Source organism: Rhipicephalus sanguineus, unplaced genomic scaffold (genome assembly GCF_013339695.2).
Source record: "Rhipicephalus sanguineus isolate Rsan-2018 unplaced genomic scaffold, BIME_Rsan_1.4 Seq216, whole genome shotgun sequence".
Classification (NCBI taxonomy): domain Eukaryota; kingdom Metazoa; phylum Arthropoda; class Arachnida; order Ixodida; family Ixodidae; genus Rhipicephalus; species Rhipicephalus sanguineus.
The window spans coordinates 613,513-685,601 of record NW_023614789.1 but is presented as its reverse complement, the minus strand read 5'-3'; the positions used below and the strand labels follow the sequence as shown (position 1 = coordinate 685,601).

Genomic DNA, 72,089 nt, shown 5'->3' with positions numbered 1-72,089 from the left:
CTTGTGGGTCTTGCTTTTCTTTTACGATATTTCTTCGTATTTGTCACGCCGTATCTGGTTCCGGTGAGTAAACTTATAATACCTCGAACAGCTTAAGTGCAGTTATATACATACCGTCCGGAAGAGTGAACTCGGCGCCAAATAAGTACGAGTGAAATAATTAATATGAAGTAGCAGAGTGTGACGTTGGGGTGAATTGGTGCATAGCTTAATAAACTGGTTCGGCCTTACATGCACAAGATTGTCCACAATTTGAAAAAAGTTGCAAACAGGCATGACGTTCCAGTGGCCTTCTCGGTACCCAACAAGCTGTCGAAGCTTTGTGCCCGCATTTCTTCGCAAAAAGCCAAGCTTTCATGCAAAAAGAAGCAGGCCCAGCCAGTTCTTCGTTGCATGGTGGGCGCGGTTTCTGAAATTCCGTTGAGCTGTGGCAAGTCGTACATTGGCCAAACAGGCCGCTGTGTTAATGATCGCCTCTTAGGGAGAATTTATTATCAATTAAGAATGGTGTGGGTTCACACCTGCCGTTTCCATTGTGCTTAGTGCGGCTGCGCACCCACTGTTCGGAGAACTCGTGTGATAAGACGCAAGCAGGGAAACGTTTAGCACGAGAAGTACTTGAGGCATATCACATACAGGAGAAGGGGGGATGAATGCGTCAGTGTCCCTTCGATCACTTGTAGAAGAATTAATGCCTATTTTATATGGCGCTGTGCGATAGGTCTTTTTTTTTTCTGATTGTGCAATGTGATAGTCGCTTTCTGCTGCGCCCCCTCTTTGTGCGCATATCTGGAAGAGTATATATTTGGGTGATGTCAAGAAAATAAACTAGTTGAAAGTCTGGCCGCCCTATCCTGTCTCTTCTTGTTTCCTTGTTTGTCTCAGTTGCGCCACAAATATTTTATTATAAAAATTAATATGAAGTTTGATGTGCTGCCAGTCTGCATTATTTGTACATCAACTTCTCCATTTTCGTGTGCCTTTTTTGTACAGAAATCACTGCCTCACAACCAGACCGGCAGCTTCGCCAGTCATCAGGTGTAAGTGGATACCTGAAAGGACCGACTTACTATTTCTTTAACTTAAAAGACGTCACTTAAGAACACCGCGGAAAATGTCATGGGGAATTGTTAAATACGATTATCTACTACGAAAACGCAAGCAATAGCAACAAACCAATGAGACCTGAGAGTCACTATGCAGCAACCCGGCAAAATATGGTCCCACCTTGTGCTTGCAGAAAGGAGACAGGCATCATGGTGGAGGTTGCTCGGGGAGGAGGCAGCGACGAGCAGATACCAATGGTTTTGCGAGTTCCACATTTGAGCAACGAAGACATCAGCGCATGCTTCGGGGGAGTACTCCGTGCTGGGATTTGGAGACATCCTTATCCCGGTTAGACAGATTTATTTGCCGATTTGGTTTTGATGTATCCACTAAAGCGTAGTGCGTAATTCCGTAGGGTCGTCGAAATAATTAATGAAACCCGTACTGTTCTTTCAACTACACTGGCTCGTGGGACAGCAGTGGCTTCCAGAGTGTGCAGCCAAACTTTATACTATATCTTGAACATGAACTTAGCAAATTGCGTCGTGAAACATGGGCTCGCATTCCTCTCAGACAGAGCCACCATAACTGTCTATCTTCACAGGTTTCTCGTGGCTTACGTGCACAGTTTCGACTTGATCGCGACCCAGGGCTGCCTCTACTACGTCCACCGCGTAACCGGTGCGCGTTTATGTTTTGCTATAGAAGGTAGATGTTTGAGCCAGTTGGTGATGCATACTAGGTAATTGAAGCGAAATAGGCGGCACGAGCGCTGCTAAGAACTGTAAACATTTATTTGAAAACATCGCCGCAGCTAGACACTAGGCGCATGAGCAGAAGACCCTCGGTGATCAGGAAAAAAAAAAAAAACAGGCAGGCGGTGAGAAGACACTCGTGGGTTTTTAACCAAGGAAATGCGATTCATGGGTAGGCATCCTTTTAGCTGGTTCTTACACTTCTGTTTTTGTTTGTTTTTTCGTTCTTTATATTCATTTTGGTTTAACTTCCTTGCCGTTTTTGCGTAGTCAACTGTGTAAGTACACTTCACATTTCGTTCACCTTTTTTGAGCATACACGTGTTGTACACGTACACGCGTTAACAGGTGTTGTTGCCACGTTACGTTATCACGAGGGTATTTTCGCGCCTGCCTGTGTGTAATTTTTCTGGGTCGCCGGGGGTCCTGTGCTCATGCGCATGTTGTTGCGGCGAGGCTTTCCAATAAATGTTCACAGTTGTTAGCAGCGCTCGTCCGTCTACTACTGAGCTTCACTTTAACAGTTATGTTTTGCTATAACGTTTTGACGTGATCAAAATATGCGCATAGGCATCATATCGGCAACAATCGCGTGCGCAGCCTACGGCTTCGGTCGCCTGGGTTACCTTCATTGGCCTCTACATAATGAAGATGCCCCAGCCCGCCCTGCTGTTGAACCTTGTTCCCGCGACCACTCATTCCGGTCATTCTCATCGCCTGTATCGCGGGGAGCTTCGGGAGATTTGGTACGGACTTCAGGTGAGGCGCCTGTACCACATCTAGACGCTAGAAAAACGGAGATGCGCGCCGTGTGGGCAACTGCTTCAGCAATTATGCCCAATAGTAAGCAGGATGGAATGCTGCGAGTTAGTATAGATTCGTCTGGGCTAACCACGGCTAACAGCGATGTCCCCTTCTCTTCTTCGTCTGTGTTAGCCGCGCTGTTAGCTAAGATGAACCTACGCTGTACCTCATCGCGAACTACGATATATATATATATATATATATATATATATATATATTATATGTAGTGTGTGTGTGTGTGTGTGTGTGTGTGTGTGTGGTGTGTGTGTGTGTGGGTGTGTGTTGTGATTCAAGATGTTATCGCGGTAACATCGGCTTGATAAAAAAACAAAATGTCTCTCAGCTATAAGCACACTTTGCTTTCTACCGACACCGCGGCAGGATGGCGATCGGGCATATAGAAAAAAAGATGGCTGATCCCTTTGTCATAGGAATCAGTATAACACGAAAGTGAAACGTGTCTTCACAGACGCAGTTGAGTGTTGGTTTTGCATTGTTTCAGCAGAAGGGCGAAGGAATGAATGATATAGCAACAAAGGGTAATGTCACACGAAGAACGGAAAGCAGCTCGAAACATGCAACGCGCTGCTCGAGCAGAAAGGACGCACGGAAATAACATACACAGGAAGCGCGAACTAACCACGCCCTGTGGAGGCGCGCGCGCATCGCCACGTCCGGGGCGACGACCTTTAAAGCGCACCCTTCGAGCCCTTCGCGCTATCTCGGTAGTGATAACGAAAACACGCTGAAGTGCCATCGGTCTCTGATTACCGCCAACGGTAAAGGGTGTCTGTAAATAGCTCACAGTTAGTATGCTGACCAACTTGCCGTTTGTGGCCGAGTCGGTTTGCGCGCGCGCTGCGGAGCGAGGGGTCGTAGGTTTGACTCCCGGCGACGGAACTTTTTCTTCTAGTTTTTTCTTTGCATCTGTTAGTGTATATTTTACAACGTCATATCCGTGACGGAAATACGTCAGTTATAGAGCCGTGGTGGACCCGGCATAAAACACTTTCGTGTTAAAAATTCCTATAAAATATTCTACGATGTTGTCGGTGTTATCCCGACAAAGACACGGTCACCATAAAAATTGTTTGTCTGTTTTTCGAACTCGTAACCACGTTCTCAGCAGTGCAATATCACAGTTACAGCAACGATTACCTCAATTCAACTGTGAGTGAAAATTTTTGGGACTGCATTCGATGCTTTGGCGTCTGAAATGACCCGGCCGGCACAGTATCTGAAATCTTGTCCCTGCCACATCTGAGAAATTGGTTTCTGCCGCAGCCTGAGACGCCGTTACCCTCCGAGGAGGAACCAGAGACTTCCACAGTACCGGGCAAGAGGAAAAACTCCAGGGACGAAGAAGAGCGGCACGCCTCGTCGCGTCCCTCGACATCGACCATTGAGACGCCTACACAGACCTCGGTGGCGCCTTCGCCGTCCGCTATGTTCCCCGTGCACCGCTTCCCGCCCAGACCTCTAAGCCTGCCAGTGCCGTACACGCCAGCACCGCCGCTGTTCCAAATGCCTCCGCGATACTTTGAACAATATGAGCTCACTAAACTGTTCGGAGCTTCACTGCGTATACCGGTATTGTAGTTGCGCGCATCCGTATATATTCGTATTTGGGCATTTGTAAAGCGTCGCGTAGTAAACAATAAAACCACGGCCAATGAAACAAAAAAAAATTGTGAAGCTTGCACTAAGCCGCGCAAGTCTTGAAACAGCGAAACTGGACGATTCTCATGACTAATCTGGTTGCTTCTAGGTTGTTTCTAGGCCTTAGCTAGGTGATGCAGGTTGTTTCTAGGTTTCTTCTAGGTCGTTGGCTTCAGCTAGGTGATGCTAGGTTATTTCTACGTTGAATCTCAGCGCAGGGAGGTTCGAGTTAAACCACACACAGTCACAGACCCGACACGGGTGTCCAAACTCCAGAGACAAAACCTCGCACTGAAACAAAGCGTTCGCACATCTCATAGATCTACGGGCTCGTCGTCGTTGGCGTGGGCCTTCCATCGCTTCGGGGTCTTCTCTCAGTTTCCCGTTACCTTTCCCGATACCTAGTATTCTCTCGTTGTACGTACTCGGGGTCTTCGGCCCACCGCCGTCGCTTCGCAGCCATTGTTGTTGGGCTAACTGCAGCCTTCATTTTTAGTGGACCAGTGGTGAGTAGTAGGATTTACCCATTTCTGTGGCACATACCCGTTTATGATTATGATGGATTTTGCCTTCATATTTTGTCCAGTGGTGAGTAGTGGGATTTACCCAACATGGTTGATCCATCCGTTTTAGGAATCTGTATAACACGAAAGTGAAAGCATCTTTGCAAAAGTAGTCCAATGTTCATTGTACATTGGTAAATGAGAGCTTGCACAATGTCTGCTGGTGTCTGGCGGCTACAGCACCGTTTGATGTGGATGCATCTGCGTTTACGCCTGGTGGAACATCTCCATTGCGACGACTAACGTCAATGATCAAGATTAAACTTTTGTGGTAGCTGAATAAGCTAACCCGTACGGTGAATCCCGCCCAAAGATGGCATCAACAAGCACATAATAAACACTAGTACTCGATACGCGCTCATGGAAAGCGTCGTCATTTGAGGAAAGAAGCGGCAAGGTGTGCGCTCTCCAGTGATTGGGTAACCTACACTTCTGCTCATGCACACACTACCACACAGCGGTTCAGGAACGCGAGAGGCCGAACTCGTAGCTTGAGGCGTGAACGCGCGAATGTCTCGCTGTCCGCTGGCCTGTCTCACTACAACAAAGCACTCACTCGAACTGTACTGGAACAAAATGGAGTGGAAATCGGGGAGCCAGCCTCCGCCGCCGAGCGGGGCGCCTCATAACCAGCGTTGAACGTAGCGTGAGACTACCGAAGCGCGTCATGTCGTTTGTTGTCACGATGCATAGTACTTCACCTCTCCAAGACGGTGACACCGCCCCACCCAGCAAATCACTTTTGTGAAAGGGAGAAGATGTGAGAGAATAGGTGCGTTTGTGGAGGCTCATGCATGAGCGTCGGTGGCGCAGTGGCTAAAGCGCGCGACTCCGTCGTCGCGGAACGAGTCATTCCAAAGTGACAAACATAGGCTCTGTTTTTCTTTGTAATCTGCATTTTATTGACGTATCTCCGTGAGCGAAATACGTCAGTGAAGTCTTGGGGTGGGCCCCGGCATAAAACACTTTCGTGTTAAAAAAAAATCATAGGGGCAACCTTCGTCATGTACAGTCTTTCTTGTGCTATTGTATCACATAGTGAGCTTGTGTACACACGCAAGAGCCTTGTGCAAAAATACGATTTCTTGTCGTGTGTACAATAAGCTGAAAAAGAAAAAAAAGTATAGATGCAGTTCCTTAATGATTGTTACATCCAACGACTTCACCGAGACTTCTCCATGTTGTCTAATCTTGCACAAGAGGCGTTCTGTGTTTTCTTCACTGCAATACTTCCCGTGTGCGCTTCGGGCGCCGTGGATAACGACCCAAAGCGCACCGCAGGCAGCAAAACTACATCGCCAGCACCTCCTTGACTGAAGTGGGACCCGGGTAGGCAGATGCGGTAGAGTCATTTCGTGCCCTGTATGACATGGCAAAAAAAATTCGGGGGAGGGGGGGGGGGGGCACGGGCCCGGCGTGCCACCCCTGGCTACGCCGCTGCATCGACTGAGAAGAAAAATAACATGGCTTTCGCCTTTGAGTCGTCTTAGGTAGCTACTTACCTTACATTGCCTCCTGCCCCAATTCTTGACTTAACCTCTTATGTGGGCACGTTCATGACTCATGATTATCATCATCAGCAACTGCAGCAGCAGCCGTACAGCTCGTGCGTTTTTAACGCTGCCTGACACGCCTAGGTGACCTTTAAGGCTGCTTCCAACATCGCCTGTGTTCGACTGGATTGGAACGAAAATGACAGTGTCCTGGTCGCGTCTGCCTCAAGCCCTTAGTCATGACGCCCGTTCCGCAAATGTTGTCGTAGTACTGCTGTCGCTGTTGGCGATGTCACAGGTAAGAGCACTATTTCTTGCAATGTCATGTCGCGTTCAGATACCGGTGGTATTGAGACCACGTAGGGGCAACACGATGATAGATTCTGTTCAATGTCGGGCAATGCATGGAGATCGAATGCGCCTTTAGTGCCATTTGATCGTGCTTGTTTTCAGAAATGTGATTTCTTATCGACGTAGTCGGACGGACGGCGCCGTGGTTGATGATCCTGGATATATTCTGATGTTAATTTTTTGACACTTAAGGTCTCAATATGCAAGCTTTTCAATAACTTGAATCGATATGAATGCGGACGACGTGTGGACCAGAATTTAATCCGAGACCACACACTCGGCAACAAGGCTTCATTATTGCCAAGTCAACGCGGCGTGTGTAGCAGTCGCTGACCGCATTTGAAAAGACCGCGTCGGAGAATAGCTCGTGATGATTAGGCTCCTACTGCGAAACATACATGCGCCACCAGTTATTGATTATTCGGCCGCGCTTGATGACGGCATTTCTAATGCGATTATCTGTATCTCGTTATTGGGAATCTGTATGCGAATACCTTCGTAAATGCAATCCCGGTAGTCGAATTTGTTTTTGTTTTTATTTTGCAATGATTCGGCCCGTCGCCTTGGTATTTAGTATATACATAATAAAGAATCCCATCACAAGTGACCGGCGATTTTTCTCACAAATCCTTTTTTTTTTGCAAGAAAAAATTGTGAATCCGTGATCAGGGCCCTTAGCACAATAATGCGCGCGCTAAAGAATGGGGCTGCAGGCATCTTCCCAGTGTTGACTACTTGTTCAGGTGGTGAACCTTCATGGCAAAGTGAAGCAGTGAAAAAACACCGAATATAAGTAAAGAAAACGAGCGTTACAGGACTATAGTGCTGTCATCCTGTAATGCTTTTCGTCGTGAAATATCTGTAGTAGCATTGGAAGTCGGTTTTGTAGTGCTTACTTACAACTAAACATTTGTGTTGTCAGACTGCACCCGCCACGATGGTCTAGTGGTTATGCTGCTCGACTGCTGACCCGAGGGTCGCGGGATCGAATCCCGGTCGCGGCGGCCGCATTTCGATGGAGGCTAAATGCTAGAGGCCCGTGTACTTAGGTTCATGTGAATGTTAACAAACCCCAGGCGGTCGAAATTCCGAAACCGTCCACTACGGCATTCCTTACAATCATATCGTTGTCTTGGGACGTAAAACCCAACAATTATTAGTATCTGAGACTGTCCTCTATAAGTACTTAGAGCCTCACTGTCTGCGTTGTGCTTCTTTATTATAGGCGATCACATTTAACGCTTACAAACACAAATTAGCTCAATAATATCATCTTCACGTATGTTAAATAGGCATTGAATGAAAAGTGTTATCCTTCCTTCCTTCTAACCCATCCCCCCCCCCCTTTTTTTTCATTATGCAGAGCGAAAACAGCAAACTTGGAGTAGTGAATGTCATTTCAAGGGGAAGGTTTCTTCATTCTGCTCAGATACTATCCTCAATTCAAGGAACTGCCCCAAGACAAGTCGGAAGCGGTAAGTTTCCCGACGTTTGACGCTAAGAGGGCAAATACATTATTGTTTGGTGGGCGCGTTTTGTGCATTTTTGACTGCTACTTAACTACCATGCACACTGTAACTCGAAGTCTTTGTCATTTACCTAAAGAGCACTGTCATGTTGATAGTATAATTCCAGATAACTCGAAAACCGTAGTCCAAAGAGCGTCAAGTATATATGTTGCTAACGCTACACAACACAAGGCGATAATTTGCGAAGGTAACTGCAATTTGCATTTTGCCAAGCCGAAGTTAACGTAAACATACACAAAAGAAAGAAAATAAAGCGCAAGGTAGCCACTACATTCTGTAACATGTCAATCGTGGCAACACCGCGCACTGCCTGAGGCGCATGCTCTAGTGCTCCAGCGCAGCTACCATAGTGAATCGCACCATTTCCAAACGCACTAGTAAAGGTACCGATGGAAATTCGCGTTGTATTTTTATTTTTTTTGTTCTTATCCCGGTAGTATACTCATGCAGTGTGAGCACATAGCATCGTTTACACACTCTGATTGTACAGTCTTCTCAAAGCAGCTGAGATATAGTGGGTGTTTATAGCGGGCAAGTGCGAACCACTGGCAGTAACGGGTGCCGAATACATAGCACCATACTAATGAAATATCAGTGCTTTGTCGTAGATTGGCACAGTAGTGGCGGTGACGTAATTTCCTTTGGGCAAAGCGTTTGATTACGTGAGAAAGGGAAAATCTTGTGGAACCTTCAATGAATTCATATCAAAAAAGTATCTGCCCAGAAAGGTGTAGAGAAGTGTTAATGGGTGCATCACGCCAATTCTATTAGGCAGGAACGCTATCACGCAATGCGCTTTAATTTCAGACGGTGATGCAGGTGACCTTTATCGTCACGCTCTATACTAAAAGGGCTCCGCCAACGCACTTTGATATGATAAACGTCGTGATTTGTTTAGCTCTATATATGCGACGTTCCCTTTCAAAATGACGAATAGGGACGTCAAGAGATCCGAGGGTCCCCCCTGCTTAGGCGCTACGCGAGTACAGGGAGGGCATGAGAGGAAGGATGTGCGGCGTGGGCCCCTTACAAGTTCCTCATTATCTGCCTGGTATTTACATGTCGAACTGCAGAAAAGCGACCGACCCGTGGCGAACATGGCGGCGCAGGACGGATGCCAGCCGCTGCACGGAATCAACCTGACCGGGGCAGTGGTGTTTATTAACGACAGCAGCCGCTGTCCTCTCGAGACAGTAGCTCGAAACTACGGCAACACCAGCGCCTATGCGCTAGTCGTGGCCTCTCGGACAACAGGCTCGTGAGTTCAGCGACTGATCGCTCCCTGTCTTGGTTTCCTCGGGGATACCGCCGTAAAGACGCCACGTTGTCAGTAGACATGTAGTGTGCCTGTCGGCGCTGTGTCTGCAGGTGCTAGACCGGGAGAATATTTAAAGCTCTGGAAGACGCTTTGGTTCTGTCGTGAATGTGATGCCATTGGTGAATGATGTTAGTGTTGAATGCAGCGGCAGCAAAAAATCTACATTGAGGTGAGGGTAATAAGCAATTTTTACGTCAAAGTATGGCTTCACAATCGTGTGAGTTCTTTGGGGGAAAAAAAAAAGTGGACGAGAGGGGGGGGGGGGGGGGAGAGTTTCCGGCATAGCGACCCCGCAATGTCGTGAAGTTATCTTTCTTGGTGGGTTATTCGCGGTAAAATACGTATATATGAGAATATAAATAAAGCGGCGTTCACGTGACTCAGCAAACGTAGAATGCCGCTTTGTTTACACAGCAGTAGAATGGAAGGTTGGGCTAGATGGAATACTTGCATGATTGAAGCAGCGCGAAAATCATGAACATGTAAAGAACAAAGTGCACAGGACAGCCGGCCCGCTCCGTAGAAAACACCTGAAGAGATTGGAAACAAAGAAATACCCAACACAAGTTAAATTACGCAAGTGGTACCCCATACTATAGTATACGAAGTGCCAGCACTGCGGAGAGGTAGCTAACTTATACCACGTGACATAGGCGTCTTAACTCCAAGGTTCACCTCCTTTCAAATCCCTCGGAGGAGCAGTGGGAGGCCATCCTGCTCAACGATAAACATGACCGCCAGTACTATAGATTAGAGCACTGCACGGGCCTGATTTTTCGGTCCGGGCCCGGCCCGGGCCCGCTTTATGAAGCCCGAGCCCAGCCCGGGTCCGTGGTCCCAAGCGCGGGCCCGGCCCGGACTCGGGCGTTCGTTACTAAACTTATCCAGGGTGCGCTTGTTCATGACCAGCCCCGGCTCGGGTCCGCTAGAGGATGTTACTTGTTGATGATGATTATTAATGATGCCTTGCGCTTGCTAGCGGGCGATCGGACGGAAAATTCGGAGTGTACATGCATCGAAATGTTGCTTTGGCGGCGGCGGTAGCTCAGCGGTTAAGTCCGAGGACGCGGGTGCGATTCCCGCGGCCACGGCGGCCGCATTTTGATGGGGGCGAAATGCAAGAACACCCGTGTACTTATCTTTCAGTGCACGTTAAAGAACTCCAGGTGGTCCAAATTAATCCGGTCCCCACTACAGCGTGCCTCGTAATCATATCGTGGTTTGGGCACGTAATACCAAATGACATGTTGCCTATATGGCACATGGCAAGTCATTGCAATAACAGTATAGTGAAAATAAACATAGCAACAAAATTTATTTAAAAGAACTGTACAACTAGCACACTGCGGGCCGGCCCGAGTCCGGCCCGGCCCAGGCCTGCACTTTCAAGCCCGAGCCCGGCCTGGCCCGCGGGCCGGGCCGGGCCCGTGCAGTGCTCTACTATAGATGGTGGAGAGGACCGGCGCGGCAGCCAGAACCAGGGGACCACAGGATTAGGCAGCCCGCTCACATGCTATGATAAGAATCTGTGTAAATAAAGATGTTTTAGGGGCGAAGCTCCTCTTAGTCTAACCTTGTCACGCGTCCGGCGTCCGGCGTAAGGCGTAACCGGCCCATCATCGCTCCTTTGCAAACTGCCCACTACTTCGTCTTTGCAAACATCCCACTACGACCAACACCGATCCATTACTTCACCGACCATAAAGCCGTTAATGAAGGGGGAACGGAAGCCACGTCTAGCTACCACTTGCGATTAATAAAATTTCTTGTTAAATACATACAGTGTTTGTCACGTCTTTGATGATGTACTGGGCTATCGCTTTGATTACTGCTGGGCGAAACCACTGAAGATTTCACGGTGTAACCATGATTGCTTCAGGAGCTTCGCCCAAGCTCTTCATCATTCACCCGTGGATATGCTGTGAATTTTTTAATCGTCCTCATCCGCTCCGCGGAAGCTTTTCACATCTGCTGCACCAACGGATTGTCTTCTTTTATCTTCTTTAGCCCCTCGGTTTCATGCTTTCGCAAAGGCGAAGTGAGCACGCAGCTCGCGCGGTACGTGATATTGCGTCGTCTCCGCGGTTTTCGTTCAAGGCCACGTTCTCATAACACACATACGCAGTTCGCTTTCGTAAACGCTGATAAGGTAGGAGTACAGGCTGTGCCGGTCCTTTAACCGAGTAGCGCTGTGCTGGCGACATCCGCAGAGACGGTTGCCTTGCGATAACTGCTCACTGTCAAGCCTTTGAAGAATATTGACGATAACAATGCACTTTGAGCGGTCTCTTTGCTACAGCTAGCGCTTTTCATCCAAAGCACATACACGACCTTAGTAAAATTAGTGGGAATACCAACAAGGGCTGTTACCTTCCTATTTCCACAGGACGACGCCGTTTACGAAAGGACATCATCGGAACAGCTAGATATAGCTGTGGGATTCGTCAGCAGGCGGAGTTTCATAACTGTGTTGGTGAGTGAATTGCATCTCGCGCATTCCTGCCTAATTTGGCGCGAGCCATACTTGATCACGGTGAAATTTTGTGCTGGTGTTTCTTCTAACGCGAGACGCTTGTCATTAAACTTTGAATATAATCGCACTAATACTTTTAGTGTTCGAAGTACCATGCTTTTTCAACGTCCACATCTTGTTTCCCCATTTTTTGGAAACTGCGTTATTATCGGGGAGCATGGAACGCTATTTATTAAATGCGGAATAAAATGATTTTCAGATCATGAGTCAGGGCGCAAGAAGTTTACTGGAATTGTGTAAAACAACGTTTTTGTCCTGTCTTTTTTTCCCGGAAGCTAACTGAAATAACATACTCGTTTTAGAAAGGTATAAAACAAGTCAAAATTCAATTTCGCGTTCTTCTCACACTTAAAATAGTATCATCGCATTCAGCATTTTATTGTTTAACGCCGACGCAGATATCAACACTTCAGCGCAAGGCTGTCTCATGTTGACAGTGCTCACGAAACGCTTAACTGGCCATGCTCATTTAAAGTACTGTACTCGTTTACAAGCCCCGTAAATACGCGGTCAACGTTTACATTGCTAAATTTTCAGCAGTCCTCAGAAGAACACTCGATTCGAAAAGTTGTGTGATAATTAGGTACAACGTTCTGGAATATAAAGTATCAATAAAACGCAGAAGGTCCTTACAGCATATCAGAAAACACATTTGTCGCTGTAATTTATATTCTAATTGGTGATAATGTCGGATTTAACCGACACCTGCCGTTAGTCTTTTTTTTTGTAATTGATACGCGACCGTGTTGCGTTCAAAAATTCGTGTACAAACTGTTTTTGGCACGTACGATCTGATTTGTCTCTCCTTTATCATCAGGATACTTTCATGCGGTTGTTTACAGACAGGCAATTTCGCCAATATTTCTTTCCTTTTTTTTTATTGCACCAGAAATTGATGACGCCGAACCAACAACTGACGGGATTAATGTTCACGAAGGAATACGAAATGGACGCAAGCCTGATACTGGTGTGGTTCATCGCTACTTTCAGCGTGGCAGCTGGCGCTTTTTGGGCAGGAACCGTTAGCGACCAGATGTAAGTCATGAGCACCACGTTTTTTTGCTTAATTGTTTTTGCAAAAAAATGACAGAGATGTTAAAATAGCTCCAGAAAACATGACGCTGAAAGAATAAAATGGACACACGAGACTACTTTTTAACCCCAGCAGCAATCACACTGAGCGCTATTAGCTTCCACATCCATTTGGAAGTTCCCTCAGGGGCATACTAAGTGGCTATAAACTATGTCGTACAACAGCAGATAATGATAACGGAGTGCGAGTTTAAAATAAAAGTTGAAGCTATTGGCAAAGGAACCGCATACATTCCGTGCGCCTATTTTCAAGGTTTTTCAGCCTCTCTTTTACCTCGCATTATGCTTTGCGTGTCGTGTTTTGTCAGCATGTGTACCTTCGTAACGCTGTAAGTGACCGTGGCGGGCTCTGCGCATGCGTAACCACCCACCGCGGTGAAGGAACGGAGGAATTCACCGCAGCCACTCGTGTGCTCCGTTTCATTATTTCTGTGCTGCGTATTTCATGCCATTTTCACTTTTGAGCTATCATACTAACTCGTCCAGACGTCCATATTTCTGAGATGAGCGAATTATGGCGTAGTGGGCACTTCGCAACTGTACTTACAGTAGGCATTCTAGGAGAGTTTAAAGCGGCCGATGTTACGCGCACAGACATAGGTGTGCGCACGAGTGCGGCAGGGGAGCGCCTCACCCCCCCCCCCGCCCCCTAATCAACGAAGGGGGTGCCAAGTCTCGGGCCTATTGTTCAAAGTGCAGGGCCATGAAGGTTGTTAACCATAATGGCGATCGAAGACCTCTGATTGCTTTCCAAGAACTTTTCATTTCCCACCTTTATCTTTGGAAAGCCGGGGACCGAAGGCAGGTCGCAGCGAGAAGCGCGTCATCGCTTGATTTTCGCTGTTGTATCCACTGCGAAGCTTGTTTCTTCGGTCTGGACCAATAAGAGGGGGGGAGGGAATGCGGTGAGACTTTGCCACAGCCTCACCCCCCCCCCTTCTTAATGGAGAACCTTGCGCAGGCCGATGCGCACAGACATTCCTTTTCTCGCGACAAGGTTGAGGTGTCTACCGATAAGCGAAGCCTAGCAAGCGAACGAAAATGCGTTGAGAGCGGGGCCCGATTACGCTATCACGTTCTGCTCTTGAAGGCAAGCTCAAGCGCTCTCCAAGTTCTTGTTCAGTTTAAGTGCATCCAGGTTTCTAAAGGTGATTACATACTCCGTTATTGTGCACGTTATAGCTATGCCTCTTACTGCACCCTGTCTTCAATCAGCTGCATAAATGTGCGATCAACTCCCGTTCGGGTTGAAAATGAACTCGAATTTAATAGTTGGGAGAGGCCTGCGTCCTGAAGTGGACATACATATGATGGTGATGATGTATAGTGCATGACCAAGTCGTTTGTTTTGGCACCCTTATTTGAAGCTTTCTCACTGCGTACGATTTCTAACTTGTGACCTGCTGTCTTAGCTCCTATAGTGAACTGTTTTGTAATTACTGGAAGCTCCTTCTCTATCTTCTTCATCGTGATACTGTATTTGGTATGTAGTATGTACTCACGTGTTTTGTCCTTAACTCAATAAAACACCAGGTACCTTGCTATTTGAAATTTAAATGAGATAATTGTTCCTTTGTATGCACGTTACCGCACTTTGGTTACCGTTTTACTTCCTGGCTCTTCATTCACACAGTGGTGTGACATCACTGAAAGTTTTTTTTTATTATTTCCGTGTACTTCGACTATTTTCATATTTTGTTTTGAATGTGAGAGCCACTGACCTTGCTCAGAGAGGCAGTTTCTCACTGAGTGAACAGTAGCGCTACGCTGTTACTATCTGTACTTTTGTTTCTGGAAAGTAAAATTTGATTCAAACCGATTGCAGCTACCGCTACCACGTGTACAGAGCGAGAAAGCTGGCGGCCATGCCTTCTCGACGAGCCGTAGTCGAAGCGCGCAAGCCAAGCCAGCCCGCTGCTGAAGCTGGTGCTGTCGGTGCCGGAGCTGGTGGTGGTGCCGCTGGTGCTGGTGCTGCTGCTAGGGAGGGCGGCGCTGCTGGTGCAGGTGCCGTCGCTGCTGGCGGCGATGTCTCCAAACGAGACGTCGTCGACACGAAGCGTCTGACTGATACCAGCGTCGACGACATCGACATCGAGCTTACGCCCGTCGGCATTCTCGTTTTCGTGATTTTCATGTCCTCCTCGCTCGTCGTAATCTACCTGCTCATCCAGTACCTTGGTCAGTGCGCACAGATCGCTTTCCGCAGACGCGCGGACACCCGCTCCGCACGTTGTGACCACACGTTGGTTCAGATTTACCTCGTCTGTTTTCACGCTGGACACGCACTCATACCGAAATACATCTCTATGGTACAATACCTAACACAACAACCACCTGCCTGGGCACCACTTTACGATGAAGGCGGTGCGCTCTTCGAAAAAAAAAAAAAAGAAAAATTCCTGGCTACACCACTGTCCCTTGCGCCGACCTATTTTCCCTTATGGGCTCCCCAAAGTAGCACTACTTTTCTTTGACTGACAATAACCGCCCTCTCCTCGGTCACTATGCCACACAATAGGGTTTTGTATTCCTCTTTGATTCGGAATTTTGAAGAAAAAAAACAACATAACGTATGCTTTACCGGACACGTCACATCTCTATATTTTGTACTTGATGCCAAGCTGTTCATTCATAAGGCTTCTAGCCAGCAAATGATAATATAAATTAATGGAGAGTGTACTACGCATCAGCGCATGCAGTTTGGGATGTGACGTGGGCAGCAAGGAAAGAAATTGAGTCTTTTTAGCTAACACTAAGCTGAGAGCACAGCCGGAAGCCTATGCTCTTACGGGACGCGATTATTAATTCTGACAACAGGGTGGCTACAAGGGCTGGTTGGCATTGCATTCTAAAAGGAAAACACTTTTTGTGCGCAGAACGTTTGAGAAAAGTCAGATAGGACAGAGCGCAGGGGGACAGGAGTGCGCTCTGTCCTATCTGACTTCTTTTCTCAAACGTTCTGCGCACAAATAAAGTATTTTCTTTTTAGATATTACTGACGTTTGGAGCCATTCGTGCTCACGCCACCTGGCGCCCGATTTTTTCACTCATGAGCCAGATGAGAGTTTGCCTTAATATCCCGGGAGTGCTACAGCGGCACTTGTGAAACTAGGCGACGTCAGCGATGGCTTCACTGCGGCATTCATTAATGCGACGTTTGCAACGTTAAATAAGCGAAAAGTGGCGTGAAAGGAAAAAAAAAAAAGAAAAAAGACGATGCATGTATCGTCACGACAGTTTGATGCTTTTTCTGCCTAAGCCATTTACTCATATATTTTTATTTTCTTTGATGTTGATAAAGACAACGGTGCCGGTTTCTTTTTTTCAGTGTATGTCATTATCGGAATGTTCGTGCTGGCATCGTCAGTCGCCCTCATTGGCGTGCTCGAACCCCTGGTCCACAGGCTGCCTGTCGGCACCACGAAGTACGCACTCTCTCGCACTGTAGCGTCGTTTGAAAGGGGCAACATTGCGCACAACTGCAACGGCTGCGACGTAGCCGATGGCGTGCAAGTTAGCACGCGTCTCTCCTCTCCGTCCGGCTGCATGGTTGCGAATAGCTGTCAGCGTGGCTGGGCGCATATTGGAGCTAAGCGCTATGACATAGTGATATTCCGCGCTGGTTGCAGAGTGTGAGCTGAAATTTTTGGTGCCTTTATGCGCGCAGCGTTCCCGCTCGCTTTGATCACGTAATCTGAAGTTTCCGAGACGCACTGAAACGACAGGCTGCGCGAAGCAGCAGCTCCTCACCACCGGCGTTCTTCATCGCGCTTGCATGGTGGAGGCCAATTTCATGATCACCGAGTAATTTTCGTTCATATTTGCTTGTGCGGCTGACACTGTGCTCGTTAATTTAATTACGAAATGTTTTCGACTTTATATATGACTGATTAACCTAACAACATTCTATCGAGTAGATTTTCTATCGCTCCGAATGTTTCGTCTTTCACGCGAAACTGCCACACACATTTATATTTCTTTTTCAAATAAAAATTTCAGTCGCAATCTTAAGGGACCTGAGCAATCCAGTTATTGGTTGCAGGTTACCCAAGGAAGGAAAAAGTATTCCTTCACTATTGCTGACGTAACACGGCGCGTCGAACATTCCGTCAAACAGAGTAATAAAGTATTGCTGTGGGCAAAGTATTGCTGTGTGCAGCAATACTTAGCCAATACGCGTCTTGTGTCTACCCGACTGCCCCGTATAAGGTGCGCGCCTGCCAAAACTGAAAATACTGTACTGTCTTAAAGGGGTACTGACACAAAAATTTTGGCCACACGTTTTTTTGCTGCGATGTGTTGGTGGGGGCCTATTAGTCATAACACGGCACATCGTTTGCTGCAGCACGCGACAGCTATGTAATTACAGGCTCCTCATTACCGACCAGTGTCAGTTTCGGATTAAAAAGGACAAGCCGCCGAGTGCAACTATCGCCACCTAGTGGGTGCTGCGCTTGATCACGTCAGCACACAGAACTGTGACGCCAGGCCAGTTGCAAGGGGGGGGGGGTTGCCCTAGAGGGCCTCCCCTCCCCAAATTTTGGTGAAGTAGGTGTTTTGACCAAAAATAAATAATAAAAAGATGTGTTTTTCTCAAATAGTCAAGGTCTCCAGCAAGTGGCCTCCCCCCCCGAAATTCCTGGCTGCGGGCCTGTGTGACGCACTTCCGCGTGGTTCGCGAGCAGCCGCCGAGAAGTAGGCTGCTATAGGCTGCTGAAGCGAACCCGGCAAAAAAAATGGCGGCTATGACGTCATCACAACTTGTTGCAGCATGGTCACGTGAGGAAAGTAGAGGGGTCACCGAGGGTCACCTTGAGAGTGTCAATAGCGCGAGGGTGTCGATCGCTCACACAAACTTCAAAATTCATTTAAATTACTTCCAAGCTATATTCACTGTTGATATTTTGCAGATGATATACGCATGTTCACGGGAATCGATCCCGCAGTCTATCTCGGCTGCGAAATTTTGTCAGTACCCCTTTGAGTGTACAGTACTCTAGTGGGCCTGTGAAGGGTTCGGTTGAGGGATCTTGGCTGGTAAAAATTAATACCGAGCCCTTATACCACGGCGTCCCTCACAGCGTGCCTCGGTCAACAAAACCCTGCTTTTCAGTCTATTTTTCAGTTTAACACTGCTGCGCGCACTATAGCTGAAGAGTACATGACTTTGTATCTATCTAACGCGATGTGTTCGGCAGGGTGCCCAGCTCCGTGCTCCCTTGCTTCTACGTCCAGCTGGAGGTGCGGCAGGTGTGCGTGATAGTGCTATCCGTCGGCGTGGCCTTTTCGTTCGTCGTCATCCGGCACAACCCGAAGTCCTGGTTGCTGCAGGACGCGCTGGGCATCATATTCTGCGTCTACATGATCAAGACCCTGCGCATGCCCAACCTTATGGTGATCTGGCCCTATGCATAACTTTTCTGTTTGTGTCTTTTTGCCATTCACTTAACCTCGGGAAATACTATTTATAGGAAAATACGAGGTGTTCTTCCTTTGGGGCTAGACATCGTAAGAACAAGCTGAAAGGTGAAGTACAGTAGCTAGCTTGGCGAGTTGGTGCATCTGCATCTTTACACACGGCGCGAAGGAGATACCAAGACACTACAAGATGATTCGACGAAACACAAGCGCTGTGTTTCGTGGTATCTTCTTCTAGTGTCTTGTTATATCCTTCGCGCTGTGTGTGAAAGTGAAAAGGGCGAGGTGACGTATTTATTTAATAATGTGTGAGCCGAGCGCACTTGTGGGATCAAACATATATGCTGTATTCAGACAGAGTGATAAAGCAGCAGTTTGAGTTTTGAATCGAAATGTGCTATGTCTTTCTTATTTTGTTTTATTTTGCGTTTCATTTTCACTTTTCACATATTCCGTGCGCGTGTGCATGTTGTCAGCTCTGTGTCAGCGATGTCATTCAACGGCAGGTATTTTATCTTAACACCTATTGCGCACAGAAAGGACAGGAACACAGTTGTACGACGCGGACACTGCGCTAAATTCCAAGAAATGATTTATTTACGAAGCAGTACAAATAAAAATATAGGAAACGGAAAGCAACGCACCCGGGCGCGTAAGCGCAAGGTTAAATTTTCAAAACATTGATGATACATGTGAAAGATATGCACCCAAAGATAACATGATAGTACAAGAGAAATATTTACAAGATTACCAGGCCATGCTGAAGAAACCATTTTCTTCAAGTCACCCTTCCTATCGCATTTAAGAAGTCTAATTATTTTCTTGTCAGCTCAATTGAAGGCGCGCTCACGCACGTTCCTCCGAGCTCACAATCTTGGCCGCCTCGATAATTTCCCGTGATGTCTACGCTGAGCTTCGTCCTATTACAGTGAGAGTACATAGTGACGCACCCTTTCTGTGCGCAACAGGTGTTAGGATGGAATAAAACATGCCCAAGCTCACGTTATTTCAGTTCAAATATTTCTCTGGAGCGAGGAGCCTCGTGAAAATGGCCTTTGTGCCTCCTATCGGAAACCATTTGTTCGGAGCAACAGCTTTAGTGCATGCGCGATTACAGTTTACGGTCAATAGCAAACAGTTCTTAACGCCAAAAAGTAAAGCGAGTTCGATATTGAGACAAACTGTGGCATGACTAGCATGTTTTGACGCTCGGGCAGCGACAGAGGCGAAGGGAACAGTTTTTATCGCAGCATCCTGTGGCACAATTAACGGTCATTTTTTTCACTGCAGGTTATCTCCGTCTTGTTGATCTTGCTCTTCTTTTACGACATATTCTTCGTCTTTCTCACACCATTCATTCTGCCAGTAAGTGAGCGTTACACATTTAGTATTGCTACACTTACTATTGCGAGGCTATCTCAGAGCATTAAGTTCGCGAGCAAGGGAATTACAGTGGCTAGAACATTGTTTTGCATGTTGTTGCTCTAAACTGTACAGCTAGCTGCAGGAAATTGTAAGCCATCAATGTTCTGTTCCGTTATTTGACTAAGGTGCGCTGTCTGTGGCGTAGTCGATATATTTTTCATTTTTGTAGCCATCAACTGAAGAAACAAAACTATTGGTTCAATTTGTAAAATAAGCGCCCACTCACTATGTCCTTATTTTGGCCATTGACTTAGTCACCAACGCCATGACGACAGGTTTTCCTTAATCTTTTGTTGCTGTGCCCTATTAGTTACGGCACCACTGTCTTCCATACATTTTTTTTTCTCGTTTTAAAGCTACAGTTTAGAATGTGAAGCGAATATGAATGTGGAAATGTTTATCAAGTCAAAACAATCCTATGCAATGTTTTTTGCTTCAATAATGATTTCTTTCCCACGTTCAATTCACCATTGAAGTCCAGTACACAATCATACTTTGTTCAGACAATATTTATTTGCATTTTTTTCATTCTAACCGTTTTTTTATAGTAAGTCTTCTTTGTGTGTACCATGCGGTGTTTTCTTTTTATCAATATTTCTTGTTGTATTCTGTTTTATGGTTTCTGCATTGCAGTTTCCTTTGTATCACGTTTTGTGACGTACTGTTCCCTTGTTACGCACTCCTCTCTATAATGCATTTGCATTTGAGGGTATTTGGAATAAATAAATAAGCGACTGCATTTTTTCCTTAATTTTTTTATTCGATCTGTTCTGCACACATTGTACTGGCTGGTGAACGTCTGACTTTTGGATGTTCTTACATGTTTTATTCGAGTCGACTGCTTGTGCACGAACCCCTTGATGAGTTCCATTGTCCTCACAATTACGTTTGCATGGAACGCTGCGATTTGTAGTCATGGGTCTGTGGCACACTGCCTCGATAGATGTAAAGCGAGGGATTATATGAAACACGGTAATTCAAACCGTAATCGCCTGCCGAAATTGTGCGCCACCTAATTAGTTATGCGAAATTCAGCTAATTCATTCACTCTTGTTTTCATGCTATTTGTCTTTCACGCCCAACTGTTTTATTGAGTTTTTTCCGACCACGACAGTAGGTCGTGTCCCCGACTCCGTTCTCTAGTGTGTCTCCCTTTATATGGTTATATATATGTATTTTCCTTCGCAGAAATCAAACCCTCACAACGATACCAACAGCTTCGCGAAGTCATCGGGGGTAAGTCATAATCTACAAAACGTGCTTTTTTTTAGTTCCAGACATTTCGTAGATTCCTGGTCAGAGCTCTGAAACCGAACCCTTCACTCAACCACAATCGTGACTTCACACACGCGCGTTTTACGCGACAGCGCTACTCCTAAAGCGACGCGTATACTCTTCCCTTTATGATACTTGAACAGCGGTTGCCAAGACACTAGTCCGAAAATCCAAACGTGCAAGGAACATAGGGGGAGAAAGCTGCAGCGTTCAACATTGAGCTCAATGGTGGACACGCACTCTCACACTCGCAAGCACCTCTCTTGAGTGTTTTCTGTGTGAGTGCGTTCGTGCGTGTTAGTGTTGTTTTGAGCTCTGCGGCGACTCACTGTATACTGGGTAAACTGAAAGCGCGCACGTTGCTTGCAACCGACTAGAGAAAAAGACTGGAGCTGAATATTGCAACCAAATGAATCGAACAGACAATCAGGCCAGGAAAGCACAGCGGACGTTAATTGTTGCCTTCTTTAACTGTAGTGTACTAATCGTGACGTAAATTTCAATGCACTGCAGTGGACGAAAAATCACCCTTTCCATCGGCGGGATCTGAACCCAAAACCTTCGAATTAAGGTTATGGGTTCAGATCCAACCGACGGAAAGGGTGATTTTTGGTCCACTTTAATTCCTTTCAATTTACGTCACATTTAGTACACTACGGTTGAATACAACAATTAACGTACTCTAGGCTTTCCCTGGCCTAATTGTCTGTTCGGTTGAATTGGTTCTTTCTAGTATATATAAACGATCCCCTAGAAACAAAATATCCCCTTCTTTGGTCCATATTTCAAACAAGGTATCTTGCACTGCGCGCAGAGAGGCGACAGTATCATGGTGGAAGTAGCCCGAGGCGGTGGCAGCGATGAGCTCATACCGATGGTGATGCGAGTTCCTCGGCTCGGCGACCACGACCTTGCCGCTTGCTTCGGGGAGTGGTCGCTGCTCGGACTCGGCGATATCCTTATTCCCGGTGGGTGTGAAACACATATATGCGCATGACGTCACTAAACGTCACTACAGGCTTATGGAACATTCCAGATGCCCGCCTGCACCACGGCTGGACTATAGAGCATACACGCGCTTCTTTCGAAAAATGGCTCCATGTTCGCCCATTGTAGCAAAATTAGTGCCGTTGAAGATGTTATGTTCGCCAGCCTGCAGTCGCAAACATAGGCGTGCGCAGGGGGGCGGCCGCTCCCCTAGTAACTTAAGAGGGGGGCGGCGCAGTCTGCCCCATACATTGACCTAATAGGGAGGGGGCGTTGCGATGAACCTTCACCCCCCTGAAGGGGAACCCTGCGCTCGCCTATGGTCGCAAACTTTAGGCTGAAAATTGTATGTGGCGGAACAGCGTCAATTTGCAGTGCATTTCAGCCAGCTCGAGTAACCGCACCTGTCGCTTCTTCGGGTCAATCTTGAACGCCAGCTTTGATGCTTGAGCTCTAGCGCATTCTGAAGTCGCAGCTTGGAAGTTCTGCAGTTTTCTTTAGCGGTAGTTATAGCGGTGTTCATAACCGCCACGGGGTACATCATCTCATTTTTAAATGATATGTCGTACCTCGCCTATGCTTTCCATTTACTGGGTGACAATAATAAGTTAACCCTCGGTTACCTCTGAGTCTTCTACAACTAACCGGTTCCCTGTATCCCCATTCTGATGGGGACATCTTGCAACTCCTTCTTGATGCTCGCAGGGTTCTTGGTTGCATATGTGCACAGTTTCGACCTGATCGCGTCTCAGCGCCGCCTCTATTACACTACCACAGTGATCGGTAAGTGCGTTCGTGTTCGCCCTTCGACCAACTGTTTAAGCATCTTTCGCCCCATTAGGCTTCTTAGCACAGCGTTTACATTTTACAACAGCTTTCTATGAATACCAATGCATATCCAAGCGACTTTTGACTTCATACTGTGATAGTCAATCTTATGTCATCCCCTTATTTTCGTACCGAAATAGGATAAAAATTGTTTCACTCTGTTAAAACGGAGTAGCCAACGTATTTGTTTGAATCTGCATTAAGTTTCTTGAGTCGTGCCACTAAGTCCTCTAGACATATGATGTGTGAAATTTCAATGTACTCTACAACCACCGCAGTACAGCTCAGTGCCTCATATGACCACAGAGCTCGAATTTCGAGGTCACAACATCTTGACCACGGGGCACTATCTCTCCAGAGCACTATCTCTCAGGCATTATCTCCAGGCACCATCTCTCATGGGGCACTATCAGCTCCAGATTGCTTGCAAGGCGTGCAAGACTCCAGAATTCAGTTCTTTAAATTCACATTTTATTTTCAACTGAAAGACTACGTGAACTATATATATACGTGAGAGTACCATGAACCTTGCTCCCTTATCGCAGAAATTTTGCGTCGTGTGGCTTCATGATAGGCCGCCTCGTGTTGTGTGGCGTGTTTTGCAGCATAGGCAATGCGTGCCTGTTGAGCCGAATGCGGTTGTTTTCGGCTCTAAGAATGCACTCCGGTGCAATGACACGGGTCTAAATGCCACGCACTCCCACTGTGCGTTTTTTTTTTCCTTTTTTTTAACGTCTCGCCTGTTGTTTACGCAGCATATGGCGTGGGCCTGGTGGTGACGTTCGTCGCTCTGTTCCTCATGAAAACCGCGCAGCCCGCGCTGCTGTACCTCGTGCCTGCAACCCTGATACCCGTCGTGGTCATTGCCCGACATCGGGGAGAGTTGCACGACATCTGGTACGGATTCAAGGCAAGTCATGCACGCTGGCTTTGTGTGCTCTTTACGCTTTGTACGCTTTGTGCGCTGGCTTACAAGCCTATACTGGTTTTGTAAGCCGGCATAGGCTTTCTATGCAAGGGATGCCCGGTATACGAGTATAATCTGCAGGGATGATTCCAAAGGATCCTTGGAGAGGGACTGTCACCTACCCCCCTTCACCATTAAGCGTCAAGTAACATGGAGTGCCCTTTTGCACTCACAAAAAAAAATGATGTACTGCCCCTCAACAGAAGAATCGTTTATAATTCCTCGCTAATTGTTTTCAAATCATGTGCTAAAAAAATGTGGCGAAGAAGGGACACGTATCGTTCTTGTATTGTTATTTGTTCATTGTGCACTCGTTTTATTCGTTATATTCAGTACACGCTCAACATTTACCTGGTACGTTATTACTGCACTGTCTGCAGCAATAGGGGCCGAGGTAGATTGTCCTTTGCGTATTCTCTTGGCGTTCTGCCAGCGTTAAAAAGGTTTTCGATGCACTAAGCCTCTGGTCCTCTACGTGGACTGCGGTAAACATCTGTGGGGGCAATAAGAAAGTACTTTATAGATGTGTTCCAGAAACGTTAGTAATTCTTTCATCTGAAGTTGTATACCTTCTGTTCTAGTGACTCTTATCACTGATGTCCTGGCTGCGAGTTTGCTTCGGAGAATCGGAGGATTCATGCAGACTGCGCCGTTTGACAACCGTGTATGCCGTCAGTACACCGCAGCAGACGAGTGTGAAATATCCTGCGATGCGGAGCAGTCTGTTACGTTAGATGGAACCATCACAACTGATCTCCGCCATGGAGCCCATAAAACGAGACGTGAGAAACAAAGATTGCGGATCACCGCGCTAAAACACTGCGTACGGAAATTATTGTTTATCTGCGTGAGGTACAATCATATATATCTTCTAATTAGCCATGATTGCGTTCAAAAACGAAAAATAAAATCCGTTCTGAGATGCGCGTTTCAAAGAGTGATGACTGCTCTTTGATAAGCATTTTATACCGAGCACGCCGCCGCACGCAGTTGCTGCAAAGAAACGGTTCTCGGAGGCCTCCTATAAAACTCGCAGGGTCCCTTACGCATTCGCCTAAGACTACTCGAAGGCGAAATCCATCTTGTTCTTTTTCTTTTCAACCGACGTGTTGATCCTCCCCCTCCGTTCTGCGTTCAACGTTCTTTTGCACTGCCTCCAGGATCGAAGGCATTGAAAGGTGTGCCTCCGTGGTCGGCACACCTTTGATCAAGCGACAATGTCATGCGATGACGTCACAATGACGTCATATGGTGACGTAATCACGTGAGGGTGATTTTGTTGCATCACTCGTGTTGACGCCACCGACGGTCAATTTTCGCGTTTGGTGACGCACCTATGCTTTCGCCTTACGCAGCATGCAACATTCACTTGCGTGCTTCTTTGTATAGCCGCTCGCTTATTCGACATCATACGCTGCTCTTGGTTGCAGCCTGCGACGCCTCCGCCGTCGGAGGAAGACGCCGAGCCACCTGCGGTCGACCAAGGGAAGGAACAGCCGAAGGATTCGCGGCGCAAGTCCCTCGATAGCTCGGAGGGGCCGCTTCGACTGAAGAAGCCGGCTCCCCTGTCGTAAAGACTCCTGCCGCCGGTTCGGCTGCGCAGCCACAGCGTGTCGTGAGCCCTGCGATCCGTTCGCCCGCCGGCGCTGCGTCTTCAGTTCAGCCGCCCGCTTTGCTGGGTACCATGTTTACCGTGGGAATGCGCTAGGCACAAAAAAAAAGGCGTTTTCGAAAAGCCCCATGCTTTCGACGACTCCGACTCTTGATTCTCTTATATGGCCATACATATGGCTATATATATATATATATATATATATATAATATATATATATATATACACTGATCGTACATGCCTGCCTAAATTGTTTCGTATTCATGATTCCGTACTGCATTCTTGGTAAATAGCATCACAGAGCTACATCTAGTGCAACGCAATGCGATCGATTTCGAAAATGTAGCAATTTTTTTTCTTTAGGAAGACAACAAGTTGTAAATCATTTTTGTCAGTTTCGTGTCAGTATTTGTAACGATAAACAAAGTTGCAACCCCATCTTGCGAGATGTTTTGCGACGTTTTGTTGGCATTTGACCTACTCTTTAAAAAAAAGAAAAAGCAAGCATCGCACTTTCAAATGTTTATTTGAATGTGAATGAAAGCAAGCGAGCAAATAAATTGTTTTCTTTACGCTCTACTGTCACTTTGCACCTTGCTTCTACAAATGTGCCAATATAATTTTGTGCATCGTAATTCGGATAGATCCATGCGTGAGATTACCTCAGCAAAAGTTATAGCAAAATATATGCAGGAATGTGTGTGTGTTCCATCTATATTATGCAAGAGATTGGTGTTTCTTGGTTGGTTGGTTGGTTGGTTGGTTCCTAGAGGAATGGCTCAACCCACCACGAGGGATCAGCCATGAATCGTGCGGCAGTAGGATTTGTGAACGAAAAAAAAGGATAATTCTAAAAGGATTATTTGTAGGTAAGCGAAAACATTGTGATTACGCTTTCTGTATTGAATGCTAGAGAGTCTAGGGGCACGAATCGCAAGAATTGTACTTCTTTCTTCTTGCTGTTCACCGAGCATACAAGCTGTTCACAAGTGCCACATAATAAACTGTAGTTTATCGCCCTCGTGTCCCCCATTTCTTGTACCTTTTTGCTCATTCTGGGCAGCACTAATGTAATTAAAAACTTGGAAGACGCTTGAGCTTCGCCTTTAAGAGCGGTACGCGATAGCTTAAGCCCCGTTCGCATTACCTTTTCATTGCTAGGCAGGCTCTGCTTCTCGGTGGACCCCTCAAGCGTGCCGCGAAAAGAGAAATGTCTGTAAACTCTTCTAGAACACTACAAGCACATTTGCGAAGTGACAACTACATCATAATTCATCATTTTACTAATTAGTGCAGTAACCACTAGTACGCAGCTGCACACTTGTTGACGCGGTGGCTGATGATGATGAATTATAGCTCAGCCCTTTGTCATAGGTTGGCAGCTTTAAAGCGCTTGGTCAATTCGTATACAGGCCGGCATAGATCATGTTCCGGCAGGCGGTACTGCTGGCACTTCGACCGCTGTGAAGCTCAATGGCGAGTACGGAAACAGTTCCTCCTTCAATGATGCTACTTGTAACTCGTGTATAATGTTATTTACAAGATATGTTTACACTTAGCGCAAACGTGACCAAGATTCTCAATAATACTATCAATAAGCGCGATTTCATTCTTGTCGTTGTCACTGCAGCCACGCTGAAATGTGGTTCAGCTCCGTACGGCTGTTACGTGTCAGTATGATAGCAAAGTGTTTCGAGGTAGACGTTGCACATCGCCAGCGTTGCCAGTCATACTGTTCTTCCAAAACGCTACCCGATTGCTCGGAGACCTCCGCAATGGTTGGTTGGTTGGGTCCTAGAGGAGTGGCCCAACCCACCACGGGGGATCGGCCGTGAATCGTGCGGCCATTTGAGGGACCATTATCATCACCGTCTTTCTCATTAGCGTAAACAGCGTGAGGTGCAGTCAACATGAAATAAAGCATACACGGGATGGCGCCATGTTTTAACCACATTTATTGCAATCGCCGCATAGTGATCTTTTTACACGCCTACCACAAAGAGCCAAATTTGTGCATTAAGGACCCACAGTCAATATCAACATAGTTGTAAGAGCGTGCGGAGGGCGCTGCCGTAGCGTGGTCACACACGCCATCTACAGCCCAGCTGCGTGAAAGGTCTGTCCACGCATGTAGGCACCAGTGAAACCAGGCGCCGGTTGGAAGTGCCACGGACGGTGTTCGGTTTCGGATCGCCACGGGCCATGGCACAAGCACGCAGTCGAACACATGGGTCGCCGAAGCTGATACAACACGGCGTGGCCAGGAACCGCCGCCTTCTTCCAGACCGAGGGCGTACCGGTCTAGTGTGCCATGCTTGCCGGCAAGCCTCCAAAGAACAGCGGTCCGCATCGTCTTCTGTGGAGGCAGGCACAGCTTCACTCAACTGCCGCCAGTGCTACCTGGGGCCGTGAGCGCAGCGACAGGACACACAGTTTTGCTTGTCCAAAATGGCGTTAATAACACCTCCAGAAAAGCCGGCGTCGGGCTGCGAGCTTAGTAGCAGCCATCGTCTTAGCTTTCGTTTCTATGACGGTAAGTGCAAGAGCAGGACCTGACTTGCTGCTTTTTCGCCTGCATTTCTTGCCTGTACTGTATTGTTCATTCTTCAAAACTATCTTGGTGTTATGACGCTTCTGCATGACTGCTGACTGGCTCGTTGGCAGAAAAACATTCATTACACAAGATTGTCGGAACACCGGCCTGCAGGAAACGTCAACTTACTGACGCTGCATTTTCGACAGCCTCTTAAGCGGCGACACCGGCAAAACTGCATGCAGTCAATCATTGCATGGGTAATAACGTGCGCTATGAATGCAGCTACGTCTATAACTGTTTTCTCGTTTCGCGTTTTAACTCGGCCTACATCAGAGCCGAAAAAGCGTGATCAAATCGTTAGCCATTTCAACACGCGGACGTAATATGCAAAGGTAACGAACTGAGCTAACGATTAAGGTTGATGAGATACTTTTTTTTTAGCAAACGATTATGGGCAGATAGAAGGAATTCGTTGTTTCCTATAAAAAAGAAAGCAAAATAAGTAGATAAAAGTGCCAATAAAAGTGGTGTCGACACCTTACACATGCGCGCCTGTAAAAACATACTGCAGATTTCGTGACCGTAGCTTTTTTTACTATTGAAAGCTTGTCCTTAGGCATAACACAGCTCACAACAGCGCACAAAAAGGCTCGTCACGCGTAGACAAACAAGCCTTATTCACAATATTTGTTCAGTCAAAATATTTTGTGAAACTTCTCTGCGCAACACGGGCAATAGCCATCACAAAAAATAATAATAAACCGAGATGGTCCCCGGTGCACCTAGGACACGTGACACGTAATGACTAACATTTTCAATCTTTGTAGAGAAAGCTGCTTCGGTTTGAATTTCACGTGCGAAGCGTAGGAAATAACGAATCCCAGCTTTTAGACCTGAGTTCAGGTTAGGTGACACATGTGTACTCTACCTAGTCTCCATGACAAGTGAAACCACTCTTGCATCTAATTCCAGCCACTCTGAGAGTGTTAAGAACGGCTTCATTGCGTCTTTTTTCCGATCGGCCCTTTGAATGTCCTACGTCCACTTTACATAAAAAAAAAATTTTCTATCTTTGCATTCAGGACTTTCAAACACGAACTTCACTTTGCTGCGTCTAAACAAAGGGTAGATGAAACAGTCAATTCGTAACGGTATATCTTTATAGCTTGCAAGGCTACAAGGGTGTTTGTTGAGGAAGCAGGAGCGATCAATACCAGTAAAAAGGGCTTAACTGGCGGTCTGTGGCAAAAACGCTGGTTTTACAGGATGCCCAAGAGATCGCTGTGGCGTCCCCTGATTACGCCGAGCGACCATCCTATCCAGTTATGCATGTCGTACTACCCAGAATTCAAACCACTGCCGGAAGGTCCAGACGCTGCAGTGAGTATTTCACACCCTCTTTGTCATTGCTTTAGAATATCGCCATTAATCGTTGTGCCTTGGGAATGAAGTGTACAGGCGATAGCATAGCAATAACGCAACGTACGTACCTTGATAGCACATAACAGTGCATCCACGCAACCTTGATCTGTGCTGACGCAACTTTGCATTTCGTTGACTGTGTTGTCTCGTAATCGCTGCTACGCACGAACGCGTGGGTTTAATTTACGGCCACGACGTTCGCATTTTGATGGGACGAAATCCAAGAGCACGCCATGTATGGTGTTGGATGGTTAGGTGTCACACCTGAAAGTGAGCCATCCAGAATGCGCCGAGCTATTCGCACCTGCGTAGCTAGCGTCTGACGTCATCTCTCGAGCCTGGTAACCTTGCCGCAAGCAGACGCGGCAGGAGGCGCTGCTTCGCATTTCTGTCTGAAGTCCCTAAAGATCCCTATATTTTTCAGGGACTGTATTGCTGTCGCGAGAAGGCTTCAGGAGCCTCGCTATTTCGATGTTTGCGTCTCGGGTCAACGTAAACCCGAGGCTGCCTTGGGTTAAGCACGTGTTCACTTGTGGCACACCCAAGGCAGTCCCCAACTCAAACGATAATTGACACCGGTCAACTTCTGCTGTTCCGGTTTCTTTCTTTCATCTTCCCTGGTTTTACGCAACAGGTGCCCAATGTTCTGTTTCCTTTAGGAAAGTTTTACTTGCCTATTTACATTTCGTACGCGCTTCGTTATGCCTCAGAAGTTTACGGAACATGTTCCCCTGTTTTCCCAGGATTCTCCACGTGATAAGTTTTACGAGCCAGAGCAGCTGTGAAAAGCCATATGGAATCGACCTCAAGAATAAAGTGGTTCTCATTCAAGACACCGGCAACTGCACTCTGCAAAAAGCCATGCAAATATACAAGGACGCCGGAGCTTACGGCCTCATAATTGGGCTTGCCTCCAACAAGATCGTAAGTGACGAGGCACACCCAATATTTTAAACGTTACGTTATTGACGTTACAAGCAACATTCATTTTTGCTATGCATGCACGATTTTCTTGGTGCTTTAACGAGTTAAAGTTGAATAGACGTAATAATAAATCTGTTTAAACTGAACGATGTCAGTGGCCATTTCTCCTGTAATAACACTTGCAGGGTTTTACGAATAAGAAACTAAGGGGCCTTGCTAGTTCTATCTTGCGGGAGCGATAGCGCCTAAATGATCTTGTGTAAGTGAGTACGGCGACGTTCGCGTTTATATTTGCGAGTGATGGAAGGCGCTTGTTGTCAGTTGCATATGCGGATTGCATTGTTCTCTCCTTGAAGCACTTGCGTCAGTGCGAGGTTCTGTGCCGATGTGCTGCACTAGCCTTCGCGTTCGTGCAAGCAACCGCTAAACCCGCTGGAAACTATTTATTTATTTATTTTATTTATTTATTTATTTATTATTTATTTATTATTTATTTATATTTATTTATTTATTTATTTTATTTATTTATTTATTTATTTATTTATTTATTTATTTATTTATTCCGCAGTGTTGAGACACGAGACTATATACAAACAGCGTCGACTCTACTTGCTTAATTCATTCGGCATTATGAAACCACGGCCGCTCTGCAGGCGCGTGCCTCCAGACCGGCCGTGATAAAACTAGCAATCTAATCTCGCCACGAGGAATATCCATTGCACGAACACAAGTTTTTTTTTTCTCTGCCTATGCAGGATGATATAAGTGTCGAGAAGACGGCTTCATCTGTGACGGACCTGGTACTCATATTTGCAACAAACAAAACGGCTGCATTTCTTGGGGTATGCATTGAGCCTGTTGCGAATCTTGTTTTTTTTTTTTTTTTCACGGTTCCTATTGTTGAGCTAAGCCGCCGCGGTGGCACAGTGGTTACGGTGCTCGGCTGCCGACTCGGAAGACGCGGGTTCGATCCCGCGGCCGCGGCGGTCGCATTTCGATGGGTGAGATCTTAGAGGCTTTGCGATGAAAGTGCACGTTCAAGAACGGTCCAAATTATACGGAGCCCTCCACTACGGCGTGGTGGTTTTGGCACGTAAAACCCCAGCAGTTCTTATTTTGTGGACCTATAAAGCTTGAGCTACCATTAATCGCGTCGAGCACACAGAAGTGGTTCAGTGACGAGAGCCTTGTAGTCATTATGAGTAATAAAAGTAAATCTTGCGTGGTGACAGGATTGAAACAATGCTTGAGAAGTCGAAGAGAAACGATATGACGAAGGCCTGACTCTTGAACGAAGATCACTATGAAACAGCAAAAATAAAATCTTTCGTTTATGTCATCTGATAGCGAAAAGAGACAAGAACTAGTAAACCAACTGTTAGTTTTCTTATGTAGCACGCTGTCTTGGAACACAAAGCATAGCAGATTTGTAGCGCAACAACGATGACGCAGCAACGTAGCCTTTATATAGTATTTTTTTTTAATTTTTTTGCCGGAACAAGGGTTCGCGAAAGCAAAAAGATATGGAATTGATTTTCATTTCCAGAAAATAATGATACCGAAGCAACCATTGCCGGCAAAATTCTTCACGAAGAACATGGAAGTGGACCCTGGCCTGGCCGTGATTGGTTCCTCGCAGTCTTATCTGTGGGGATTGGTTCGTACTGGTCGGGAAACAGGCATCAGGTGTGAGTGTGCCCTCTTGTTTCCTATAAGTACATGGCGCGCTCGAAGAGGAGCTGTCTTGACACATATAGCCGCCTTCCTTTTCGGTAGATGTCGCAAAGTTCACCCTGAAATCTGGTTCACAAACGCAAGTGGTGGTGCAGCAGTGTTCTTTTACTCGTTATCTACGAACTGTAAAAAAACATGATTGATCCCTCCGTCATAAGAATCGCTATAACACGAAAGTGAGCCGTGTCTTCACAGGAGTAGTTCACTGCTTATTGTGCATTCATGTAAAAGAACTTGTACAATGTATATTCGGGTTTGGCAGCTATAGCCACGTTGTACGTGGATGGACCCACGTTGACGCCTAGTAGCACATCTCAATCCCGACCACTAACGTCCATGATCTTGACTTAACCCCTGTGGTAGCTGAAGTATAGTTAGGATACACCCGGCACAGAATAGGGTGAATCCCGCGCAAAGGTGGCGTCAAAAAGCACGTAATGAACACTGGTACTCGGTATGCACCGATTCAAAGCGTCGTCATCTGACGAGACAAACGCCAAGGCGTGCTTCCCCCAACCTACGCCTGTGCTATGCATGTACCACACAGCGCTTCAGGAACGCGAGAGGCTGAGCTCGTAGCCTGAGTCGCGAACGCTGGAAGGAATTCCTCTAACCGCTGGCGTCTCTCTCGCTGCATCAAATCACTCACTGCACGACACTCATCCGCCGCGTCACTGCCTTTCTACGACGCTTATTGCAGCAGTTTTATTAACCGGTACTATCGCACACGAAGCAGCACGCGGCGGACAAATGCCGTGGAGCATGTGGAAGCTGCACTACATCGTCGACGACTCGTTACGCTAGCACGACGCGAAAGGCAGTGCGCGTACGGCGTCTTCACCAAACCGAATCATCGCGTCCGGCGCATTGCACCGCCCGTAGAGGTTTCCTACAACAATGCATTGAAAGCCTCCGCCGTTGCGCTCACACTACAGAAGCGCTCGCTGTCGGCACTCGTTAGTGTCATGATACAGTATTTCACTTCACCGCTTCTAGACGGCGACACCATCCCGCAAACGAAGATCACTGCTAGAGGGAGGTGTGAGAGATAAAAGGCGTGCTTGTAAAGCCCTGTGCATGTGCCTCGGTAACGCAGTGGGTAGAGCACCGGGCCCCTTACGTAGTGGACCGAGAGGTCGTGTGTTGGATTCTTAGGCCATCCAAATGAAAGAAACTTTTTCTTCTGGTTTTCTTGTAATCTGTTCGTTTACATTTACGGATGTCACTTCCGTGACGGAAATGATGTCAGTGAAGTCTTCGTGGACCCGGCATAAAAAAATTTCGTGCTAAAATAAACGGCTGCGTTATAGCGTATTGTCACCGCAGAGAAAACGAGCGTCTCGTGGCTTCCACAGGTGCATCCAATTGGCTTAGCTCTAAAACACTCCGCGCGAACTCTTAACAGGAAAGTGTTTTATGCCGGGGTCCACCAAGACTTCACTCACGTATTTCCATCAAGGATATGACGTTGTAAAATGCACACTAACAGATGACAAAGAAAAAAGAAGAAAAGAAGTTCCGTCGTCGGGAATCTAACCCACGACCCCTCGCTCCGCAGCGCGCGGCGCGAAACAACTCGGCCACAGAGCCTACGTTCTTCAGCAAGCTAATGGCGAGCTATTTATATACACCATTTACCGCTGGAGTACGCGGAGCTTGAAGGCACTTGTTTTTGTTATCACCAGCGAGATGGCGCGAAGGGTGCGCTTTAAAGGTCGTCGGCCCGCTCATTGCGATGCGCGCGCGCCCCCACCTGTACTTCGCCCTACAGGGCGTGGTCGCACGTGCGCGCGCGCTTATCTCGTGATGGGGCGGTTTGTACGTCTTCTGCGTTCACCGCACGTTCACATTGAAGTTACAGAGTGCACGAAGGTCACCTCGCTCGCGGCGGCGGCAACCGCGTTTGCTAAAGGAGCGCGCTCAAACACAAAGAAGTAACAACTCTGTGACAGTTGTTAGTTTGCGCTCGTCCTGTGTGTGTTTTTTCGTGCGTCCTTTGTGCTTGAGCAGCACACTGCAAGTTTCGAACTGCTTGCCGTTCTTCACTTGACATTCCAACTTGTTGCTATAGTATTAATTGCTTCACCCTTGTCGCGATACAATTCACAATAAACGCTCGACTACCCCTGCGAAGACACGTTTCCCTTTCGTGTTATACCGATTTCTATGACGGAGGGATCAGCCATGTTTTTTAACTGCATCGAACCCGACGCCAACGTGCCGAAAAGGCATTGATTCCGGGTTTGATCTCCGGACCAGGATGAATTTTTCGGCTATAAGAAACTTTCTTTCTTAAAAATTTGTATATATTTCCTCGTGGCTTCGTGCTACAGACGGGTGGTTGTGAATTTCCGTTTCATTTCATAATTGGTTGTTCGACATTTAGTTTCTCTATATTTTGCTTTGTTGCGTCGCGAGTCAGTGACTGTGACAGTTAGCCTATTAGTGCATTAAGCACTGCAGGTTGATCAGCTTGTTATTTAACTGGTTGGTTTGCGAAAGAAGCCCATCTGGCTAGAGTTCATCCGGGGCACTGCACTGCGATGTTCGTCATAACTCATTGTATGGTTTGGGATGGTAAACCCTTGAATTAAAGTTGGTTGGTTGGTCGGTCGGACGGTCGGTCGGTCGGTTGCAAATGCATGCAGTTTTGATAACGCTGCGCGTGTAAATATGCTTGTGTAGAGAGACCGTCTGCTGTGGTGCACTGGATGTACGCAGATACGTGTGCGAGGTGCACAGTCGTCAAATGCGCCGTCGGCGGCTCTCAGGCAGCAGCGGCAGCGCGGCCAGCCAGGCTCCCAGCCGGCCGCAAGGCATGAACGTCATCGAGGAAGAGAGCTCGCTCGACGTCTCCCCTGTCTGGGTGCTGTCGTTCGTCGTCTTCATGACCACCATGCTCGTCGTCCTCTACCTCTTCATCAGATACCTTGGTCTGTTCCACTCAGAATACTCGTGCGAATACCTTTATAATTTCATAGCACTGAGGACACAGTATACAATCAGATACAGTGAACGCATAAATACCGAATACGCGCAGCTTTCGACACGACTCAAAAAAGTCACAGTTTTCGCCGCAGGGCGAACATGAATGCGATAGCAGAAATTGGAATGTCACACGTGAACGACAAGCAGTTCGATGATTGCAGCGCGCCGGTGGAGCACAAAGAAGACGCCCGAGAAGAACGCACAGGTATACACAGGAGGAGCGTGAACTAACAACTGTCACAGTTTTACATCTTTGTGCTTGAGCAACGCGCTGCAAGTGTTGACAATGGAGAATCAGACGCTCTTAGATATTTCTTTTCTTTCAAACTGCGGGGCGTGGAGTGACCCCTCTGCGTCTCCTGCCACAAGGGGGCGTCTGACGCAAGGTGTGCTGGACCTTAGGTGTGCCCGTGTTCTTTTTTTTTTTGTCTTCGTTCAACATCACGAGTGGGTACAGAAAGGGGCCACTTTGTGCGCGTCTCAAGGGCAGTTTTCAAATTGAAAGAAATGTAGGAGCGGTGCTTGATAGAAAATACCTCAAGCTCCTTCGAGATCTGCGTACCACCAGGGTAAATGGTGTATGTAATAACTCGCCGTTATTTCGCCGGTGCATGCAGGCGCGGGTTGAGTTGTCTAACAGCTTGCTGGGGAGTGAGGGATCGCTGGTTCGAATCTCTGGTCGGGTGATTCGGAATTTTTTTCTTCTGCTTCATTTTTCTTTGTGCCTTCATATATATATATATATATATATATATATATATATAGATATATAATATATATATCTCCGGGATATGACGGCACGGCAAACACGTCGAGAGTGTCCATATATATTGCTATCGCAATAAAAGGAACACTGACGCGCATGACAGGCACTACTCGCAACTAAGCTTATTGTCAGTTATGTCCCTGCATTAGCACAGCCACGCATGTATCGAAGGTGCACCATCCATTTCAGCCACACCGCATGTCATCATGCTCGGCATATATCAAGCAAACGAATTATAACAATCTTTCAAAAACTGCTTTTTCCCCCTTGTGTTGGGTTAAAGCGTCGCTATTGAGTATTTAGAAGTATGAACCAACTAGCTCAGCAACGAATTTTGTTGAGTGAACGCAGGCCACCTTAGTATATGGTATAGCACTTTGAGTTGCAGGCTCGTGTTCTTTCTCTGTACAATAGAAATAAACCCTAATTGGCAATCATAAAAATAACGAATGCCATATTATGTCGGTATTGTTCTTGATTACAATCTTCAGCTGATGGCTGCTCCATTCAAAGATGGCACATATTCTCCATCTTTCTTGGTTACCATAGTAGCACCTGATCGTTAGTGGCATGTAGTGCAATATTTCCATTCTTTCTCGCAGTTTACTTCATTCACGGCATGTTCGCGCTGTCCGCGTCCGTCGCCGTTCTCGGTGTTCTGGAGCCGTTGGCTTACAAGATGCCCTGTGGCACTGGCAGGTATACAGCCTATTAGACATACGCACACACGCAAAAAAGCCAAGATTGGCGGCAGCACATACCTCGTTGCTTAAGAATCGTGCCGCTTAAAACGATCTTGCTCTCTTCAGCAAACTATGCTTGGACATTTTAAATGTATTGTTAATAGCTCAACCATCTAGTATATACAGCCTCAACTGACTGAATCTTTGACGTACTGCTGTTCAATAACTAATTAGCTAGTCAGTTTTAACGTCGTTATAAACGCTGAAGGGCCAGACCGAGAGAGAAAGAGAGCAAAAAAGGTCCGGGGGAGCTCGTGATTACTTCGACCATCAGTCCATTTAACGTGCGCCTTTGTTCACTCGTCCCATCAGGAATGCTCCAGTCGCGAGTCAATCAGTCACTAAGTTACTCTGTAGCCTGTCTTTCGCGCAACGCACGCGATGCCGTCTATCGGCGCGTGCAGGCTTCCGGATGGCGCCATACCCTGCTTCCACGGTTCGCTCGAGGTGCGGCAGGCGCTCGTGCTTTTCGCTGCAGTGATTGTGCCCGCTATCTGGGTCTACATCAGGCACCATCCGCTCTCCTGGATTATGCAGGACTTGCTGGGCGTCTGCTTCAGCGTGTACATCCTGCGCGTGCTTCGGATGCCTAACCTTAAGGTAGGTATGACGTGCCAAAGGGGAGGCCGATCAGTGCGTTCAGTTATGCATTTTATTGCGATAGCAATTATATACGGACACTCTCGGCTGGTTTTTGCCGTCGCCGTCGCGATCATGTCCCGGATATGTATATGTATGTATATTAAATAAAGCCAGAAACAAAATAAATCAGAAGGAGAAATTTCATAAGCGCGCCACCGGGATTCGAACCTGCGACCCCTCGCTCCGCAGCGCAGCGCGTTAGACAACTAGGCCACGCGCCATCCGCTCTTTGACGTATAACGGTGAGCTATTTATATAAACCATTCTCGCACTGGTGGTATGCAGCGAGATTGCCCAAAGGGCGATTTAAAGCAACCCTCCTAGATTTTTCTTCAGTGTGAAAACTGCCCTTGAGACTCGCACTAAAAAGTGGCCCATTTCTGTACCCACTCGCGATGTGGAATGCCGGGTACGGCAGGAGGCGCGGAGGGGTCACTTCACGCGCCGCACTTTTCAAGAAAAAGGAAATATCTAAGAGCGCTGGGTTGTAGCGCGCTGCACAAACACGAAGTAACAACTGTAACAGTTGTTTGTTCGCATTTGTCCTGTGTATACCTGTGCGTTCTTTCGAGCCTCCTTCCTTGTGTTTGAGCATAGCGCTGCAAGTGAATTGAGCCGTGGTTAGTTCGCACTCGTCCTGTGTGCGTTGTTTTCTTGCATCCTTCGCGCTTGAGCGGCGCGCTGCGAGTGTCGAGCTGCTTTCCGTTCTTCGTGTGACATTCTAATTTCTTTCTATCGCATTCATTACTTCGCCCTTGCGGCGGAACTATGACTTCTTTCTTTTTCGCGTTCTACCTAACAATTTGCGGTAGGCAGATTCCTGCTTCGCCTCGTCTGGCCTTTCTTCAACGATTGAAAAAAATTGCGTTTCCGATGGCAGGATTCGAGCCATGAATTCATAACGTAACAGACCGACGATATAACCACTGTGCCCCATATGTTTTCGTACTTCTTCCCCGCCATCTGGTCTGTTGACACGATAGAACTGTGTATCAGTTTGCTTGTGAAAATAAGAGCACGCGGGTGCGTGCCACTTTCGATTAAGCAATTGAGTAACAACGCCAAAGTAACTTAACGAGACTCTCGTGAGAGCAACGCTTTCACCAGCGCTCTCCTTACCGTTAGCTGACGATAAAGGGAGCAAAGATAAAATTGACACTCCGGGGCTGTCAATTTGATTATTGTAAGCGTGTGCATCACAGTGCACTGGTCATAATTCAGATGCTAACATCAGAGAAATCTGTACACTCTAATCTGTAGCCAAGTTCTTGATCGCTAGATTGACGAGACCCGCTGAAAGTTTTAGAAACCAAATTGTTCTGTTGACTCTGTGCCGCAGATAACCTTATTGAGTACTTTCTTTTCGTTTCAGATATGCACTCTGCTTCTGTCGATTCTGTTCTTCTACGATATATTCTTTGTATTTCTTACACCGCATTTGATTCCGGTGAGTCCACGTTGGAGGCTTTTCTTTCTTTTTTTTTTTGCTTTCTTATTTTATGAACATTACTAAAATACTACAATATTGACGCCTGTATATGTGGCGTCATTCGCTGTAAGACGAGCAGAAACGCTTTTTCAGGTGTTATCAAGCCGAGTATAAAAGACCGTGACGAAGTGTTCTTATTTTACTCGTCCTTTGACATTTACAGGCGAAAATGACTCACAACGCATCGACGAGCTTCGTAAATGCCTCGGGGGTAAGAGTTTTGCTGTTTTTATATCTTCGTAAGTTCTTTGTATGTTGCTCCCGTTCGTTCCAGCAACGTTACCTGACTTGCTTGTACTTGATGTATTACCCCGAGGAGCCTGCGCGGTGTTACATTTCTTATTTTATTAGCGTCACGGGACGACATTGGTCAGTTTACCCGCCGTGGTGGCTTAGTGGCTATAGCGCTACGCTGATAACGCGATGGTACGGTTATTGTTTTGATGGACGCGAAACGCAAAGACGACCTGTACCTAAATTCAGGCACACGCTGAGGACACCGAGTGGCAGTGGTCAGGATTAATTCGGATTACTGCAGACGCATTTCGCTACGGCGTGCATCATAACTGCATCTAATTTTGGCTCTTGACCGCAGCCGAATTTAATTTCTTGAACCTCATTCACCTTCTCATTGATTGTACAACCTGAGAATGCGTTACCTGCACCCGTCGTGGTAGCTTAGCATTGTTGCGCTGCTAAACTCAAGGACGCCGGTTCGATTCCCGGCCACAACTGCAGCATTTAGATGGGCGAAATGCAAAGCTTAGGTGCACGTTAAAGAACCCCAGGGGGTTAATTTAATCCGGAGTCCCCCACTGCGGCGTGCCTCACTATCGCATCGTGGTTTTGGCACGTGTATAGCACGTCAACAATTATTATTATTTGTTTTATCTCTATGTTTGGGCTAAAATGTTATTGAGCTATAAACCCGTCGCGTGAGCATAATGGATATGACCTCCTGTAGATAAGCACTTGGTCGCTGGTTTGATTCCCGGCTGATGCGGCAGCGTTCTAGTGGTGTGCAAAACTCCCTGTGCCCATATCTAAAACTCCGAGTAAGATGGAAGTTAAGGGAACCATGCAGGCTTGAATGGATGAGAAGTCGTTCACTGACTTCTTATCCCCTCTAGGAGTACATTACGTGAATATTGTGATTAAACGACACCGCTCCTCCAACGGGCATGTGCTCGGCGAAGTGCCTTTGTATGTCGTGACTATACGTTCAAGTTCTCCCGCATTTCTTCAATTTGAAATGCAACCAATCAGCTCATTCGATGGCGATAAAGTCGTTAGGTTCACGGGTGAGCGGTAGCATACAGTTGAGGGCGGGATGAAGAATGAAGAGTTCTAAATGGAGATAAAAATTAAAGGTGCAAGATGATATACAGAAACAAAACTTAGAGTATCGCGACTATGTAAACGCTCACCATATTTTCACCATATGCGTGAGAGAACAAACCTATTCAATGCTTTTTTTTTTTTTTCATAAAACGTTTTTTATTACGGTAGCACATATGCACATATAGCGCGACATAAACAGCGAGGCATCGCTTCAAGCCGAATTCTAGTGGCGTAGTTTTTATTCTTACTGTTTTTTTTATTTCACGAACGACTTAATTCTAGAGCCGCAACTATTAGAGCGACTGGAATGTGAAATAAAATTTTAATGATACTCCACGTATAATATAATTATGCGCACTCACGTGTAATGTGCTCGTCTTGTATGTTGTAATACATACTGCTCGAATTCATCGTCCTTCCTTGCTTACTACTTCTATATATCACCCAACCCCCTACCCCTTTATTTTTAGCGAGTTAGAATTAGAATTTCGTACTCTTCATTTCGTTGGCCTCCCTTAAACTTTTGCATTAATGTTCAACGTATTGATATCAACTAAACAGTAACTAGCTTAACTTTTTTTTAGCACAACATATTTCATAAAATCAATAAAGCGGCTGTCTATATTATTAGGACGTCCATGCTGTTCAAATCTGTTTTAGTTTTCTTTGTTGTGGTTGGCTAAAAAGATTGTTAAACCTAGTAATACCTGTACTGGGCCTCACAAAGTGTTTCTTGGTTTAGCTGGCTCATTCCCTTCGTCTACGCTTATTCTTTCATTTGAAAGAAGTCTCAACCTGTCATGGTGTAGCTTTCCGTCGCTTTTAGACATGTTTTTATATCGCGATAAATCCTGCATATTGTCCAGAAAGGCGACAGTATTATGGTTGAAGTGGCCCGCGGCGGTGGCTCCAAGGAGCAGATACCGATGGTGATGCGATGCCGCGGTTTGGGAACCAACATCTCCGCGTGTCTGAACACTTACTCGCTTCTCGGTTTCGGCGACATCCTCGTACCAGTGAGCTGTCGACCAACGACTCCGAGTCATGACCATATCAGCTGTCACTCTGTTGGCAGTCCAGTACAGCTCCAAAAGTATTCGTTTGAGCGGCATGACCCAGTCAGATCTCTTGAGGGACAAGAAGCGAGCAGAGTGGGTCAGGGAACAACGGCTGTTAAGGATCTTAGTCGAAATCAAGAAGAAATGGCATGGACAGGGCATGTAGCACAAGTAGGCAAGATAACTGCTGCTGGTCATTAAGAGTAACCGACTGGATTCCAAGAAAGGCAAGCACGCCAGGTGGAGACATAAAGCTATGTGTTCAGATGAGATGAAAAAGTTTGCGGGGATAACGTGGCCGCAGCAAGCACAGAACCGGTTGATTGGCGGAACATGGGAGCGGCCTTTGCCTAGCTGTGGGCGCAGTCAGGTTGATGATGCTGATGATGGCCAGCACGGGACCGAGAAAGCATTAGCAAGCTACAGCGTTCGAGCAGCTTAACAATAACTGGAATATAATTCTATTATTGCATTGGCGAGCGCATGAACATGGCGCGTATAGAACGATGTGCGTGTAACCAGCACCTGTCTGTTGTTCGAACAAAAGCAGTGCATTGACGAAGAATAACTTTAAGTGAATATTAAGCATCAATTGAGCTTGTTGGTGTGTTTCATCGTGGCACTAGCGGTGCTGCGCATGCGTAGTTGCACAATAAAAAGTCGTGCATGCAAATAAATACATAAGTAAATACAATTAAGAAATGTTTCAATGTAATTTACTCAAAATAGCGCAATTATGCGAGCCAGTGAGATAACGAATTCAATTGCCCCGTTAATTAACAATGTCTGTTTCTTACATAAAAGTACGCATTCGTAGGTATACATTACGTGCCCCCAATATATCGCGAAATTTTGGTGTACGGTATGAATTAGCCCTGTACTAAGTCGGAACCTCGCACTGAAATTTGAGGTGTAACAATTGATGTCTTATCCTCTGCTCGTTAACGTCATGAGCAAAGTGCCAACGTCGTCCAATGAAAGCGTACCGAAATGTATAAGCTATGCGCGCCCCATCTGTGCAGGTCTTCTTGTCGCCTTTCTGCGTGGCTTTGACCTCATCAATGTTGGTGGCTGCCTGTACTTCCCTGTGGCCTTAATATGTAAGCATATCGTCCTTTCTTGGCAGCATAATAAACCCTTGTGTCTCACTTTGTTTTAGATGCGAAGCATCTTATGGCGGAGTTCAATCCGGTGGTGGTGCGGCGTGACCACCCTTACTGCGCATGCGCAAGCCCTCTGCACACACCTCCTCCCACCACCTCTTCTCCACCCCTCCTCTCCCCCGTACCCACTCTCCACTTCCCCTCTCCCCTATCCCCCTCTCCCCTTCCCCATCTTCACTTACTCTTTCCCCTCCCCCTCTGAAACGCAGGTTTGACATGCGAACGTTGCTTCGCATCGCCTCATGGTCCCCTTTAGCGGGAGATGGTGTGATGTTTTTCCTTTTTTTCCTGTATGCCTTACAGTGTAGATGGGAAAGAGAAAAACAAACGTTTAATTGGCACAAAAATAAATCACTGGCAACCCATGTGGTGCTTATCATTGAGGTTAATCGTTTCGCTCTTCAACAAATCAGTAGCTCGCAAACTGTCATAAATGTGGCCAGGGGTTCCTTTTGGAAGGATACAGATGTAACAATCGAGTGCTGTGGACCAGCGAGGAAGCTTCTTAATAATGCTGATGTAGGCTAGGACATGTCCGTAAGAGACGGTGCGGAGTGGCTGTATCGCCAGATGAGGGAATATTGGTTCGTTCTTATTTGCCGTGTTTTACGCAACTGTCGCCTGCAGGTAAATCGGGATACTTGTATCTTTGTCATGATAACTGTGCCTGAAAGCAGAGCAAACACTAAACCTGTAAAACCGATTTCTTCGCGAAAAAGAGGCAGTTTGTACGTTGGTAATCAAAGAGTTGGGAGTAATTTTCGTTTCTTGCCATGCTTGACAACATGGTTACAACATGGTTAAAGACACCAGATGGTCAAAATTACCGGAGCCCTCCACTACGGCGCCTCTCATAATCAAATCGTAGTTTTGGGACGTTAAACCCCAACATTAATTAATTAACATGGTCTTATAGCTATGAACGTATGGGAAAGTTCAATGGCTGGTGCACCGTTGATGGTCTTATTGCAAAGCTACAGGAAATCGAGACGTCAGTGCTGCTTATTTTCTGTTCCACGTTAAGATGACGATTAAACCGTATCTATATACAGCTGCTATTTTGCGCCTGGCTTGATGTTCCTACAGCTATTTAGATGTCCCATGTCCAGTGACCTTTGCATTCATAAAAGGGAGTCAGGCTGCAGAAAGGCGCGTCACATTATCTGAATGATCCCTTGTTGTTCATATTATATGATATCGCGATTCCATAGATTTCTAGAGTAATTTTACGGCGATTACACAGGTACGTTATCGTAACTGTAAAAAAAATGTTCTGTTTCTTTAACCTTCAGCCTAAATGTTGGTTTGCTTTTTTTGACGTTGCGCAGTCTATGGCTTAGGCCTTATAGCGACGTTCGCCGGCCTCTACCTGATGCGCCTGGCCCAGCCTGCACTTTTGTACCTCGTGCCATTCACAGTAATACCAACGCTGACAATTGCGCGGTGCAGGGGCGAGCTCGACGACATCTGGAACGGAAAGACGGCAAGTGTTACGATTTGTGTGTGTGCGTGAAGTTTCCGTAGAATGATGTGGAAAGGGCTAAACAAAAACACTGACAGCGATTAGTTCGCCGTTTTCTTTGCCTTTCCTTAGTTCCGTTTCAGTTTCGCGCTACCTCATGACCACGAACAACTCGCCAAGTAGGCTGTCCTTCTTAAATACCATCGATGAAAAAAATTATAAGCTTTCACCGAAGTCGAAACATTGAAAGTGATAGCGAGGTGCAGCGTTTGTGCTCGAACTCCTTGGGCGGGCTACACATTGAGGGCAAATGTTAGCCTGACGGAGAAAGCGAGCATTACTGTCGCTACGCACAAGTGCCAGCTGCGGATTGCAGGCGTCCCAAAATGGCGATTCGATGAGGGATGTCGGCAGCAACGTTTCTGTAGATATATACCCAAATGAATATATAGCTTTACTATCCGTTCAGTTGAGACCACAGTATTCACCAATGTTGGTATGCGAGCCTCGGTGTTGTACTCACACAGCCGTTTAGCAGAGGTGCTGGTGTTTTCGCACAAAACGCTCATGCGAAAACGCGATAGGCTGCAGAACCAATTTAACGGATGCTGTGTCCACTTCGATTCTCAGTTTTGGCAGCCAAACGAACTGCACATCTCTGGAAACCTAACACTGCCGTCGATACTGTATCGCCAGCAACCTAAGTCGCAAACAAATCAATTGGCGTGTAGGGAGCAAGAGCACCAAGAACACACTGAACCCCGAAAGATCTACCAGTGACGTTCAAAATAAAAATATATGGCTCAACTTCACGCTGTGGAGGTGGTTGGACAGCGAAGCGACACCCAGAACGATTACCCATTGCGACGTCGCTTGAATGGTCTTCCGCATTAGAACCGCACACGAGTGAGATTGGCGTCTGACCTTCACCGGGAGCGATGGCCAAGAAGTGCTTCTGATTTTGAAGACCGGCCGTGCATGTTTCATTGTACACAATCGTCTGACTCGACGCGTTCATAGCCATGGCGCATTGCTTTGGGTCATCCAAGTCGTCGACGTCCATCAGCCTCTCGACCTCGTCTATCTCTCCTTCGTCCGGGACACGTCCGAAAGTCTGTGGATTGAAGCGATGTTGTCGAACTTGTAGAGCGGACTCTGGAGAAGAACGTCTATTAAATTTAGAATCTGCGCCCTTGAAACGGTTGATAACATTGCAACTTCGTCGCTTACGCTGAGCGCATATGAAGAGCGGCGTCGAGAACGTCTATTAAAGGGACACTAAAGAGAAACAATGAATCGGTTTAGATCGATAAATTGTGCTCTGATAACTCTAATGTCTTTAATTTCGCCATCATAGGTTTATTAGGAAAAAGCAAGTTCAAAGTTTCATTTTTAAACTTCGCGCTGAAATCTCCCCGTGTGACGTCACGGATTTTAAAGTGTACTTATCGCATTTTGGCGCCATTGGCTCAACAAAATTACTTCAAACTTGGTATGTTAAGTCTATGGCCCCTCAGAGGACACGTACTTCATTTTACCGATTAGAACTACGTAGTCCCTAGTAGGCACCGTCAAACATGTGACGTCACGGCGGATGGTGCGGAAACTTCAAGGTGGCGTCGCCACCCACGTTTTGTTTTTGCGCGTTTTCTCGCTTAATAAACGTCTTCTCGGAGCAAGCGTGATGTGTTTGGTATCGTGAAAGAGTACTTTACTAATATGAGAAAAATCGTTTTGTTCTTTAGTGTTCCTTTAAATCTAGAATCTACACCCTTGACACGGTGTCCGAGCACGACGCAGTTTTTTTTTTTCTTTACGGAACGTCAGAGCAGCACGCTTTCTTTTTTTTTTCTTTTTTGCCCACGGAGACGGAACCGTCGGGGTAAGATATACAGTTTTTTTTTTTTTTTTAAGAAGGAATAAACAGCGCAGATACGGGACGAAGCGAAAGAAACACACGAGGACGGGCGCTCACTGCCAGCTGAAGGTTTCTTGAAAGGAACCCGGATACATACATGAAAAAACGAAAAAAGTCATGAACAAAGAGTGCGCTCGCAATCATGAACGGGACGTCAGGGAGCGGATTGCGCTGTCTAATAGATCCAGAGACGGCACGCTTATACACATTTCCCCTTTTTCGCTGATTACTATGTCAAGTATCTCTCTTGCGCGCCTGTCACGATAGCGTTTAAGAACGGTGACGTCAGACAGGCTGGGGGTGCATCCGTGCTTGGCGCAGTGCACGACAAGATTGCTTCCAGTACCAGTTTTTAAAGAATTCGTATGTTCTCGCAACCGATCAAAGATGCACGGCCCAGTTTGGGCGGTGCATCAATGAGCTAGCTCAGCTCGTGCATCAAACGGCACTAGCTGAGCACTTAGATGGCTCAAAGTGGTTCGCGTATTCCGGTACGTGGACGATTTCCTAGTGATGTTTACGTCCAAACCACAGGAGTACCAGGAGCGCACCAAAGCATTGTCAGGACGTTTGACTAAACCTGGATTGATTCACGCTCACCAATGACTCTCTCCTCGAATGACAGCATACGGTTTCTGGACCTTGTTCTCCGTTTCCGACCTGACCACGTTTGGTCGTCGACATCCGAACTGAGCAGCGCTATCCCGCTCCCGGAGGGCGTCATGAGAACTTGTTAATAGGTTGGGACATTCCCACAGCATATGTTTATATGAAGCCTTTTCTCTTTTGCATAGCTTGCATTTGTTGTTCGGGTATAAGTGTGGGTAGCGCCTGTGGAGTGCACAGGGTTTGGGTAAGAGGTATTCTGCCGCTTGTTTTTTGTCTATAGACTCGGGTGGGTACGGGGAAGTCGCGCCTTGCCTTTCTGTAGTAGTGTGTGCGTTCCGCGTAGCTGTAAGTCTTTGGGTGGTAGTTGGAGGCGCCAGTGATGTCTATCACCCTGAGGTCTGTTCGGTTTGCGTGGTGGGTTGATTCTCGCGACAACTCGTGGGCCATGTCGTTCGGGCTGGAGGTATCAGTCTTTGTGTGCGCCGGGAACCATATTAAATATTTTTGGTTCATCTACTTTGGTTAGTTCTTAGCTATTAACGATGCTGCTGAGGGCTTGTTGTGAAATCCGCTCTTGCGTGAAACTTCTTATAGCTACTTCTGAGTCGCTCAGCATGAATTGTGTTTGTTGGAGGTGATAGCCATGGCTATGACTACCTCCTCAGCTTCGTCTATATGTTGTTTTGTGACTGTGCACGCGTTAGTTCACGTGCCAGTGGTGCCAAATGCGACAGCATGTGGGCCTTTTACAGCGCGAGACGACACCACAAGAAGAAGGCACACAACACACGGAGCGCTGCATGACTGGCAACTGAAATTTTAAGCAGTACGTGGGACAAACTGGACGATGTTTAAAGCGAAAATTGAAAGAGTGCCACGACAATGTCGCACTTGTCGCCATGTGGCCTGCCGATCATAAGAAAGTGACAGTGAACCCTGCTAACCAATGTACACTGCATGATTGCAATGTCATTGTAAACACCGTGATGCCCTAACAAGAGAAATAGAGGCACATGTTGATTGCAAGATTCCAGGACACGTGTTAAGCACACCCTCATTAGCACTGTCCCAAAAAGAATCAAGTACCTTGACTGTGAAATTTGACGCGTACCTCTTTTCTGCCAGCACTACTGTTCCGCCCGCGCATGTTTCTTGTACGTTCTTCTGCTGGCCACCAGTGGGTATAAAAGGCTTGCTGGTTTCAGTAAAATTTCAGTATTAAGTCAGCGCTCCGAGTGCCTTGTGTACCTTCTTCTCTGTGGTGTCGTCTAGCGCTTTAAATATGGAAGATGGAATAACCGGCGAGCGCCCCATTTCGAAATATAATAGAATATTGCCACGCCACTTCTTGTTTTTTTTGATGTATTTGGGTTTGACCAGCAGGACGGCTGTCAACGCTCGACACTGTCCGCGAAGCAGTGTTCGAGAAGCTTCGCGATTGTAGTAGATCGTTTTGTTAAGATTGCGCGCCGCACGCGAATGTTCCAGCTTTGTCGAGAGATACCGCCGCCACCAGCGATATCGCTGGCAAGTTCGATAGCGCCTGTATAAAAGCCTACGCGCGTGACCGCTTGTCAGTTGATCGCGGTCGACGCTCTGTTCGCCGCTATCAGTGCACCGTGTGTATTGCTGTAAATTACCTTTCCTTTTCCCGGCCACAAGTTCGGCCAAATAAACAGTTTCATCTTGAAAACGCCGACTGCTGTCTTCGCCGACGTCACGACCACGTGACAATATGGCAGCGAGTACCGTTCCAAAAAAAGGAATGGTCGAATGTTGTTATACGACCGAACGAAATACATTTATACGCGATGAGTTCGCTGCCAGCGCTAGGTGAGAGTACCCAGCGCTATCGGCATGCAACCAACTTCTATTCCGGTACTTTCCAAATCTTCGAAAAGTTTTTGTTGGGTATAGTATGCTGCGGGTATAGTTTACGCAGCTTTCGCTGCATCGCGTTACAAATAAGCGCCGTAGGCATAGCCCTGAAGATTTCGATTAATGACGGAGTGTCGTTGGTGGATACCAAATCGAAACAGCTATAGAACGAAATAGCATTACGTCGTTAATTGCGCCCTTGCGAGTGCCACTCATTTTGCACTCATTCCTTCCATTTATCTTCGTTGCAGCCTGAGAGCCCAGCCTGTCGGAGAGCGACATTTCGGGCGCGGAGGAACCCTCTAAAGCCACCGACGCCTGGAACCTGGGGGCTCAGCCTGTGCAGGCGTCGTTCAGCCGGCGGGGTCGTACGGAATCGCATTAGCGGGCCACGCTTCGCAGACTCTCACTCCGGAGAAATTGCTCTAGCGCATTACTGGATCGATTTTTTTTTGTCATTTCGGTTGCTTACAGCATTCATACTTTGAAAAGGATATGTAACGTACAGAAATTAATTATGACTGGTTCGTCATGCACGCCCGCTGTGTTGACACCGGTTTGTCACTGCGGGGGGAACGTGCAATTTAGAACACATGTTCTGGCGGTGCCCCTCATTACGTAGGGACAAGGACGTCACAGAAGAAAAATGGTGCTCGGTCCTCAAGAGCTCGCAGTATCATCATCAACTTTGGGCTGCCCAGAGAGCCTGCGTCGCTGCGGTTAGGCTATGCATAGCTATTCCTGTCTTTTTGCTGCTGTTGTTTGCTGTTGTCTGCAGTTTTTTACTCCATTAACACTTGCCCAACCTTTTGCTGCAAGTGAGCACAATTTCTTCTGAGGGAGCAGTGGCCATTTTATTGTTATTGTAATAGAACCCTTTCCCTTGAAAAAAACCCTTGAAAAAACCTTGTTTTAACCTTGAAAAAATAAAATAAATGAGTGGGTCCCGTACGACCAGCAGGATGCCGTAGGTAAACCAAATTATAAATATTAAAGTGCACTACAGTGAAACAATGAATCCCTTAGACTGATACGATGTACTCTGAGAACTCTAATGTCGTTAATTTCACCATAATAGGTTTATTAGTGGAGGAGAAAATCAAGGTCAAAGTTTAATTTTTAATTTTATATTTTGCGCCGAAATCTCCGCGCGTGACGTCACGGACTTCAAGGCATATTTTTCGTAGTTTGGCCACATTGGCTGAACGACATTTCCTGACACTTGGTACATTAAGTCTCTCTGGCCCCATCAGAGGACAATGTACTACTTCATTTTTACTAATTAGGAACTACTAGGACCTAGTAGACGCCGTCAAAGTATATGACGTCACAGCATTTCTTGCCGAAATTTCAATGCGGCGTCCGCATTTACTCTTTTCGCGTTTTCCGTTTACGACGCGTCTTCTTGCGGCAAGCGTCGTAATTTTGGAATTGTGGAAGAGTAATTTACTGATATGAGAAAAATCATTTTTCTCTTTAGTGTCCCTTTAAGGCTTCCTGTAAACGCAGGGAAAATAAAGAGGAAAAAAGCCACTTGATCGTATTTTTTAATGTTCGGAGGCCATAGTGAACAGCGCGAGTTATAGGTGGAAGCGATAATGAAGGGGAGTTAGATTGAATTTTTGGCAGGTGGACCTTGTATAGCTTACTAGTAAAGGATTGTTATTGTCAATGGTAATAAAGAGGAACATGGCGGACTTAACTGTGGCGTGATGCCGGGCAGTTCTAGTTCAGCTCCTGAAGCCGTGACATCAATTGCCGGATAAGGCAACCGCATTTTACCACTCGCTATAAGTTCCGCCCCACAATTTTAGAAAAGCGCATGGGCCAAATTTGGATGACCATCTGGAGGTAGCGAACCTCACGGATGACATTTTGCATTTAACCCATCAAGAGCAAATGCGACGAGAGTGAAGAAACTTATTTCCCTTTTTAAGAAAGGGGAGGGTCTGGAAGAAGAGAGGGAGGTCTGTGATCCACATCTTAACACAGCGCGCACACACGAACACAGAAGAATAAGGAACCGACAGCACGCCCAAATAGCTACCCAAATAGGTACCCAAATAGGTACCCGAATAGCCAACTTGCCCAAATAGCTACCTTACTCTGTGATCCAGTCTCAGTATGGCGTCCGTCACCACTTCGTGTGGCATAACGTCAGCTTACCAGTCGCGGTATAGCCTCCGCTACCTCCCCAGCCCACCTCAGGACTCGGTCCTGGAGGGTGGGATCGGAGCTGCGCAGGGCAGTCTCCCACAGCTCCTCACGACTAATAATTGGTTTGACGGTGCGGGCGGGCGATTAGATGGGACACTGCCGCATGATATGCGAGGCTCCATGCCGTTCTAACGAAACTCTGGCGGACGGCGTCATGCTCGATCGGGCTAAATGTTCATGGGTAAAATACAGCACAAACCAGACGAACACAAGGAAGACACGGGACAGAGTGCTGACTTCAACTAACAGTTTTATTCTTGGGCGAGCTTGCCTATTTATGAAATACGATCAAAATCAGACAAGATATCTCCCAAAATAACAGATCAAGAAACAAAAAGCCCTTACCACAAACACGTGCGCACTGCGTCATCTCTTCCAGAACATAAGATTCATCTCGTACGGATGACAAAAATTCAAGTTCTTTTTTTAATAAGATCGAAGGAGCGCTTACGCACAACGAACCTGCCTTGTCAATTTCCCGAGCCTCAATTATTTCGTCTCACAAGTGCCGGTTTTCCTACGCCTCTTCTGTCAGCAGTGGCTGAAAGCCTTCTGAAGAAGTTTAAGAAAGCTAGGTGTTCCGAGGCCGAATCCCCACTGAAAGGGACGAGGAATGTGTCCGTCTTCCTTATTGCGACATGATTTCCCACAACCTGAAAAAAGTGGGTAATCGCGCAGGTGTACAAGTGGTTTTTTCCGTGCCCCAAAAACTGTCTCGGATATGCAAGGCAGTAAACGCTGCTGAACCTGCACCTAGGTGCACGACAAAACCCGTTCGCAATTCGTGGAATGCGTGGATGAAGTGTTTACTCCGTTCCGCTGACCTGTGGAAAAAGATATATCGGCCAGACGGACAGGTGCCTGAATGAGAGGCTTAAGGAGCATCACTATAACGTGACGAGACTGCTGTCGGGGCATTTGGCTATACACTGCCGGATTGTGGCTGTAAACCTATCTTTGAGCAGACTTCTGTGTTGGCGCAGATGCCGGGATAAGACAGCGCGCGAATAATTGAGGCTCGGGAAATTGCAAGGCAGGTTCGTTGTGCGTAAGCGCTCCTTCGATCTTATTAACAAAAAAAGAACTTGAATTTTTGTCATCACGTACGAGATGAATCTTATGTTCTGGAAGAGATGACGCAGTGGCGCACGTGTTTGTGGTAAGGGCTTTTTGTTTTCTTGATCTGTTATTTTTGGGAGATATCTTGTCTGATTTTGATCGTATTTCATAAATAGGCAAGCTCGCCCAAGAATAAACTGTTAGTTGAAGTCAGCACTCTGTCCCGTGTTTCCTTGTGTTAATCGTCTGGTTTGTGCTGTATTTTACCCATGAACTATGCATCACCAACTAGCCTGCCAGCAAATGTTATTGAAGCTAAATGTTCGTTTGGGTTCGCGAGTATATTACAGTGGGAATCGTTAAAGTCGAGCGTGGTCAGTGCGCAGCGATGATCGCAGCGTGGCCAAGTTGGGAAAGGGGGCAACTTTATAACGGAGGGAAGCATAGCATAAGCCTAGTGTACAAAGGGTGAGGGAAAAGGTGAGGGCGAGAAAAAGGGTATGGGAAACGGTGTGAAGAACGTAAAGGGCGAGTGAAAGCGAAGGGTGAGGGAAAGAGTGATGGTGGGAGAAAGCGAGAGGGTGGGGGCGATGGTAAAGAATAGTAAAGCAATGGAGCGTCAAGGCAAGGAACGAGTGAGGCGAGAGAGAGCAGGAACATTGCTTAGCTTTGATCCTGCTTTGCCGAACCGGATTCGCTCGCTGGATTTCAAGCAAGACGGACGTGCCGGCCGCGATGTCCTGGATTACTCCTCGTACCTCTCGCTGATCGGCGCCCCGTGACGGACTCCTCGCCCGCTATGCCGTGCGCCGCTCATCGACGGGGCCTTCGCCGCCGCTCGCCGATGTTGTGCACCGTGCCTCTAGCTGTGTTTTTCGCGGACCCGTCCCTGAACTCCCGTGACCGTTTCCCCATCTTTCCTGTCCTCTTTTCTCTTCGTTGGATGGATGTGCTCCTATCACTTTTCTTTCTATTTTCACTATTCTTTTATTCCCTCCTTACCCCCCCCCCCCCTACAAGGCACTGCGCCGTGTCGCCTATAGGCAGACAGAAATTAGGTGCCTTTTTCCTTTCCTTAATAACCACAGAAGAAGAACCCGCTCTTCTTCGCCTAGCTTTGCACAACTTCGCTAAGGCTTCCCAGCTCCGCTTATCATTGGTGTTTGCGATAGAAAAGCCATGCCTTTTTAAAGACGATAGTCTTTCTTGGGGAACTTAAACGCAGAAATTTTGGTCTGTCTTTCTGTCTGTCTGTCTGTCTGTCTGTTTGTCGGCACGTCCCTCGTTTCAGCCACTCGGCCAAAGTTGAACCACTCGCCAAGGGCCAGCCGTCTTGAACTGGTACGGCTGTTCATACTTGTGAACGTTGTCGATCCAAAAGTAAATATCATGCATATCTGAGGTGCAACATCACTAGGTAGTATTATGTGGCGCGTTCCTTTAATAGAAAATGCATACATACGTAATTTTAAGGACCCTAGTTTCTTAAGCTGCGCTGAAAATGCATAAGAATGGAAGCTTGAGCGAGTTGGTATGCGTTCATCTTTGTTGAAACAGCGCTCACTAGACGACGACGAAGTAAAAGAAGGCACAGGACAGGCGCTGCCTGTCGTGTGCCTTCTTTTACTTCGTCGTCGTCTAGTGAGCGCTGTTTCAACAAAGCTGAAAATGCGACTGCGCTGAAATTTGCCTTCCTCCGTGCCCTTAGCACGAGCTCATTGTTGTGTTTCGGTTTCGGTTCTGTATTGCACTGTAAGAATGCCATGGGTTGGTGTTGAAAACTTTAGTTTTGAGAAGGCCAAGAAGGTGAAAAAAAATAAAAAATGAAAAAGCAGCGTTGTGGGCGGCCTTCAGGCTGCCGGTTGTGGGCGCCGCTCTGGCGTTCCTGTTTTACCCAGGCGACGTGTAAATAAAAGATGTGTGTACTCGTTGAGTGCGGAAGTTTCTCTGCTTCAGCGCTTCGCGCCAAACCGCGTTTTCGGGCTGGCTGGCGTCCCCGCCGGTCGCGTTGGTCACCGCCGGTCTTCGCTGCTGCTGCGCCGGGACTACCAGCACGCAACACAGCCACTCATTTTCCCGACGTATTGCCAGATGGCGTCCATATCTCACACAGCGCTCTTCTATCGTCTTTACACGACATTTGCAGCGAAGCACGCAGATACGCGGCCAATTTTTTTTTTTGGCTAAGTTATTGGTCGCGACTGATATCAATCCAGACCCTGGAAAAGCGCAAGCAGTCAAATAGATGCCTGCACCGTCAGCCGTTCCATATTATTTGGGAAGGTTATACCATAGAGTGAGTACAGACTCTAGAGGAAAAACTCGCTATAGGGCCCACGCATTAGAATGTCCGACAAGGGCGCCGTTACAATACCGTGCGAGCGTTCCAGCCCCTGAGACGCGTGCTAGACTTGGCGGTGGTATTCAGTTTCATCGTAAATAATGAAGGTGAGCTCACACGGAATGGAGTTGTAAGTGCGTGTCAACAGAAAGCGCATAAGACGACGCACTGCAACTCACAACTCAGTCACAAGATGCGCAATCGCCGTGATCTCGAACTCAAGTGCATTTATATAGACGTCAGCCTCTACTCAGGCGGCCTGTCAAAAAAATTTAAAAAAAAATCGCCGCCAGCGCCCTCCTCGCAGCCCTGGCGCTAACGGGTAGTGCAAAGAGAATGTGCGTCCGCAATAGATCTCGCCCCCTCTTTCGTTTGTGTCGAGGCACGGTTTCCTAAAAATCAAGGACCTAGAAAGCTTCTTCCGCCAATGCACGCATCAGAAAAGTAGGAACTCATCAAAGCTAACTGCGTGTATACAATGCAAAAGAAGCTTCAGTTTATTTCGGCGCGCTGCGACTCGCAAATACAAGCGAGCATAACACGACGTTGAGCTCGAAGCAAGCCCTCCGACGTCCGTTCCTTAGCGCCTAAATGTGTTAAATTTGGTATATACATAATGTGAAAACGATGAACTACATACGCCTCAATTTATTTTAGCTATGTATCTTACGATCAGTGGTACAAGCTCAATTTGTCAGGGACAAATGTCCCCGGCGATTTTCGCCTTTTCAGTTGCATTCTCCTCCTCCAGCTTTCGCTTCCTGTGCCTCGGCTGTTTTATTACGTATCGATGTTCTATTGACGGTTGTCTTCCGTTTGTTATACCGTAAATGGGGATACTGCGTGTCCGCTTTCACGGGCTACAACCTAAGGCAAAACAAACTGAATGTGGTGACGAACAACATTTTGCGTTTCACTTGTACGACGCGCGTGTTAGCGTTTGCTGGTTGAAAGTGGAACATTGAGGGTTCAAAACGTATAGTCTCAACGGTAAAAGATAGCACAAGTGACCGGTGGCTGGAGCCGCAAATCGCGACACGCGGCGTTGTTCTTCACGAGCACGCCGATAGCGAGATTGCCAAGCGCATTCCATTTTCCAAAGCAGGGGTGGCCGGCGGAAAGCAGCCCATGTTACTGTTGGCCCATCTGAAAGCCCATATCAATGGAGGTCAGTGGCCCATATTCTTAAAGAAACGCTTGTTCATTGCTTATCGGCAGATGTGGCTATGCCCATTATTTTTTTTTTCGCTGGAGTTGCGAGCAACCGTATCTTTATCGCAGCTGTTCCGAAAAAGCTTTGTTGGAGTGCTTTCCGCCGGCCTCCTGCTTTGGATAATGGAATGTGCTTGGCACTCTCGATATCAGCGTGCTCCGGAAAAACAGCGCCGCATCTCGGAATCTTGCTACTCCGGCAACCGGTCACTTGTGCCAATCTTTTTCCGTTGAGACTTTTCATACGTGCGCGATGCTGTGGGTTACGATTTAAACCTCCTTGGTTACGACCAATTCAGATTATGGGAGGTCGCGGTGTGCGTGATGTTCATCGTGCGTGTCTTGAGTCTGGCTCAGCTGCTCACTCCGTGTTACACGGCGCCAGGCCCGTAGCCAGGAATGTTTTTCGGGGGGGGGGGGGGGGGCACTGGCTGAAAACCTTGGCTATTTGAGAAAAACGCCTATTTGCATTATTTATTTTTGGTAAAAACGCCTACTTCACCGAAATTTCGGGGGGGGGGGGGGGCTAGCCCCCCCCCCCCCCCCCCCCCGGCTACGGGCCTGCACGGCGCGCACCGCGGTCAGAGAGACTGCTGATTCATAGTCAGGTTGCCATGGTTCTCCGTGAGGGCTACGCAAAACAAAACAGCAGAGCCACATTATCACACTTTCTAATGCGACCAGCTGTAGGAATGCAAGTAATTCGCTTACCCAACACGTTCAACGGACCGAAGCCGAAGCCTCTCAGCAAAACTATTATACCCTAGCAGACGACAAGAAATACGTCATTGCTTCCTACAACGATTGCAGTGGTGTTAGTTCGTCTGAATTCGTTAAGGCTACGTGCGCCATGCGTGCTGTCATGTCAAGCACAGCCCGCACACCCACGAAGCAAAGCACATTGATGATTGATTACAGGCAGTTTTAGAATAGTGCACGCAGAGATAGCGTTCTTTGCGTACGATACGCTATTTTCGTCACTTAGCTTGGGTACCCAAGAGGTTAGCGTATGACGCATGCGCAGTGGCAGTAAACGCAAAGGACAGCGTGCGCAAAGCTTTGGGTATTGGGTATACCCTACAGCTCTAAAACCCTCTTATAACGACGTTTGCTCATTCTGGACTTCTCGATGCAGTCGCGATCTTCGGCTAACCTTTTGGTCAAAAGTTCGAAGCAGCTTCATTCAGTTAACGTCGCGAAGACTGGCACATCATAATGCGATTTCATTTCTTGACTCTAGTTTTTCCACCATCTGCACTGTTTAACCAGGCTTCGCGACGTTAACCTAAGTGACGCCCCCTACTTGAAATTTCAAATTCATAACGTTCAGTAGACCGAGTAGTAGGGCTTTTTGGTCACAAATACAACCACGATCGATTTTATTAAAATTCGATGAAACACTGAAACATCAAAAATACAATATTTCCAAAGGCTATAGGCTTACCTTTTATTGCGATAGCAATTATATGGACACTCTCGGCTAATTTTTGCCGTCGCCGTCATGTCCCGTATATATATATATATATATATATATAATATATAATATATATATATAATTATATATATATATATATATAAGGGCACGAAGAAAAATGAAGCAGAAAAAAATTCCGAAGCACCCGACTGGGGATTTGAACCATCGACCCCTCGCTCCTCAGCCCGCTGCATAGACGACTCAACCATGCCCCATTTTTTTTTTAATTCATGGAAAGACGACCCGTTATAGCTGTGAACCACACACTACATACTTCGTCACATTAGAATTACCTTAACATGCAGAACACCCACATTGTTGCCTACAGTAAGAGGCTGTTCAAAAGTCAGGCAAACACACACAAGCGTCCAGAAGTGCAAGCCACTCCGGAACGGGCTCAAAAGTCTCAACAACACTGCGCACTTGAGCAGCTTCTTCTCGGAAGACAGACCTCGTCGATCGTGGTGGCTCGGCGTGCCTGTCGATCATGCGACTTTTCCTTAGCGAATAAAGTCCTAATAAGATAAATAAATCATACGGTGTATTATTGGTGGGGCTCTTTTTGAAAGGGAGGACCCTAATACCATGAGCTGTGATTGGAAGGTCTTTTCTGATTGTTCTCTTTAGAATGTCCCATAAATAAAATGCGTCACGACAATGGATAAACAATGCTCTATCGTCTCAGGTTGGTTACGGAGTCTACAATTTACAGTCCAGGGCACATATATTGCTCTTTCATTGAGCCATTTCTTCGCTGGTAGAGTGGATGTGTGCAGTTTAAAGAAAAACGTTTTCGCTGCTGGCGATATGCACATTCTACGTACACGGAATAATACATGCCCCATTTTTTTTCCATCCATGGTATTTATTACACTGAGTATTAGGATGCACAATGAGAGCACAAATACAGAGAACAAATACAATCACATAGCGATAATAAGCGCTCAAACGTTACTAAGGACACATTGGATGGCTAACAGAACGTGCAGTAGAACAGTGAGAGTTCTTCACATCGTGTTACAGGAAAGGTGGTGAGACCGAGCACCTCACCAAGAGGGGGTACCAGTCCGGTCTAATGTCCAGGTCGTCATAAATGTCCTTTAGGTGAATAGCCATTCGAATGAAGTGTACGCTTGAAGAAAGGTGGGTTCTGCATTACGGTCTTGCATACGTGTCTTCCATAAGCTATGCATACCAATGAGGAAAAACATATCATACGGCACTTCATCAAGTGATGTTGGTATAAGATAACGTATGGCATGAGAATTAATGACAAACTTTTCTGCAGTGCTCGCTGAAGGACATGCCAGAGGAGAATAGCGTCTTTGCAGCTAACAAAGCAATGTTCTATTGTTTCCGGCACATCACATACACGGCAGTTAACAGAAGCAACAAAATACCATGCCCCATGCATGCACAGGCGAAATAACGGCGAGTATTATTACACCATTTACCTCTGGGGTAAGCAAATCTCGGAGGAGCTTGAGCATGTTTTCTATCACGCAACACTCTTAATTTTCTTTCAATTTGAAAACTGCCCTTGAGACGCACACGACAAAGTGGCCCTTTTCTGTATCCACTCGTGATGCGGAAGGAAAAAAAAAAAAACAAAGAACACCAGGCACACCCTACATCACACGCCCCCGTGTGGCAGGAGACGCAAAGGGTCACTCCACGCGCCGCAATTTAAAAGAAAAAGAAATATCTAAGAGAATGCGCTCTTTAGGTTTATGAGATCACGTAAAATTCTGCCATCCCCAACTAATATAGATTGTGAAATTATGTCGTCAGAGGAAATGAAGAAATCTTTGGAAACTATAGCTAAAGGCCTGGAGTGTCGATTTACATCAACTAGTCGCACAATTTGCAATACCAGCGTTAAAGACAGATTTTACCAAAGTTACATTGGAAGAATTAGCTCAGGTGATACAAGGTTTGCCCTCGTCAGCTCCAAGTCCGGATGGAATTACAGTTATATGATAAAAATTATTCAAATTGTCACCATGTGACCTCCTAAACACTGTGAATTATTCATTAACTTACATCTGGATTCCATACGATTGGAAACTAGCTAAAATAATTCCGATACAATAACGACAAGGATTAGGCTATAACATAGAAAACATACGACTTATTCCTCTTACATCGAATATGATAAAACTCATAGAGAGGGTGCTACATAAGAGAATTACAGTATGGTTGGCGGTAAACGTAGTATTGAATCCAAATCAAATTGGCCTTAGAGTAGAGTGCTCAATATGGTGTGCACACGCAGACTTAGAAGGCCGCATACAACTTGCTCGAAAAAGAAGGCAACATGCTAGATATAGCCAAAGCACATGACAGTGTGGAACATTCAGTTTTATTGGACATCTTACAGAGCCACAATCTCCACAATATATGATTGCGTGGTTGAGGGAATTTTGAAGGCTAGAGAATTTTATTGTTTTGTTTAAGGATGGCTGTGCGTCGCCAAAGTTCAAACCGACTCGCGCAGTCCCTGGAAGCAGTCTTGTCTCCTGTACTCTTTAACATATTAATGAGCTGAATCCCCAATCGCCAGGATGTGCAAGTATATGTTTATAGCAGATGATATTGCATTCTTCACGGCAGATAGTGACATTCATTCTTTATATCAGAAATTACAGACATATATGAATATGCTAGAGATATGGCTAGAGACAATTTGCATGTCCATAAATGTAAATAAAAGCGCGCTGTTAATATTTCCGTTAACAGATCCCATCTCAATTTCAATATGTTATAAACAATAGCACATTCCACAGGTTGGGTCGCTTAAATATTTGGGATAATTTATAATGGCAAGCTAAACTGGACTCCTCACATAGAGAGTATTGCATCTAAGGCACAAAGTTCCTTAGGTATACTACGCACTGAGCAGCAGACGATATGGACTACGTAGGGACACACATGCGCCCAATATTAGAATTTGGGTGTGTATTGTTCTCAGGTGGCCCTGCTTACAAACTTAAGCCTCTGATTATGCTGGAGCGAGAAGCCTTGCGATTATGTCTAGGGCTCCCTAGGTTTGTAGCTAACCATTATGTATCGAACGTTATGGAACGCTAACGTTATGTATCAGGAAGCGCGATTACCAACATTGCCTTGTCGATTCCGCATGCTAACGGTGCAGTTTTTAAAATTTTACAGCTATCCGTTAAGACGATCTGAATATGCTTTTAAAAATGACCAAGACTCCTTTTTTCGTGCTCATTGGCCACGTTTTGTACACCACAGATTATTTTTGTTCAGAAGCAGCTAGACCGGATAAACGTGAAAATTCGAGATGTGCCTGCAGCAAATGTGTCCAATCAGAATCTAAAGATAGAATATGATGAGATTTTTCCCTCTAAACATAAATTTCAATTATACAGGGCATTAAATAACCGGCTGCAAGATTACCTTGCACACATGGAAACAAATAATGTAGCAGCCACAGACGCTTCAGTAATAGACGAAAAGGCAGGCGTAGGCATTTACTGCCCTTCGCTTGGCTGGTCATATCATTAAGACTACCGTACTTCACCCCCATTTTTGAAGCGGAACTCTTGGAAATTATTCTAGCACTGCGCAAACTAGCCTTGAACGCCCATAGCGCCATAACAACAGACTCCATGTCAGTATGCACGTCGCTTGCAGCTTCATCAAAATCAACTGCCCTAAAGATGTTCCTTACGCTAATTCCTCCACAGCTGAAGCTCTCAAAATTATTATGGGTACCTGGCCACTCTGGATTAGAATTAATGAAATGGCTGACTCACTAGCGCGTATTGTTATAGCGCAGCTCAGTTTGAGCATAAAGAAAAGAGGCTTCAGCGAAGAAGGAAACACAGGCGACAGGATGAGCGCTAAACTTCCAACTTTTTGTTTATTGCATGACCCTACAGCACATTATATGGCTCACCTCACAGCACACGTGACGCCGCTACCTGACCAAAAACCAAACATGTGGCGCAGCACACGTGACCAGAAAACGCAGTTTACACCAATATCATAATGCACCAACTTGCCCATTCTGCAGTACTTGTCACTAGCGCGAGCTGCATTGAATGGTCCAATTCTTTCTGCCCTTCCTGTAGTGGCCAGTATAACTGCGATTAGGTATAGAAAATTTTCACTTCGTGCAGACGCCATAGAATTAATAACACCTAGGACAGAATTCGGTCATTTAAAATTTCCGTGGAAGATCCAGTGGTGTCACACTAGACAAATGGGAGTATTAGTAACTAGGTTACGATGTCGTGTGCCCCCGTTAAATCTATATTCACACAGGGCTGGTCTGGCGATATCACCCCTATGTCACTATTGTTTAGAAATGGAATCAATAGAGCACTATTTTTCATGTCGCCGATGCACATTACTAAGAAAAACTTCTTGTTATCCCATTCGCTAACCTGGGGCTGAACTTCACAATTGACAATGTACTTACCGAAGGTGCTTCAGCTGTGGGCTTCAGCCACAAGACACGTTTGATGCTGTGTGTAGATACCTTCGCGGAACAAAGAGAATACGACTTGAAAATGTTTCTTTTTATTATTATTGTTCTTCTTCTTGTTATTCTTATTCTAATTTCTATTCGGGACAATGATTAAAGTGTCTGATCTGAATGTTTGAAAAAAGTATTGCACTCTTTCCTTGTTGCGTACCTTTTTTTATTTATGTATTTATTATTTTTATTGTCATCAACAATAAATACTCAAATACTTCTAAAATTCATATCAATTCTTGGCCAATCCCCCAGAGTGGGTGTGAGCCATGTGCAGAGGGTACAACAACAACAACAACATCCGATTCTCCAATGTCGACACTTGCAACGCGTTGCTCAAGCACAACGACGCAACAACTGCGACAGTTGTTAGTTCACGCTTGCCCTGTGCATGCCTGTGCGTTCTTTTCAGGCGTCCTTCTTTGTGATTCAGCAGCTGGCTGCAAGTATCGAGCTGCTTGTCGTTCCTCCTGTGACATTCCAATTCTTGCTATCGCACTCACAGCGGCGAAACTGTGACTTTTTTTTTTCGTCAAAAAATGCACCCAAGATGATTTTATTAAAATTCAATGAAGCTTTAAAATATTGAAAAATACAATATTTCCAAAGGATATAAGCTTATCTTTTTGGTCAGAAATGCACCCACGATCGATTTTATTAACATCGAAATAACTTTAAAATATCCATTAATACAAGATTTCCACTGGCTTACCCTTTTGGTCAAGAATACACCGACGATTAATTTAATAAAATGAGATGAAACTTTGAGGCATGGAGAAATGCCAGATTTCGAAAGGCTAGAGGCTTACCCTTTTGGTCAAAAATCCCGCACAATTGATTTTTTTTTAATTGGCTGAATCTTTCGAAAAAACAAGATGCTTATAATTTGGGTAAAAAATGCACCCGATTGATTCTATTATTATTCGATGGAACTTTACAACATCGAAAAATACAAGATCATAAATGCATGAATTATCATTTTTATAAATTTGAAAGAAACCATAAAGAATACGGGGCTTACAATAACAAGAGCTGAGCTCGTTGGTAAGTATTCAGTCTAAAAACCTATCTTTTTTAGAATGAATTACGGGGGATGCTTAAAACATTCTAGGAATGTGGAGGCAAAAGTCCGAACTTTGTCCGAACTTCTGTTTTTCTGCTGTCGCAGCAGCGGTCTTTTACTACACACAATTCTGCATTCCCAGAACGCCTACATCGCATTAGGGCCGCATATGTTGCTGTAATGGACCACTGTCGCAGCTTTATCTGCAGCCGCTTCTTCCCGATCGCAATAACGGTTACGACGAGCGTAAAACTTTCTCGATCTTCCCCGCCCGTTACAAGGGCTTTCCTACTAATGCCGAAAAGACGATGTGGACGGATAGCTCGCGTGCTTTTATGATTATTTTTTACTCATGCGAATGCCGCAATGACGAAGTCGACAGGCAGCAAAGCTTCAATTTGGGCTAGTTGGTATGGCATAGCTATGTAAATGCGCTGAATGAAGCACAGACGAGAAAGTCTGTGCTTCATTCAGAAGCACCAATAAGAAACGTAGCACCAATATGACCTCATTCGATGACAACACGTTGCAATATAGTCCTTGTTATCTTCAGTGTTTTTGTGTATTCTTTGACGTGCTTTTGCGAAAATAAACAGTTGAAAGTTTGCGCACCACTTGTCCTGTCCCTGTTACGTTTCTCGTCTGTGCTTCATTCAGCGCATTTACTAGCTCGACAGGCAGCTTGATTTCTCGGTCCCCACGGGGAGTTCGGGTGGCGCGGGCAATCTCCGCGTCTGCACTGGACTCTTAAATATTGTACTCTACCTCGCGTGATATTTTCTATTATTGACCACGCGACCTTGAAGCATAAATATCGATAGCTTTCTTTTAAAAATCTACGAATACAAGATTATAAAGGCTGCACCAATTACAGCCTCTGCTTTTTGGTCACGCCAACCTTTCTGTTCAATATACAAGGCTTACCTTTTGTTCAAAAATGCACCCGCGAGAGGTTTTATTAAAATTGGATGAAACCTTTTTTTTAATATAAAGATACAAGATTTATTGATTTATTTACTGAACGCTCTTCGCGTCCATGGTGCCACCAGTGTGCCAGTGTGGCCTGGCGGTGGCGTAACATTATTCTAGGCCACATACTAGGCACTATAGTTATGTGGTGTTTGATCCCGAACCAGGAGTGAACCCCCTTGGGTGAGCATTGGTGTGCGCGGTAGAGAAAGAAGAAGGAAGGCAGCATGACTGTAGAAGCGCTGCATTCAAGCCTTCCTATTTGACCCTTGGCTGAATCAACGTTGGTTTCATTGAAATAGCTGTTGTGCCATGTTGTGTGCATATAATTAAAGGGACACTAAAGGCAATATTAAGTCGACGTTGATTGTTGAAATAGCGGTCCAGAACCTCATGGTGCTACTTTCGTGCCAAGGAAGTGCTTATTTTGAAATAAAATCACGTTTTAGTGGTCCGCATCGCGTTAGCGCACTTCAAATTACCCCTGAAAGCGGTCTTTCTCACGTCACTGCTGCCGTGCCCAACGTTGCCCGCCTTTACTGCGCGGGCGGCGTGCACCATTCGGGCATCCGGCAACATCACATGCATGCGGCATTTTGTCGAACTTTCCGTTAGAGCGACTTTCACGAGCGCGCAAAAACACACGCGGCAGTACGCGATACCGAAACTACCACTGAGACGCGACCGCGTGAGCGAAGCAGGACGCCGGGCGAAACGCAGTTCGGCGAAAACAGTACCTTGAACCACGCGCGCCGTTCCCCATGGCAACGCCAAAGAGGTTCTTTTGTAGCCAGGGGCGTAGCCAGAAATTTTTTTCGGGGGGGCACCTCCTTGATATGAAGTGGGGGTCGGGCAGGCGCCACTGTTTGTAGCGTTAGCTACACTTGCCTAGCCCGAGCCGATTTCGCGTGGATCATGAGCCGTGCTGCGCATGCGCGAGGATCAGTGATGTCACACAGCTGGGTTGGCTGGGTCACCGGAGCTGGCATTTCACGCACTCTCCGACACCGCCGCGCGCGTCTCGCCGCTGCTTGTCTGCGGCGGGTTCAGGAGGAGTGGCGTCGTCCGCGGCAGACAAACTGGCGCCGCTGGCGCCGGCGCGCGCGACACGCCGCCGCCGGTTTGCGCTTTCCAGGGTGACGTCGTAGCCTTGACAGACGTATTGGCGCCAGCGCGCGCGCAGATATTCGCCTTCGCTGTGTAGTCGCCGTCCGACACTGTGCTGGAGCCGCTTGATAGCGCCTCTGACTGGTGTTTGCAGGTGGGTAACGCCATGGAGAGGAGAGCGCAAATGCTGCTCAACGGCGCAGAAGCCGAGAAGCTTATCTCATCGGATCCCGAAGTAGTTGCCTGGCAATTAGCGGTTCAGCGTACGGAGAATGAACAGAAGAAGGCTAATAATCCTAGACAATCTGGAAAGCTAAGAATAATCAGCTGAACCTTTGCTAACGCTACGTATATCCTGGCATAGCCGAGCTAAGCCACTGCAAATTTTTCCATGAATCAAACAGAAACGAACAAGCAGCATTTTTTACGTCTCTTGATGGATGGAAAGTTCTTTTATTGCAGCTATCTGATTACGAGCGATTAATTGTAGTCGGACTCTCTCACGTCATCGGGATCATTTCTAAAATGTCCCACTCGTGGCGCTCATCGTGTAATACATTTAGCTTAATTTCTCGCCAAGTAGGACACTGCTATTGATAATATTGCCGTTTTAGACGTTGTCATACATTGAGCTTTCACTCTGACATAAATTGTTATTTGCCTTAAGTGTCCCTTTAAATATAGGCTTGGATATGTGGCGTCACTGCCACACGTGCTCACCAACTAACTCCTGAAAATCCCTTGCATTGACCAGTGGTAAAACTCAGGGGCGGCGACAGCAGGTGGCATGAAGGGGGCAGCTGCCCCCCTAAGATTTCCGCCTGCTCCCCCTTTGCCCTCTTAGTTCCCATCCTCTCTGCCCCCCTGAAGGAACTCTTGTCGTGGGTGCCACCACAGTAAAAAAAATCCTGGCGACGCCCTGGTAAAACTATGTCGGTCACATACATCAATCCAGGAACCCTCGGTATCACCACTTGCCAACACCAGGGGCGTAGCCACGTTAGGGCCCACCCGGGCCCTCCCCCCCCGAAATTTTTTTTTTGCCATAGCATACAGAGCAGAAAATGACACCCGACCACATCTGCCTGCTCGTCCCCACTGCAGATCAAGGAGGTGCCCCCCCGAAAAAATTTCTGCCTACGCCCCTGCCCAACACATATTTATGTCAGACCCATCCGGCTTTAAGTGCCTGTCGTATTACAGTTAATGCTAAGACGACGAAATGGAACACAAGAGCGCTATTTCCAACTGTGTGTGCTGCTTTTCTTTGTCTGTGTAATGCACTTACTGTTTTTAATATGTCACATTAGGAACTAGCTCGGACCCAGACAGTAAGTCATTACAGTTAAGTCACTTCTGATCTGCCGCACTTCTAGTAAGAGCCTAGCTAAGGTTGAAATCGATCAAAAATCATTCTCAACATTGTCAGTGACACCATAATACCCATTAAACAATGCGAAAGAGGCCCAGGAAAAATTACCTTTAAAAATTCTAGTGTGACAGCTCCTGCATTTTTACTAGCCTGTGCTTGCATCTACTTCACCCTTCTAAGACGTGCTCCACTAGCTGAATGTCACCACTCTATGTTCTACCTCAGTTCAACCATACTAGCTCTTCTACGGGAAATGCAAGATTACTGGAAATACAAGATCTCCTTGTTCTGGGCTAAAGTATACCATTTGCTGAACTGTGATATCATGAGCTCATGTACACTTGATGAAACCTTCGAGTAACATCCTAAAATCATTGAAGCAGACATCGAACAGTATCTCTGGGGTCAAACTGAGGGCACTTAAGTCACTGGGAGAGAGGAGATAACAGTTCTTGTTCTCCACCACCAACAGCCAATCAACCCCTAGTGGATGACAGCATGGTTTTGCCTTTTAAGACAATGTCTCTATTATTGGAGTTAACTTTCTTTGAATAAACTAATTTTAATCATAACAATCATTTGCTTTCCGTGCCTCCTGAAGCTACTTCAGATCATTTGAACCAGAGCAACTGTAATATATACAGAAATGGAGGTTTAAATGAAGAGATAGAGAAAATGCACACTGCAACAGATTTAACAACAACAACAAAAAAGTTATATCCAGCGACTAGGAATCATATTTGTCACTGCCTTGTTTCAATGGCAATGAAAGAAAAATTATCATGATTATCAGTGAGCATAGTAAAATTATACTCCCTTATAAAAGGAGGCTGCCGCATAAAAAAAAAAGGGCACATAAGTATGTTTTATGGCGATGGATTCCTTTCAGGATCATGAAGACTGAAAACAGGTGCAGGAGAAAGAAAAAAAGATGAAAAGCATGGTCATGGTAACCAGGCCCGTAGCCAGGAATTTTTGTCGGGGGGGGGGGGGGGCACTTGCTGAAAACCTTGACTATTTGAGAAAAACTCCTTTTTTTCATTATATTTTTGGTAAAAATGCCTACTTCAAAATTTCGGGGGGGGGGGGCTGGGCCCCTAGGCCCCCCCTGGCTACGGGCCTGATGGTAACCACCACTCCCCAGTTTCAATGAGCATGCCCACAATATTGATCATATCATCTCATAGCACCAGGAGGACAGGAATACATAAAGGGAGGCTTTAGTTCCAGTGCTTTACAAAATGCAGTACCTAGTCAGACTCTCAGTGGACTGAGGTCTTCAATAATTGGCACTCAACATTTAAGCTTCATCACATATGGCTATGAGCAACGACTCTATCGAGAATGCTCGATGAACACATGCAAGGCAATCAACGTATCACCAACATGGCAATGCATGATAGTGTCCTTGAAGAAAAAAATAAGTACAGGAGACCAACCTGGTTGCACAGCTTAACTTCATGGTTGCTGTAAGGGTCTATCCTAACTGAAACGACTCATATGTCCACAAATAAGTAGGCAGAAGTGAGTATGAGAAGTGACAAGCAAGTTGTAACTGGTAAATAGGTAAATAAGGGTATGCTGCACAGCTGCGTTCACACATCACTTGTCATACAATATGACACAATAGAAACCACAGATCGAATATTACTTTTGTGAAATATTTTGTTCATTTGTAACGTACAAGTGCAAAATATTAGAATACCAGTCAAAGACGAAAGATGTTGGCCAGTTTATTCATTCAAGTGTAAGAAATAAGTAATTTCTATCAAGTAACCAAACTGATCACTAAACAAGTGCAGCATGTGGCAATGAAAGTTTAGGTTGTTTGTTCAAATGACCGTGATAGTGCACAAGTTTACACAAATAGCACGGGGAAGTTGAGGAAGAAGAGAAAAAGAAAATAACAAAGAAAGCACACGGCTAATACAGTCAAGATAATATTACAAACATGAATGCTGCGAAAAAAACCTATCACATTGCCTACTATCCACACGTGTGCAATGCAAAATGAAGCAGCGCAAATTCACAAATGACACCTAGCAGCTTGGGTACTGGAACCGGAAAGAACAAAACAAGTACGAGCCGCGGGGTAATAAGCCGTGTACACACTTCATGGCAAGCAGTGTCGCCGTCAATCCTAGGAAGCACTTGTAGTGCATCTCAAACGCACGCACACCAGCCACCTCCCTGTAGTTCGGCAGGATGTAGTACGTCACCGGCAGAAGAAAACGACGTTAGTGAGGACCGTAAGGGCCAAGAGTTTGCCTAGGAGCGGAGGGTGCCCATCCTGTGTCGAGGTAGTAGCCGAGGCCGACCAACGACAACACCGTGTAGGCCAGGTGGAGAGGTCCCGAAGTGTGCAATGCAGGGATGACGAGCAGCTGCCATGGTGATGATCGATGACGAGCGAAGAGGCAAGACACTGACTGTTGACCATTCGCATCCAGTGGTGCGGCAAAATGTCCGTCTGCAACACGACTAGCGCCACCGACAAGAGGATTGCGCCGAACGGCATCGCACCCAACAAACCACCAGCTGGTACACGCCGACGGGGGTCCGTAATGCGCCCGCGTGAGACGCGCGGGTTGCTGCCCGAGAAGGTTCCAGACGAGGTCGGAGATGGGTGTGATGACTCCGTACACGTACGCGAGGCCGACTAGGATACCGGCAAGGTGGCCGACCAAAGAGGCATTCGGCGTGACCAGCTGAATGAGCACCAGCTCGAGCCAGCGACTTGTCCGCGGGCAAGTTGATGTCGATACCCAAAAAGGCCGGCTTCGCCCGGGAAAATAGTAATTGTTCAGTACCTTGAGGGCAAAGATGACGCCCGAGAAGCCGACGGCACACTGGTAGTAGAACGCGTTGTCGACGAACGTGCCCAATAGATAGTTCAGACCTAACAACACAATGCCACAGAGTGCGGTGAAGAGGACGATGATGTAGGCGAACTGCGCGCCCCGAGTACAGGTTCGAGGAGCATTCCCTTCCAAATGAAGGAAACCATGTTGTAGTACAGGTGTAGGCTGTCACCGTGCTCGATCGCCCGTAGAAGATGCGCAACCACTGTTTTTTAAATATGACCGCGTCAACACTAATGCAAGCGCCGGATATGCCTCGCCATGGAACTCCAAGAGTTGAAGGAATGTGCATGCTTGAGCGACGACGATCAAAAGCGTCACAGGTGGAATCGCTTCTAAACCGACCTGAAATAATACGGGTTAGGAGGAGCATCACGCCCATTGCATCTCGCTGCTGCCTGCGTTGCATTGCAGCCGCCGTTTGAGCCTACACTTTGATCGCATTCAAAATAAAGAAAGGAGACCCAAGGCTTCGTGCTCTGTGGTCAGCGTAACCCATTGCGCGTCGCGATATACAAGTTGAGTTAGGGTGGCAGCCCCTAGTTGAGTGAACGAACGCGAATGACACGTGTCATTTGTTTTGATGACGCACCATGATGACGCTATCCACTGGGCTAAGGTGATATACCGAGTTCCGTTATTCTGCAAACTGCAAAAATACAGAACTAAAATTTACAAGATACATAATGCTATAAAAAAGTGTAATATTTACATCGTGCGACAAACTAATGACGCTTGCAACATGAGTTCTACATGTGTCGATATGATAGAACATGAAGGAAGCAAAGGTTTTTCTTCTTTTCCTCACGTCGGTGCTGACGGTTTATTATTTAGCAATCGCGTTCACAGTACTCCACAGCATGCGTAAATAAGGTCCCTACAGAGGGACCTTATTAGAGGAAAAAATAGAGGGACTTTACGCGTAAAGTCACGCGGCCAGCACGGGAGAGTATTTCGGCCGCGCGTTAAAAAAGTCACGTGGTACACAGAGCTGCTCCGCGCGCGGCGGTCGCGGTTGCCTAGACGACGAAGACGCGGCCGCGGCGGCACTCCGACCGTCGTTGGGTTCTGCGCAGTGCCATGTTTCCTTTGGTATTACAAAGTATTCAGTGGGCATCGCGATCAAGCAGTGACTGCATGAGCTGCACGTCGCAGCCACAAATGCAACATTCAAGGGTAAAATTTAGCACAGCTTCACTGACTTGGCGTCGCGAAGACTGATGAAACTGCGGAGCTGGTGCCTTTTCCTGGCTTTGGGGTGCGTTTTTTACTAAGTACTATTTAGCTGTCGATACAGCGATGATAATATGACGCCGCTAAACGGTCCGTGAGCTCCTGCTTTGGCCACTCGCAAGTCAGGATCGAATTCCTTCGTGCTGGGCGGCCGACGTCTCTCCCGACGAGTTTTGTCGTGCAGTTGCGGCGACACGCATCACTCGAAACTCGGGGTCGGCCCGTCATCGTTGGGCCCATATGCTCTAGCGAATTCCCATCATATTTCCCGCCGCGCCGCTTCTTCTCCCGAAGACAGAACCTGTTCGTACTCGCCATACTCGTCGCCGAACGTCGTAATGCTCTGCGCCGACAGTGCACGCTTTTGTACTGCTTTGTTCACTCAGAATTTATACTTGCAGCAACAACGAAATGAAACAATGTTAGTGCTGTTAAATCAAGGGTGCGGCCTAGAGGTAGGGGGCACTCTTGTAAGCTCAGTGCGAGCAGTCCGGTCGCATTAGAATTAACACAATTAAAGCACGATATGCAACACGTACGAACTGACGGTCGGATGTCAACAAGCATGCACGCTAGCAATAAACAAAGATAATGATGTGCGTCTATCCTGGCCTCTCCTAACTCCATCGCACAGTAGTCAGGGAACACCAAGCCAGCTTTTTACTCTGCCGAAATAACATAACACTACCGCAGAAGGGCAGCGCATACTATCGATACGATGGCCGGAGCCACCGCGTCTCCGTCTCGCCGGTCTCGCCACGGCCACCTGGATCGGGGCGCGCGGCAACACCGCCCGCGCCCCGATCCAGGTGGCCGTGGTCTCGCTCGCCTAAACGGCCAGACCCCCGCCAGAGGGCCGCACCGGCCGCACTTTTTTAACGCGCGGCCGAAATACTCTCCCGGCCAGCACAGCGCCACCGTGGCCAGCACAACGGCCTCTAAGATCAGTATTTTAAGGCGAAAGCCTATATGGGTATGCTTCATAAAACGCGAAAATTGACCGGCGTCAACATAAATGATGCAAAAGTCATCACGTGATGACGTCACAGATCGCCAAAAACTTGTGAGGTCATCATATGACATTTTTTTTTTTGTTAAAGGTGGGCCGATCACGGAGGCAATGCAAAACCGGCAAAACCACGTTGAGTGCCGAAAGCTTTCAGAGGGTGGCGGGGCAGTATCAATAGATCGACTGAGCTTTCGCCTTCCAGTCGTCTTAGGTGAATGCATAAGGGGCCCTGCGAGTTTTTTTTTCTCTCTCTCATACGAAAGAAGTGTGTACAAAAGAAATGGGAGGCTCAAGTACCAGCGTTTTAATTCCTTGCTCACTCAAGCCAGCCAGACAGCTTGGCCAGCACATGCATACAAACTGCAAAAGCAAAAGGATGACACTTCTGTTCCTGTCTTAGGAAGGCACTAACAAGCTGCACTGTAGTCATTTCTCGTTTAATTGCTCTATCCTAAGCCCCACTCAAGTGAACTTAGCTTTTTTAGCTATCAGTGAATGAATTTTCAACAGCAAATCTGTGCTGTTTAACGTGAGAATGGCCCATGCAACCCGGAATAATCGGCCGTGGCGAGCGTGGCAAATTTGCAAACAACTATACATGTTCAATTTTACCATGCTCGAAACATGGAGTGCCAACATATTCGGGAAAAATATTGGTCAGATGACAGCATTACACAAATTCATTTTTGCCAGTCTTGAAAGCTTACCTTTGCTGGCTCGAGAACTTTTTCGCACCAGAAGAATGTTGCGTCCGCTGTGCCAAAGAAAATTGAAATGAAAGGTGGCAAAATTTAGGCAGGTCTCGTGTGCTGAGACGCTGCCTACAGCAGGGCTTCTTACATACATCAGGACTTCTTACATGTCATGCCTAGAATGCATGTCAGGCAGTGCTTCATCTGGGTCTTGCAAAACCAAGCTACTTCATGAGAGCTATCATGAGACTTTGGTTATCTGGATAAAAATACCAATAATTAAAGTTGGCAACCAATTAAGGGAATTTAAAGTGTAAATAGGCAACCATCATAAAATAGCTCCCCTGGGTGCCATCTTTTCACCAATGCACTTGCTTCAGCCAGGAGCAATTTTGACCAATCATGCGAGGGCAAGTGAAATGCCAAACCATGAATTTCATGGGCAAGAAAACCACTTTCAGATAGTGCGCCTGTAGCCATCAAAGAGAAAGTCACCTAAAGAGATGGTAAACTGGATGCAAATGATGGAAGCAAGAATGACCACAGAGGTTCACAGAGGCAGCAAGAAAAGAAATACGCAGGCGATATCTCTACACAAGGGTAAGCACTTCACTATCCAAAACCAAAGGTAACAGTCGGACAAT

At 46.6% G+C, this 72,089-nt stretch overlaps 1 protein-coding gene and 1 pseudogene across 1 annotated transcript; one reads left to right on the top strand and one right to left on the bottom strand.

Moving 5' to 3' along the window:
- The first annotated feature begins 12,953 nt into the window (after positions 1-12,953).
- On the top strand, positions 12,954-41,867 carry LOC119376749 (uncharacterized). The gene is made up of 20 exons (XM_037646484.2): positions 12,954-13,087; positions 14,970-15,322; positions 16,473-16,569; positions 18,343-18,538; positions 19,853-19,927; positions 21,176-21,223; positions 22,077-22,230; positions 22,955-23,032; positions 23,833-23,987; positions 25,475-25,614; positions 30,358-30,538; positions 31,294-31,380; positions 32,085-32,224; positions 34,994-35,205; positions 36,629-36,725; positions 37,174-37,369; positions 38,784-38,858; positions 39,064-39,111; positions 41,108-41,257; positions 41,847-41,867. The coding sequence occupies exons 1-20, from the start codon at positions 12,978-12,980 to the stop codon at positions 41,865-41,867; spliced, it is 2,613 nt and encodes an 870-aa protein (XP_037502412.2). The 5' UTR covers positions 12,954-12,977.
- A 26,020-nt stretch (positions 41,868-67,887) lies between these two features.
- LOC119376747 (rhomboid-related protein 4-like) lies at positions 67,888-68,803 on the bottom strand (annotated as a pseudogene).
- Between the last annotated feature and the right edge of the window lie 3,286 nt (positions 68,804-72,089).

What these genes read in the sequence shown, in the direction of transcription:
- LOC119376749 (XM_037646484.2), top strand. Translation starts at nt 12,978, where the DNA reads ATGTTCACGAAGGAATACGAAATGGACGCAAGCCTGATACTGGTGTGG. An exon ending in TCACACCATTCATTCTGCCA is followed by an intron (nt 19,928 to 21,175) that starts GTAAGTGAGCGT and finishes TTTCCTTCGCAG; the next exon opens with AAATCAAACCCTCACAACGA. An exon ending in AAACGGCTGCATTTCTTGGG is followed by an intron (nt 31,381 to 32,084) that starts GTATGCATTGAG and finishes TTTCATTTCCAG; the next exon opens with AAAATAATGATACCGAAGCA.